Source organism: Myotis myotis, unplaced genomic scaffold (genome assembly GCF_014108235.1).
Source record: "Myotis myotis isolate mMyoMyo1 unplaced genomic scaffold, mMyoMyo1.p scaffold_m19_p_19, whole genome shotgun sequence".
Lineage (NCBI taxonomy): Eukaryota > Metazoa > Chordata > Mammalia > Chiroptera > Vespertilionidae > Myotis > Myotis myotis.
The window spans coordinates 20661007-20731581 of NW_023416323.1; the positions used below are offsets into that span (position 1 = coordinate 20661007).

General features: G+C 41.1%; 3 protein-coding genes, 1 long non-coding RNA gene and 1 pseudogene across 12 annotated transcripts; 2 read left to right on the plus strand and 3 right to left on the minus strand.

Moving 5' to 3' along the window:
* Positions 1–220: 220 nt before the first annotated feature.
* ATMIN (ATM interactor) lies at positions 221–10661 on the minus strand. 5 transcript variants are annotated; one of them, XM_036345139.1, is made up of 6 exons: positions 10296–10434; positions 8554–8803; positions 6842–7075; positions 5590–5715; positions 4617–4816; positions 221–3857 (listed from the first exon to the last, which is right to left on the minus strand). In XM_036345139.1, exons 5-6 carry the CDS (start codon positions 4808–4810, stop codon positions 2045–2047), a joined length of 2007 nt encoding a protein of 668 aa, XP_036201032.1. In that variant the 5' UTR covers positions 4811–4816; positions 5590–5715; positions 6842–7075; positions 8554–8803; positions 10296–10434; the 3' UTR covers positions 221–2044. The 5 variants fall into 5 exon arrangements, with proteins under 5 accessions (XP_036201032.1, XP_036201031.1, XP_036201028.1 ...); XM_036345138.1 differs by lacking the exon at positions 8554–8803 and having other exon boundaries at positions 10296–10435; XM_036345135.1 differs by lacking the exons at positions 6842–7075; positions 8554–8803 and having other exon boundaries at positions 10296–10661.
* Positions 10659–17032, plus strand: LOC118674015. The gene is made up of 5 exons (XR_004973554.1): positions 10659–11071; positions 12169–12296; positions 12922–13032; positions 15537–15603; positions 15755–17032. It is a non-coding gene; the product is annotated as an uncharacterized LOC118674015 (long non-coding RNA).
* Positions 14319–28897, minus strand: CENPN (centromere protein N). Of its 2 annotated transcripts, none has more exons than XM_036345141.1 (11): positions 28759–28897; positions 27523–27703; positions 26273–26318; positions 24056–24115; positions 23572–23648; positions 20976–21152; positions 19356–19457; positions 17639–17702; positions 17026–17138; positions 14664–14790; positions 14319–14422 (listed from the first exon to the last, which is right to left on the minus strand). In XM_036345141.1, the coding sequence occupies exons 2-11, from the start codon at positions 27691–27693 to the stop codon at positions 14340–14342; spliced, it is 1020 nt and encodes a 339-aa protein (XP_036201034.1). In that variant the 5' UTR covers positions 27694–27703; positions 28759–28897; the 3' UTR covers positions 14319–14339. The 2 variants fall into 2 exon arrangements, with proteins under 2 accessions (XP_036201034.1, XP_036201035.1); XM_036345142.1 differs by lacking the exon at positions 28759–28897 and adding an exon at positions 28390–28499.
* A 239-nt stretch (positions 28898–29136) lies between these two features.
* CMC2 (C-X9-C motif containing 2) lies at positions 29137–50840 on the plus strand. 4 transcript variants are annotated; one of them, XM_036345144.1, is made up of 6 exons: positions 29138–29275; positions 35947–35977; positions 37477–37589; positions 42376–42447; positions 45087–45182; positions 50454–50840. In XM_036345144.1, exons 3-6 carry the CDS (start codon positions 37509–37511, stop codon positions 50538–50540), a joined length of 336 nt encoding a protein of 111 aa, XP_036201037.1. In that variant the 5' UTR covers positions 29138–29275; positions 35947–35977; positions 37477–37508; the 3' UTR covers positions 50541–50840. The 4 variants fall into 4 exon arrangements, with proteins under 4 accessions (XP_036201036.1, XP_036201038.1, XP_036201037.1 ...); XM_036345143.1 differs by lacking the exon at positions 35947–35977 and having other exon boundaries at positions 29137–29275; XM_036345146.1 differs by lacking the exons at positions 29138–29275; positions 35947–35977 and adding an exon at positions 29373–29492.
* A 7476-nt stretch (positions 50841–58316) lies between these two features.
* Positions 58317–58946, minus strand: LOC118674756 (annotated as a pseudogene).
* Positions 58947–70575: the final 11629 nt, after the last annotated feature.

Sequence of the window (70575 nt, forward strand, 5' to 3'; positions counted from 1 at the left end):
AATAAAAACTTTACATCAAAATAGGAACTTTAAAATGGAGTGTCTTTTCATTTTCTATTAGGAAAACTGTTAGCATGTTTTTATGATCAGAAGTAAAATAATGAAATAACTAAGCACAATCATTTCATCGTGTGATTTTCAGAAGACGACAAGTTTGAAAAAGTAAGGCAACAACGTAAGTCACATTATGAGTAGGTCGAAGAATTCACAGAAAAAAAGGGAGAATTCTTACTTCTGTTTAATCACCGAATTTGAGTTTTTACAAATAATTCTTAGAACAAGTCAGGTATCTAAGGTTTTGGGGAAACAGTGCTTACTTATACATGAACTATTACATGCTCCATTTTCTATAAATAACTCTATTGGCTGGATTAACAAATACTGTCACAGAAACAAAAAAAAAATTTAAAGCCATAGATCACTGCATTTATATTTACAAAAGCCATAAACAAACATGCATTTCTCCTTTACTAGGACTTAAATAGGTGTTTGAACATTAAGGCAGTGATGATTCTAAAACAATGAAATGTTAATTAAGGCTTATGCTTGTTTTGAAATCCATATTCATAGGCAACTGTGACCAAAGCAAACTTTTATCTACCGGGTGGAGCTCAGGATGTTTTTTATCCACAGCGAACAAAAATTCTATGAAATAGGAATTAGCAACACAACTTAATGAATTATTAGTCCCCTCCTTAGGTTTCATTTTGAGGATTTAACCTTCAGCGGCACAAGCATGTGTCACAGAAGGAACATTTATTTTTTTTCGTGAAGCTAGAAAACCTATAGGCTGCACTGATTTTTATTTGCCTGAAAGTTGGCCAACAATCAAGAATTCAGGATCTCCTAAATATAGAAAATCCCCAAAGCAACCTTGTCCATGCTCCCATCTCAAAATAGAGGATTATTGAAGCAGTCTTCAACGCAGTTTTCTTTGAAGACTGGCTAGTATTACCTTTTCTGAACAAATGAAGCAACAAAATGCAGAAGCTGGATTATTATGTAATTGTTATCCTCAAGGCACAAATAATATCCTTGCTAGATCAATGTCTTTCCTTATTCAAGGAAAAGATGAGAGGTGGAGCAAGAGTCACTTTCATATAATTGTTGATTGCACTCTTCTCTTTCAAGATAATGCTATGAATTGAAATTTAGGGGGAGTGCCATATATATATATTTAGAGTGACACAACTCAGATCCAGCCTGTGCACTTAGACAAAGAGCCAAACAGCTCTGAGCACCGCCCTGGCCTACTGTAGAGAATGGGAGGGGATGTTTGTAGGGTACACTCGGTATGGGCTAATAGGCATGATTCCATGACTAGAAGGAACACTATTTACACTAAGTACTTGCCACTACTACCTTAAGCAGTAATTTTACAATATGTCTGTACACTTACATTGGTATCAATAGTAGTTCATGTAGAAAAGGGATGACAATGACATGAAAAGCTAAAGGCAGATGTAGTTTTCTTTTGTCTGCAATGAAGAAGAGATAGATGTCAACGCAGCTGAAGCTGTGGACAGTAGGAGTCTCAAACCATCTATGCATAGGTGTTTAAACCTGATGGTGCAGCATCAAATTTCTCTAGGTATTACTATCAGGAAAAGGAATTTCTAACAAGCATCGTCAAAAATATTTTAGGTGTGATTTAAGCAAGTCACACTTTGACTAAATTATTTTGGAGATTTGCAAAGTCTGTACCCTAGTACCTGGTAAGCCTGGCTTTAGCTAAATGACTTGATGGGTTTTAAAGGTGTGAAATTGGCCCCCCCCCCTTTTTTTTTTTAAGATGGAACGACTAGCTGTAAAAGGGCAAATGTAGGCAACACAATACAATCCTTTTTAGGTCAACATCTTCACTTTATAATACACTCACATTTATACACAAATTTCATGTTTACAAGTACAAAAGGCAAAGAACCTCAAAGAACAGAAGCAACTGCGTATTAACTACATTCAATAGAGTTAATACTGTTGTCTCCACTCTTCATTTTCTAAATCAAGGAAATTGTAAATGCCGTTCCACACATGGACTTCACTTTCAGAAGTTGGAGACTGTGTGTGGTTCTGCACATGTCTGGGTTTCTACAGAGCTGAGCTGAGATTCCATCGTGTTCCAGGCCAAATCAGCAAGAAGAAAGTCATCCATTGCTGTTTGAGTTTCATTGCTGGTGAAGAACAAGCTCCCCAGGGTTTCAAAGCCAGAATGCATGGTCTGTGTTTCTGTGCTATTTAACTGAACCTTGCTTTCTAGAGCAGAGATGTTTTTAGCAGCAGAGATTCCTTCAGTTTGGGTCTCGGTGTCAGATGAATCAGTACTCATGGAAAAGCTGGAGTGTTTCAGAATACTTCCCAGAGGCAGATGAGGGCTACTGTCTAAAAAGAAGTTTAAATCTGTCTGTGTCTGTGTGTCAAACATTTCAAGGCCTAAGAAATTAGAATTTCCCCTATAACTGTAGGGTTGGGCAGAGGTGTCTGCAAGTAGGAAGTCAGTTTGGGTCTCTATGTCCAGTGATTCTAAGACTGGCTCAGTGGTCATGCTGCTAAGCCCACTCTCTTCAGTTTGAGTTTGAATATTTGAGGCTGAAAAGAACTCTTCGATATCAAAATCAATTGCAGGATTCTGGGTTGGACCAGATGGGAGCTGGGTATCAGGTCCAGTGTTTGTGTCAGACAGAAGACTACGATTGTCCAGTGTCTGACCAGGCAGATTACTAGACAAAATGTTTTCTAAATCACTTAATAAATCTATAGTTTGGGTCTGGTTATCTGTCATGTTCTGTGAAGGAAGCATACTGTTCTGTGCACTGAAGTTTATAACTGGTGCAGATTTCTCAATATCTTGACTTAAAGTCTTAGGGTGGTTCTGAGGTAACAAACCATGAGTAACAGTCTCTCCTACTAAGCTGCTGCTTATAATATTGTCTGTAGAAATACTGTATGATGAATGGACACTCTCAAAAATGTCTCCGCACATTACAGCTTGGTCCATTTGTACTCGGTCATTTGTTGGACTTCCCATTCCACTGGTTTGAGTTTCTCTGGAGATTCCACCTGCCTGGAAAGAAGTATCTAAAAACGCATCAGTCTGAGCAGCTATAGATGAAGTTACCTTAGAACTGGGCAAAAATGTTTGGGTATGAACACTAATGGGAAGGGAAACTTGAGAACCAAAAGTCAAATCAGTTTGAGAACAAGACGATACAGAGGAATCAGGGCTGACCCACTGTGCAGAAGGTATAAAGTGCTGTGTGGCGTAAGACAGATCTGTCTGTACATTTATCGAAGAAATGCTGTTCTTTTGACATGCGTTCCCTAGTTCTTGTGAAGGATTAGATGGATTTTTACTCAAGTTCACTTGAACACCTGTACTAATTGGCTCAACAGTAACAGGATTTATAATTTTTGAAAGAGGAAGGCTCTCCTTAAGAGAGCAGGCTTCTGAATCAAGGCCAAGAATCAGAGTTCCTACTGACAAGGGCAGTAAGTGCACAGCACCGGAGGCAGAGCCCTGATGATCAACACCTAACACTACAGGCTGGGCCGAGGAGTCAGCTGTAGGCACAAAGACAGGCATAGGAGAAAACTGCATAATAGGTAGTTTAACCAAAGCCACTTTGGGCTTTGGTAAAAGCAATTTCTGAGGATATTTTGGTGCTGTCGTAAGAGTCTGTTTTTTGGCATTAGAGCCACAAGAGTCTTCAAAAGAAGCGACTAGCTTTATTTCTGAAGTTTCTAATTCTTGAGTGTCTGGTCTTGGGGTTGGTTGGTTGCTCAAGGATTCAATGGTTTTATTGGATAACTTCTGGTTGTGCAGGCAGTTTTCCATTTTTCTTTTCTTACCAGGTGGATCCCTGAAAATGACAGAGTAAAAAGAGGTCAGAATCAATCCAGTGAAGAGAAATCCCTTCTTTTACACCTCTTTGAGAACTGGGTCTGCTGTATGGCAGGCAGAAGTTCAGGAATATGCAAAAAGGGAAGGAGAAAGAGGGCGGGTGGGGGAGATACAGCTCTAAGTACTAGAACTCAACTTTGATTTGTAAGCATAAGGATGCTAACAGATTAAATAATGCAACTTTTATCATTTCTCAAGTAAGAAGCTTATACCCCAAATATAAATCTGGCTTTTAAGATGAAGTACAGGCATGGCTGGATGGCTCAGTTGGTTGGAGTGTCTTCCTGTATAATATGAAAAGGTTGCAGGGTTTGATTCCCAGTCAGGGCACATACTTAGGTAGTGGGTTCACTCCCCAGTCGGAGTGCATACGGGAGGCAACCAGTTGATGTTTCTCTCTCTCCCTTCTTCTCTCTGGAATCAATGAATAAATCCTTGAGTGAGGATAAAAAAAAAAGTAAATAAATAAAATGAAGTATAGTTTCATATTAAGGTACCCTCAAAAGAAGTTGGCAGAAAGAATAAGGAAGAACAACCGGATTAAGTAGACATGGATCCTTTATTAGTACTGCTACCTTTCTGCAAGTTCCCTTCTTCCATGTCTTACCTTTTCTCCATTATTCCTCCTTTCTTCCTACACTAAGAGCTTTCCAGGAAGTTTCATTTGAAACTCTTCCCACAGCTACTGACGTTTGGGCCACCATTTCTTCCCCTTTACCTGTGCTCTGCAGGGATCTCATGGCCAGTTCGGTAGATGTGGGACTGTAATGAAGTTCTACTTGCATAGGGACAGCCACATGTGCACTGGAAGGTCTTGCCACAATCCTCTGCATGTCTTTTCAAGTCCCATTTAGTGCCATATGAATTGCTGCACTTACTACATTTATGCTTCTTTTCAGCGTGCATTTTCATAAAGTGCTAGGAAGAACACAAAGGAACCAGAATGAAAAACTGCAACTGCTCAAAACATTTCAAAAACCATCAACATACCCAAGTTAACAATGATTTTACACGATAAAACATAGCAGTTCAAATCAAAGAATGTAGAAGCAGGCAAACTGCAGTTTATCATATGCCTCTTTTCCCTATCACTTCTACTTTGTGAAAAGTGTGAAGACAGTTTTGGAAACAATCCATAGTACCCAGCATTTAGGTTCTGATCTACAAATAAGTGCTGTAGGAAGAATAAAAAGTCTTTGCAATACTTTTTATAGGACCTCCTCCAGCAAACCCTCTGGGAAGTATTTCAGCTGCCTATTTCTTGCAGTCCTGAATCACCTCCTTTCCCAGTTGCTGGGCCCCCTCCCTCCCCTTAAGGTAGCTGTTCCTGAAATTCTGCCTTATCTTACTCCTTTGGGAGAACATTTCCTTTGTGCCTTTGCTTGTCTAACCTTGGAGGCACAGATTCACATAAGAGATACGAAGTACATGTGTTCTCATTCTTTGAATTAGCCATCTTCTCTTTCTCTCTGAATCCACTTCTGGACATCTTTCCCTCCAGAACAAGGCATGTGTCCTTCACTTGCATTATACCTTACTCACCTTTTCCAATTGGAAAACTTTTGGGTAGATATCCTCACACAACTTTCTGCTCAATTCTCGTTATGTTTGGTAAGTAATTAGAATGCACACTAGGTTTATACCATTTGCATTTCATCCTCAGGGAAGTATACTTAAGATAAGTAAAATACCTGTTTTACGAGATAAAATTGAGAAAATGGCCTGTCAGGACCTCTAGGACATCCTTCAATTGGACAACAGTAGAATTTTGGTACAGTTTTCAAATCTTTTCTTATTGTTGGATTTACTATGCCATCCTGAAAAAGAAAAATTACTTTAAATAATTATTTTCAAAAAATCAATACAACAGACTGGGAGTAAAAACAAGGAATGACTAAAGATGGGAACAAGGGATCTTATTTGGGAGATGAAAATATTCTAAACTGAATTGTGGTGATGGCTGCACAATGCTAAAATAAGTGAATTATTCACTTACATTAGGTAAACTTTATGATGTATAAACTATAGCTCAAACCATGTTGTTTCAAATTCGATCTATTCCTTTAAACTATCCATTCTAAACTTACAATCTCTTCCCTTTGTGGATGAAAAAGGGCTTCTGTAACAAATCTAACAAAGTAATTTCCCAGGGTGATATGATTATAAATTCCTAACTGGGCCGGTCATGATGGATAGTCATGCCTCGGGTCTATAACTTCCCTAGTAGAAGTTTATCTTTGCAAGCCCTGTGCATTGTTTTTGTGCATCTAGGTTAACATCCCTGTGAAATGCTACTTTTTCATCCCTCAGACCCAATCATAAATATTTCCCTGCCTTACATTCTCCCACTTGCATGTAATCTTCTTTACTTCCCTCCTTAATTCCAAATGTATAAAAGAAACTGCAAACTGTCATTCTGGAAAACATTTTCCTCAGTCTGTTGAGATTTTGCTTCTAGGCATGTCTTCTGTTTGGGGCACATAAACTCTTAAAAACTCATAAAAATTTTCTACAGGTTCTTCAAGTCAACAACTTGAAGCAATCTTCTCTATTTGCAAAGTGGTATATTTACAGTTTATAAGGCTCAAGATTTCTATATCATCCTTAAGTCTTCCTTTCCTTTTTATCTCATGCCCAGCGTCTTAGTATGAACTCCTGAAAAAGCCTCCCTTGACCATGATGTTGGCCTTCCTGATAAAAAGCACTGTGACTTTCTCTGATTATCACACTGCCCCTAAAGTAGCTAAAGCTAGTTGACACAACTTTTATAAAGCATGCTATGTTTGAAATTTAGTAATTATTATAAAGGCCAGTACTAACAAAGCTTTTACTAGTGTTAGACACTATTCTAAGCACTTTATATATACTAACTCATACATAACCTTAATAATCCCTTATTATTAAATATGATTAACTTTTGGGCTAGAGTTTTCAAAGTCAAACCTCAGTTCTCGAATGTCTCCCATCTTGAACAATTCGGTTCTTGACCAAATTTTCATGAAAAAATGTCTCAATTGTCAAACAAAACTTCGGTTCTCGAAAACCCTTTCATGTTGATACCTGAATCATCAGTCATGGGTCTCTCAGGCGACAAAGGAGAGAATGTGCGAGTATGAGTCAGTTTACTGCTAAACCTCAAGTTGTTAACATCTCAGGAAATTTTGATGTGAATATTTTCTAATGGGGAAAGAACGATGAGAGAATCATTGATTGACTGCCTCCTGCACGCCCCTACTGGGGATCAAGCCCACAACCCGGGCATGTGTCCTGAACAGGAATTGAACCAGTGACCTTTTGGTTCCTGGGTCAACCACTGAACCACACCAGCCAGGCCTCTAAGCCATGTTTTAAAAATATAAATGTTGCTAGATAAAAGGTTCTTTAAGGGTCCTCCTGTCCTTTTCACTGCTTTCAAACACAATGAATAAAAGAATTTCTAACAAACAAGAAAAGCCCATTTACCCCTTCTATTCCTTTCCCTGAATCACCAGCTTTCATTTCTATATGGATCCCCCCTAGGCAAGGCTGAAATAGGATATCTCCATATTTTCTTATAGGATATGAAATATAGACATATATCTGAAGAACCCACATAAAACCAAAATGCAGCATGTACCCTTTACCTTACAATCCCACTCTTATCCATCATCTTTCAGAAGGGTTTGTTAATCATTTATGTTAAGGAATATTTGGTTAGGGGCAGGGTATCCTATGAAGAAAGATTAGAATAGAATTGGAACCATACAGCAACTAACAGGGGAAGCAATAAAATTATCATAATTTGAAAAAATAAAAATTAGGAGAGGAACTAGAAATATGCAAGTAGCTGTAACCAAGAGAATGAAAGGGAAAATTTCCACTGGATGTTATGCAAATGTGCCAACCAAATATATACTCAAGATTAGCTTCAGAACAGAAACTGACTGGTAGTGGAGTCTCTGGTCTAAACACAGACTGCTTTTAAAACCATGGGGAACTCCCGGTCAGCCCTTACCAGGCCTCCTCCTCCCAATACTTTGAGAACAATCAAGTGTCAAAAGTAATGTTTGAATTCAAGAGCCTCTATTCCGGATCCAGACTAAGTATACAGACTTGCCACACCGAGGCATTACCATATGGATATGGTTATTTTGTCAAATAGGTCACTTTCATTAAAGAAAGTGGACCTCCTCTCCTTCCACCAAGACATGAGATGCTCAGAGGCTGCTGTGTACCATGGTTAGAAAGGCAGGAAAGGGAGGTTCAGGAAAGTGAGCCTGTTTGACAAGAAAAAAACCAATGATGGTTCTCAGCGAGGTTTCTTTAATTCCTACTGAAACAGGTCTCCCTAGTGACTTTGGAAGGAAACTCAGAAAAGCCCATTTTCATTGTTCCACATTTTTAGTTTAGAAAGGGATCTTGAGTGCCGTCTTCAGAAAAACCTGAAAAATGAATCTGACTAGAACTGAAGAATGACAGACATTACACATGTTCTAAGCGAGGATACGCATACTCTGAAAGGCTGAAGTCCCAGTAAAGATCTGTCAAAGTTTCTATTTTCCTTACACATATTCCTCCTCCTCAGGCCTATTATATTTTCTGTATTGGTATCTTCAGAATTCTGAACTTTACATATTTTAAAAACATAATTAGAAATAAACCTACTGTATACATACTATCAAAATCCTGGAGAGTAAGTGCTATCTTCATGCTAAACAGATGCTTCATAAAGCCTTGAGAGATGTAGAGCTCCAGACAGCAATTCCAAAGAAAAGAACAATATAAAGTGTTAAGACGTGCTTCCTACAGTGATGTTCAGCCCACACAAGGACGGTGCTGGTTAGACTGGCAGCTTCATTTGTGCTCAGAGATGTAATGTCTGCCTTAGCTATGGGATGAAGGTGGGTGATGGCGATTGCATATGGGCTAAAGAGAACCAAGGGATTAGGCTGCAGAATTCCTACAAATGTATATTCATCCACTCAAGTTAAAATACAGTTAAGGAAAATAAATACGGTTATAAAAAGGAAGGATATAGTTAAAAGTTAGCAGGAAAGAGAAGCCCATTCCCAGAGTTACTTCGCCTGTGTTCTGGAGGAAACCCCAAACTCCTCTGCGGAGAATTACCGCCCCACCGGCAGGGTCTCCCTCGGAACCCCTCCATGCACATTTCCTGTGTGGGGCTCCTAGTCCTCCTCCGGGGAGGCACTTCTGTTCAGTTGGTGCCCATTAACAGATCTCTCTTTATGGGCAACACATCTGCCACAGCTATTAGACTTTCTGCTGTGACATTCTTATCAGAAGCCCGATTCTAAGGACGTCTCCACGGAGAAGCATGCAATATGCCAGGTAATTTAAGCTTTCTCCTTAACCAATTCAGACCGTCAGAAGCTACATACTCACAAGACTGCTTTCAGTGACTTAGGGTTTCACATTATGTCACTGTTGGCCAGGAAGGGCTCTAAGTGGTGGAAGGAAACCTCCAACGATAATGACTGGGAAATTATGATTTAACAGGTCTGGGTGGGACTGAACATCTGGATCTTTAACAAGCCTTCCACAGATGTGCATTAAAGGCTGAAAATCACCGCCCTATTTTATATAAGGGGGAAGGGATGTTCAGACTATTATTACACCGCGCTCACGGGAGAGATTTCCCTTAGGTCTCATTCCTGCGCTGATTTTACCGACATAGAAACTTGTCACTGCCGGCGCTCAGGCCCGGCCAGGTCTGCAGCCAGCTCCCTCTGCCCACGGGGCAGGCCCGGCCAGGTCTGCAGCCAGCTCCCTCTGCCCACGGGGCAGGGGCAGGACCCGGCCAGGTCTGCAGCCAGCTCCCTCTGCCCACGGGGCAGGACCCGGCCAGGTCTGCAGCCAGCTCCCTCTGCCCACGGGGCAGGCCCGGCCAGGTCTGCAGCCAGCTCCCTCTGCCCACGGGGCAGGGCCAAGGCCCGACGGAGGAATTGTGGGCGTGGTGGAAAGCACACGGGCTTCAGAACCAGAGAGCAGGTTTAAATCCCAGCGCTCCTCAGCCCCGTAACCTGTTTCTCATCAATGCAATGAGGACGGTAGGTCCGTACCTCTCGAAGTTGCGGGGAGAACTAGCGAGATCCACGCCCGGGCCGCGAAGTTAGAGGCCGGTAGTCCCGGCTGGTCCGAGCGGCATGACACAGTGTTTTCCTATTATTACGCGTTCCCGCTTCCTCGCTCCCTCCTCCCCGGCCGGGACGCCCTCCCCGGTTTGGCCCGTTTTATGGACTCGGAAGCCCCTTCTGATGCAGGCCGGCGGAGGCTGGGCTCACGGCGCTTTCCAGACCCCGGGCCGCGCCGCGCCGGGAGCAGGACCCGCGCCCACGCCCCCGAGCGAGGCGCATGGTCGGCGCCAGGCCTGAGGAGGCGCCGTCGGCGGCGGGCTCACCTGCAGGCGGTGGCTCTTGACCAGGTGCATGTTGAGCGCGGGGCTGTTGGGCAGGATCTTGCCGCACCCGCGCACAGTGCACAGGATGTTGGTCCGCACGGCCCGGGACAGCTCGCTCACCGACGGCTGGATCAGCTCCCCGGCCGGCGGCGCCGGACCCGCGGGCTGCTGCCTCGCCGCCGCGGGCCGAGGCCGGCTGCCCCTCAGTCGTCCGGGGGGTCCCCACAAGCCCGAGGCGGCGGCGGCTCCCCTCGCGGCCGCTGGGACGGCCGGAGCGCCCGAGGCCAGAGCCGCGGGTCCGGCCGCCGCCGCCTCAGAGGCCGCCATGGCTCCCGCACAGCAGTCGGGCCCAGCTCGCAGGCCCCGCCCCTTAACACTGCACTTCCGGCGGAGGGCGGGGCCTCCAGGCTCATTAGCATCCGGTCAGGTTGGGCTGGACGCGGCGCCCCCTGCAGGTACTGAAGTGTACGTCAGCGGGGAGCTGCTGCCTGGTGAGGCGGGAGGGTTGCAAAACGTCACTGGGATTCCTGTGAACAGGTAGAAGGTGTTGGTTGTGCTTCCAAGAAACTTGACATCAGGCAATAATTGGAGAAGAAAAAGTGATGCGTTCAGAAGTTTTACTTCCCAAAGATTAGAAACAACTCCAATGTTCACCAGCAGCACAGGCGACATTATGTTAATTACAGCTGTGTTTTATTTAGTTTACCATGTGCCAGGCACTGGAGAATGCATTTGTCATGTAGTGTCTTGTTATGTCCTCAAAACAGCCATAGCGGGTAAGTACTGTAAGTTTTCCTCCGTTTTGCAGAGAAGTAACTAATTAATCCTAGCTCACATTATACAAACGAAAGGATGGTTATAATTGATAGTTAATCATTTCAGGGAGGCTGTATTTACTTGCTTGTATTTTAAAGGATAAGATTTGATTACTATATGGGAGACAGTATAGCTCAGGGCAGGGTTCTAAAACCTAAGTACCTAGAGGGACTAGGTAGGTCATGTAGATGAGAATAGTAGGTCAGGGATAGACAAAAGGGAGGGGTAAGGACTGCAGTGAAATGAGAAATAAGTTTTTTGTTTAAAGGGACGCCATGGCTCCCGCACAGCAGCCGGGCCCAGCTCGCAGGCCCCGCCTCTTAACACTGCACTTCCGGCAGAGGGCGGGGCCTCCAGTGCATCTTTGATATCACTAGATTTGTTTTTCAATATTTTTATGTGAAATCATTCAACATTTATATATTAGCATATGTATTAGTTTCCTACTGCTGCAATAACTAATTTCCACAAAATCTGTGGCTTAAAACACAGATTTGTTATTGTTGAAGGACCTCAAAAAGAGCCTGGAGGCTTTGGCTAGAAATAAATGATAAGGACTTATTCAAGGGTCTTGGAGTTTGCAAGCTAGGAACGCAGCAAGGCAAAAAAGTGTTCCAAAGCAGAAAGAAAAGTTAAGTTCTTATAAGAAAAAGTACATTCTTGAGAATTATCAGTCTTGCATTCTTAGCCTTACAACTGATCCAGGATGATTATCAGTCATATGTCAGGGCAGTCAGGGTGATGGATGCCAGGAGGTTTGGTCACATCCTCTGGTCTGGATAATGGATGCCAGGTGGATGTGTATGTGAGTCCTTCAGAGGGTAATCAGGTAGTCTGGGTACCTGAGTCCTTCAGGGCATAAACAGAGGGTTATCTAGAAGTCCATTTGTAAATCCAAGCATTGACACAGGACTGAAAAGTTAAAAAAAAGTTTGTTACCAGGTTAGAACAAGAATGGAATCTTATGCCTCAAACTTCATGTTAATTTTAGCAGCTTAGTTAAAATGACTCCACCTTATATATTCCCCATCTTCACTCTTTCTTCATTATTTGACAGTTCCAGAGATTAGAAGTCTAGAATGATCCTAGCTACCAGACCAGGATCAAGGAGTTGGCAGGGCTGCATTTCTTCTGGAGGCTCCGTGGAAGTAGCTTGCCTCTTCCAGCTTCTCCAAGTCAGTAATGGTGAGCTGAGTCATTATATCACTCTGATTTCTTCAGTAGTCATATCTCCTTTTGCTCTCTTCTCTTCCATTTTTGAGTACCCTAATAATTACATTGGGTGCATTCAGGAACTCTCATTTGAAAAATCCCTTTGCTTTTAAGGTAACATACAGATTCCAGGGATTAGAATGTGGGCATCTTTGAACAGGGCGTATTATTCTGCCCACCAAAGGAATTATGACTTAATAAGTACCGTGGGCCAAAAGAACTCCTATCTATGTGTGGGACAGGATCCATGGGCTATTGTTCTTTTCAGCATGGAGTCTAGAGTGCAGGCTCTGAGGTCTGACTGCCTGTAGTTAATGTGGGCTCAGCCACTTACTAGTTAGGGCTAAGCTTTGTTATTCACTGAAGTAGAATAAGACTAGTAATGCTGCCTGCCTTGAAGGATTGTTATGAAAATAAAAAATGGATATAAAATACTTAGCAGTGTCTGCCATATATTTAAGGGCTTAATTAGTGTTAGCTAGTATTCATTTTTAGAGATTCTACCTAATGTAAAATTAAATAGATTCCTAATTACAAAAAATACAAAAATCCCACTGCATTATTCTGAATCAATTTCTTTTCCCTAATTTTACATTAGGCAGTAAATACGTTGGCTATAGAGGTCCTTGAATGTATAATTACTGCTCCATCTGTTCTCAAGACTACATTTGAATACAGTATGTGTGTCTGGACCATCAAGACATAATAGGTAAGAGTTCCTTGTATTCTCATTTCCTTAAGCAGTTACTTCTGTCTGGAGGGCCTCCGTGTGCAGCCTCAAGTGATTCCACTATAGACTGGATAATATGATTAGCATCTTCTTTCAGGTTCCAATTGCTCACCCTTGCCAAGCACCAAGGAGAGCTGTGAGCTGTGAGAAGCCAACCCAGGAGCATGCAGCACCTCTATGTAGACCTAACACAGCCATTCAGGCACTGAGCAGAAGTGCCTGCCCTGTGTGCACAGATGCTTTATTTTATTTATTTATTTTTTTAATATATTTTATTGATTTTTTACAGAGAGGAAGGGAGAGGGAAAGAGGCTTAGAAACATCGATGAGAGAGAAACATCGATCAGCTGCCTCCTGCACACCCCCCACTGGGGATGTGCCCGCATCCAAGGCACATGCCCTTGACCGGAATCGAACCCGGGACCCTTGAGTCTGCAGGCTGACGCTCTATAATCCACTGAGCCAAACCGGTTAGGGCTGTGCACAGATGCTTTAAATCACAATGGTGATCCATAAGAAAATTAGCATTAAGCCCTTGCAGACTCAGTGCCTCACTCTAAGATAACCAAAGTGTCTTTGCTATTGCTAATTAAATCTAAAAACATATTTTTCACATAAAACCCCTACAGTCTGTAGAAAATACCATTGTATTATAAAGCATACTTTAACTCCTTTTTCTGATTGTATTTATGTATCTTTACAGTAAGCCTCTTTTTGATTTTCATCAAAAGTAACTTATGTATCAGTTTTTAAATATCTTTATTCGCAAATCAGTATAAAATTGGTCAGTTTGAATGTCATATAAAATAGATTATAAAAAGTATATTTACAATGAAGCCATTATTTTATATAACTAAATCATCTGATACACTACCTCCTGCAATAGCTTAATGGAACCCAAGTCTACTCTCTAAATGTACGAAGTTTATGATTCTCCTAGAAAGTTTTTGAATTGGGTATAGTTTCTTGGTATTTCTTTATGTGATCCAAAGCTTAAGAGAAAATACCTAAAAACTAGCAATTGGAACCAGACCTCTCTAGGATAGAGGAGAGACAGGAGTGAGAAAAAGGACATCCTGCCACTTAAAGACCCACAACTGCTATGCTTTGCAGGATATGAGGAAGAGGGAGCACACAGTGGAAGAGGAAATAATCATTCCCAACAATTATATTGAACATTTTAAAATTGTCAATATTAAGGGTTCATGTTTAAAATAGTTAGCCATGAAGTGAAATATGTATGCAATATAGTCAGGGAGATGTGATGCTTACAAACCACATATGTCTTATTTATCTTTAATTTTAAAATAATTCATTCTTTTTTGGGGTATACAAGTGAGCAATGGAGAAAGTGGTGCATCTGCAATACCTGAAATTTAAAAAAGAAAAAGAGACAATTAAAATAATCACAGGACAAAGATTTGAGTCAGTTTAAAAATGGGCAAGATCATGGACCCTCATTACGTGCAGAAGCAGAATATGCAATACGGGGTAAGATGGGATACCAGACTGGTCATGAGAAAGCTCAGAGGTAATTAGTCAGCAAAGGGAGGTTTGAATGTAGGTATGCTGTTAATTGTTCTAGCTTGCAAAATAAACTGACTACTTACCTGCTGGTGCTAAGGATTTCAATGCTTCCAGAAGATTCGGGCTAGAGAACTTTACTAGGCACCGGAGAGGTTCTTTTCTTTCAGCCAAGATGCCCCTATTTAAGTCACTTTTGAATTTTGTTTCAAGCTGTCAACAAACATATTTATAAATGACTATTAAATATATCAGTTGGAATGGCATCATGTAACAAAATTGGATTACTCATTTCACTAATTATTATCACCAAGAAATACAGGGCTTAATGGATGAGAGAAGCATTAATTTGCTAACTGAAAATGTAGAGGGCAACCAGCATATCAAACGATAGAACACACAAAATGCTAAGTGTGCACAGTGCCTGACACACAGGAGACCTTGGATGGCAGTTTCGCCTGCAGGTGTCCTATTTTGCATTTTAAAAAAAAATATATTTTTATTGATGTCAGAGAGGAAGAGAGAGGGAGAGAGAGATAGAAACATCAATGATGAGAGAGAATCATTGATTGGCTGCCTCTTGCACACCCCCTACTGGAGATCGAGTCCGCAACCTGGGCATGTGCCCTTGGCCAGAATTGTATCTGTACAACCTGGGACCCTTCAGTCTGTAGGCGATGCTCTATCCACTGAGCAACACCAGCTAGGGCCTATTTTGCATTCTTAATGGAAAATTAGCACTATCCTTTGTAACCTGTTATTTCAATATAAAAATGTCTTGTCTTTTGAGTCACTATCATGATTTCTTTTTTACTTCTCATTATGGAAGATTTAAAAAAAAAATACACAAGTAAGGCGCACAGTATAATGAGTCCCATGTGCATATCACCGGGCTGAAACAATGATCAACTAATGGTCAGTATTTTTTCATTTATTACCTTTCTTCCCATTCCCTACAGCCCACCCACACTGGATTATTCTGAAGCAAATCCAGGACATCATAGTATTCCATCTGTAAATATTTCAGTATGTATCTAAAAACACCTAAAAAGGACTCTTTTCATCCCCTTACATTACCACACATAAAAAAATTAATATTATCAAATATCCAAGTATTGCTAATTTAATAGGTACTTGGCTCTTAGATTCTAATTTCAATTTCTTTTAAAACTTAAAGCGATCCTTCGCATTTAGAGGCAGTATGCTGAAATAGCTGAAGACTGAGTAATGCCTGCAACTAACTCAAATGGTTCAGCATCAAGAAAGAAAAAGAAAGCAACTGTGGCAAAATGTTAACAACTGGTGAATTGAAGCAAAGGGGACATGGATATTCACAGTAATATTCTTGCAAGTTTTCTGAAGGTTTGACATTTTTCAAAATAGGAAGTGAGGAAAAATTAGTAGCAGCTATGCATCAATGTGCACCTTGACTTATAGAATAGAGCCATTCTAAGATATATGTAAAGGGAAATTTTGTAGATTAAATCTTCTGTATACTCCTTCAGTGGACCTCTAACTTTAGTGTGCAAAATTAGCTAGAGAGGGCTTGTAAAACCAGATGGCTGGGTCCCACCTGCAGAATTCTGATCCATTAGGACTAAAGTGGGGCTGAGAATCCACATTTCTTATCTATTCCCAAGTGATGCTGGTACCGCTGGTCCAGGGACCACACTTTGAGAACCAGTGTCCCACAGTATGAGCTTTCTAAAGGAACTGGATTAAAACCTGCCACTCAGGGAACCAAACTTGAAAGGTGTTAATGAGCTATTCGTACTAAAAACACATAAAACCAAATAAGCATTAGGCCTAAATGAGCAGATCTATGGCAGATTTGAAGTGTGGCCTGTAGGGGCACTAAGCAGAAAGAATTTTAATGAGGTGTTTAAAGGGAGGAGAGTGTTGTATGAGCATGAGTATGAGATTAATGATCATGACAAAACCTTGAATTCTTGTAATGGTGGCAATGGGCTTGTCCCTGACACTGGTTTTCTTGGTGGGCAGTGATACACTTCCGGGATGAGCTAGGTTTACAAAACTAACTAGGCTACCGGTTTTTTCTCCATGTGATACCAACTGGACTATGTAATGACTTATTCACTCTTTTATTCAACACCCACTGCATTGTAAGTATTGCTCTAGGTATGGATGGATTAGAAAGGTATAGCCTACAATTTTTTCACCTCAAAAAATAATAGATCACAGCCAGTTATAATTAATTGAATTAATATGAAAGATGAAATGAAAAGGCAAATTTAAAATTTCCAAAGGTCTTCTTTATTAATAGAGAAACTTACTAAATATTATAGAAGTCTATTTTAACTCATAAATTGATTATATAAAATTAAAGTGACAAATGAATAAGAAAGTTTCTTAGAACCAGTTCACTTAGATGTTTTATTCTCTTAAAAAAATATTGATAATTGTAGATAGTTTATAGCAATGTCCTACCTTATACTGTGCAAATTCTAGTCTTGGTTGAGGATAGTCTCCGAAAATTTCTTGAGTCACTCTTTGTACTCTGTCTTTTTCTATTATGTTTTCATGAATGATCCTTGAATCTACTATAGATGGAAGATTTCAAATAAAAGAGCCGTTAGGAGTATATTTCATCCTTAAATTATCCCCTTTTTAATTCCTAACCTTTCAACTTGCTTGTATAATTTAAAGATAATGTTTACAGGTTCTTCTCTTGATTGTAATATTTTCTTATTGTAGAAAAATTGGAAAGCACTGATAAAAAAAAAATAAAAACCACTCATAATTCTACCACACAGAAATAAGTACTGTTAACAACATTTTATATATTCCTGTATAGCCCTTTTTCAGAGAATAAAAAGTGTATTTTTTAAACTGGGATTATAAAATACACAAATTTTCTTTCCTGCTTCCTTTACTTAACATGGAATCAATAGCCCTTCCTATGCCATTGGAAAGCCATTAAAATGTTTCAGAATGGCTGTACCATTTCATTTTATTGCCAACAAATTGCTAAGAGATAGAAAAATTTTCATTTTTAAAAGTGTACTTTCAAATTTCAGTTTTTGTTTTAAAACACACATACTGTTTATATCTAGCCCAAGGTTTCTTTCTTGTAGAGGTGTAGTAGCGTTGTGAGTTTCAAAAGTCTAGAGAAAAAAAAGAAAAAGTGAATGTTTTCCTGATTTTAACACCTTGAAGTACAGCTATTATTTGTTTTAGTACATAAAAGTATGTCAAGTTTTACCTATTTTTTTTTGTTAATCCTCACCCAAGGATTTTCCCCCTCAGTGATTTTTAAAGAGAGTAGAAGGAACACTAACGTGAGAGAGACACATCGATTGGTTGCCTCCTGTACACGCCCTGACTGGGGCCGGGAATGAACCTGAAACCCAGGTATGTGCCCCTGATTGGGAATTGAAACTAAGACCCTTCGTTGCTTGGGCCAATGCTCTACCACTGAGCCACACCAGCCAGGGCTCAAATTTTATATTTATTTTTTCAAACAAGAAGAGATTTGAGCCTATATCCAGGCTGAGTGGAGCATTTCTCCTAGAGCAGGATATTGGCAGAGACATCTAGGGTAAGCAACGTGGCTGTTGTGCCTGAGTAGCTCTGTCTATATTTTGTTATCATAAAAATGGACGTGGAAGAAATAGGTGGTGAGTACAAAAGCTAGAGAAATCAGGGCAGAATTTGCAATGTGAAGTTTTAGCTTTATTCTATGTCTTTATAACTCCAAAAAACTCACTGAGATTCCTTTTGTAAAAATAATTTTCCTACTAAAAGTTTGAATTTCTCAAATCCCTTCTCTGACCTTCCCCCACTAAAGCCACTGTTTTTATAATTAAGTATTTGACAATGTGTATTTTCCTAGGAGCAAAACAGTTGATAGCAATTTGATGGGAATGTGGTTGGTAAGAGGGGAGGGGGCTGCTATGGGAGAAAAATCATTATCTAACTTCTTAATGTTAGATATGTTTTCCTTAGAGGGCTTACAGAGAGCCATTACTTCTTTCTATGTAGAACAGATGAAGTATATAAATATAGGGTAGGGCAAAAGTAGGTTTATAATCGTATTAAAACACAAGAGTTTAGTCTTGTATTATTTATTAATCATTGTATTATTTTCCATGTTAACAACTGTAGACCTACTTTTGTCTCACCGTGTATAATATACCTAAGAGCTCAAAGATATACATAGGGTATTAATGACCCATCTACAGGAGTCTGAACATGTGAGCACACAGATACCATGCACAGGAGCAAATAACCCTGAACCTGTAAGGCCAGATCTATTCTTATAATTAAAAGTAAACGATACATTTAATGCATTTAAATAATTTTAACAAATAAATAAATTGTTGGACTTAATAAACCAATGCTTTTTCCTTAACTTCTAACCCCTGTATCACCTACTGGACTGATGGGACAAAAAATTAATTCTACTTTTCTCTTGCAATAGAAGAGAGTAGTAGAATTAATTTTTTTGTAATTAGCTTAAAAAGGCAGCAAGTTATTCTAAAGAGAAAATTAAACTCTAATTAGAATAGCTGATCTGGAAACTGGGATCTAACAGACTCCAATAACTAATGAGCAGTATAAAACACAAAATATGATCATAAAAAGATGATACTGAGGCATTTCATTATTTTGTTTCTGTAATGTTACCTAACAAAGTTTTCTCTGCTTCAGTAGTACCTGAAGGGATCTCCTTTTGTGGTAGGTGAACTTCCCACCTGCTCAGGGGCTTGTAAAGAGAAAATGGAGACTTAACTTTAAACAGTCACTGATGGGCTCACCTGATTATACTGTTTAAAAACAATAGCCTTAAGAGAGTCCAGATATCGGCTTCTGAAGTCCATTTTCACAATCCGATGGTGTTTGCTAGCAACTGTCAGTGCCTTAAAGTGAAAGTTAGAAAGAATATTAGGATTACTGTGTCTATTCCTGTATTTACAGTATTTGTCAAAGTAAAATTAAGAGTGGCAGTAAGTGAATACTTTCTACTTGCGAGTGAAAAGAGAAACCCAGAAAAATGTAATCTCATGTCCTGTTACTCAGCTTTTTTAAAAGACAAAAAAAGGCTAATGGCATTAAAATGATCATAAATGCAAAATCTTTTATACCATTTTTAGAACTGTGTTCCTATTTAAAGTTAGGATTTATAATACATTAAGTTCAGACTTAGGAATAAACAATGAATACTTAAATGTTACCATTTTGGAATACCAGTCATCTAATATTACAATGATATTGCCACACTAAAATGCAAGTATGTATACTTTACGACAAATACTGAAGAAAAAAGTACATATTAAATGCAATTTATAAAAGCTTCCCATTATCTGGAGAAGCAAGTTAGAAGGCAGAAACAGAATTAATAAAATACTTACCTGGAACTAGAGAATAGAGATAAGTTTGCCTTAAGATTCACAGTGGAAATAAACATTAGCTTGTGAGGCAATGTTTAAACTAGCTATGGCAGGGGCGACTCATCTGGCTGTAAGTGGATGAACCACCACTACTAGTATATATTAAGGAGGAAAAGATCCCAAACATACAGAAGCAGAGTTAAGTGTTAAAGGGAAGTAGAAGCATGTAGCAGAAATCCTTCTGCCATTTCAGTAAACAGCCAAGGAATTTAAATGACAAGCAAGTCTGCCCGCCAGGATCCTAAGGCTTGTAGATCCATACTGTGGAGTGCTCGCTCTACTAGAGATGATGGAGCCTGGATGGTGGAGCTGCTCACCTACAACCAGCTTACGTGGTAGCTCTGGCACCAACTGAGGTGCCACTGTAGTTGTGAATAGAGAGTGGAAGCAGCAGCGGTTGCCAGGCCTATGTAGGGATGGCTTATTCGGGGGAAAGATGCTAGGAAGCCAGAGCTATAACAAGAAGCAGGCTGTGAGTAGACGCTCCTTCTTGTGCAAAGAATGTAAGGAAAATGATTACAAATGAAAATAATGTTCATTAATAGGCAAATTATGCAGTCACAAAAAAGTTGTGAGGTGTCAGATGGAAACACATGGAAATGTTAAAAAAGCAAATGACAGGTGATATGCTATTCTGGTTTTTGTAATAAAACATCTGAAAGGAAATAACAAAACTGTTAACAGTAATTATTTTGGGTAAATAGGATTGGGAAAAAGGATATGAAGTTTTAAAAGACTAAGGGTTGATCTTTAAAGACCTCTGTGTTGGTTGAAGTTTTACATTAAATACGCATAATTCTAGATGGAAAGACAATAATGAAGAGCTCCGAACCAATGCTTATACCACTTTCCCATATGCAGAAGAACCACTCTTCCTTATTTTAGGAAATCAAGAATTACATGTGGCATTTTACATAGCGCTTAAACCTACACAGACCTTTGAGATAAGATAATACAACTTTATAGCTGTAGTAACTGGTTCCATACCTGACCCAGAAGGGGAATGCTGCTCCTCAGCCTGGAAGAAGAAATGAAGGCATACGGAGTCTGGGAATAGTATACCACGTAAGTAGGTTTGTACTGGTTTGGCTTTTTACACTGTGTTCCCCAGGCAATTCGAATCCATACTGCATTCTCTTCAGCGTCCTTGAAGGTGACTGATACCTTATTAAAAAAGAAAATTTAAGTTTCCTAATTAAAATCTTGTAGCACCAACATGTGCTTTCTAGGGGTGAAGGATGTCACTGTAATCTTCCACACAGTCTTGTCTCCTACTTTTCATTACAGTGTTTTGGGAATCTTTGAGAAAATATTTTGTGGTTGTTTTGCAGACATATGTATTGCTTTGCAAAGTCTTTTGGAAGAAAAAAAATTAAAAACCTACAATCATGGTGTGATACCAGAATTTTTCAATAATTTCTTGGGCTTGTCCTGAAAAACTGTTCCTCTACCTGTAAGAGTTTATGAAGGCAGCCTTACAAATGATATTTGTTATAAAATGGAGCCTTTTTTGCATGGAACATAGAACTAGGGTGCACTATTAAATTTAATAGCAACACTAAAATATATACTAATATATATAGACTTAAAAATATATTAATCCTAATGCTTTTATGCATTTAGCTGAGATGCTACAAATTAAAGGAAAGTTATGTGATGAGAATAGGAAATTCTATTTGGTTTCCATTTCATGGATAAAATGTAGACCTTCCTAAACTTTTAAATATGACTATCAGTTCGTCTGGAATTCAGTAGCCTACTCTTAGTTATTAGCTCCCCCTTGACTCAGCTTTCCCTCAGAGCTCAGACCCTGCAAAGGCAGTACTTGAGACAGGTGTACTTGGCTGGCCCATGTCTCTTCATTTCCACCCTCTTATACCTTACTCCAGTAATTTGGTTGTAATGTGACTGCTGGCATTAAGAAGGCAGTTGCTTTGACTTTGCCCGCTTTTTATTTGTCTGCTTTTCCAAATCCCCTTGGTGCATGAGACAAGGAACCCTCCCCAGTCCTGGGCGTGGAGGGTGCATAGCTGTCTGACCCTCCCTGAGTGAGCAGCACAGCGATTGGTCCCAACAAGCGGACCGCTACTGCCTTGAGTGGAAGATAGGGTCTTATTCTCAATAGCCTCTGGGTGTCATGTTACCAAAGTAAAAACACCTGTAAAATCAAGACTAAATAAAATATATGGAGGGAACACTTTAACTAGAGAGAGAAAACTGGTAGCACTCAACATAGTCAAGTAGTCTCTCTAGCCCAGAATGAGAATCTTTTAAATGAGGGCTCCAAGAAGCCCGTGACCTCCCTGAACTGGATGCAGAGTCAGGTATATAAATCTAAGTGTATGTTTTCTGAAGAGACATGCTGTATCACATATCAAAATTTTCATAAGGGTCTATATCCGATCCAAAAAATATTTAAAAAAATCAATGGACAAAAAAACCAAGATGTCCACAGAATCAGTATAATTCTGAACAGCTGGCCTCCAGGTGTTCCATCTCATATTCTTATAGCAAGATCCTCAGATACCAGGTGTTCCATCTTATATTCTTATAGCAAGATCCTCAGAAAAATGAAGGGGTGGTGATGAAGGGACTCCTACATGAGGGACAAGAAATATTTCCTTCCAAGAGTTTTATGCTTAAAGATGAGCATGGAGAATGGATGTGCTTTTACTAGGATTTAGGCATGTTTATAAGCATTAGAGTAGGCATCAGTAGACGAAGGGGTTGAGAATGTGAAAGAAGAGAGAAAAACGAAGATGTAGGCCCTATGAGGATGTAGGAGATGGGTTCAAAGCACACGAAGAAGGGTCATTTTAAGAAAGGAGAAAATATGTTCACTGACAAGTGGATGCGTAGAAAGAATGACAAGTTACAAAGGATGAGGCAAAGGGATGGAAAGATCAAAGAATTGTGTATGAAAAAAGAGGGAGCACTACTACTCTAAGGAGGACAGCCATACCATGGCAAATGTGATTTTTTGGCTGCTTTTATATGTAAGGAGGACTGAGACAGAATAACGTGGACAGAGAATGAAGGAGAGTTTGCCCAAACCTACGACAATAAGGTGGTGCTTGTGGAAATGGAATGGCAGAAAGATTCTGTGGGTGGTTTTGAGCTGCTCTGACCATTACAGGAGCTACTAGGCACCCAGGGCTATTTAAGTAAAATCTGTTGCAGTTAAATAAGATCCTCAGGAGGGGAGCCCAGCCCATGTGGCTCAGCAGTTGAGCATCAATCTATGAACCAGGTGGTCACGGTTCAATTTCCGGTCAGAGCACATGTCCGGGTTGTGGGCTGATCCCCAGTGTGAGGCGTACAGGAGGCAGCCGATCAATGATTCTCTTTCATCATTGATATTTCTATATCGCTCTCCCTCTTTCTTCCTCTCTCTAAAATCAATTAAAAAAATATTTTTTTAAAAGAGAGAGGTGAGCAGAAAGTTTGCATAATAAAAAGTTCTTTCTTGTTATGAACTACAATAGCACATAATATTATTTGAAATTCTTACAAATAAAAAAAGGTAGTAGCACAGATGCATGGAATTGAATTTCATTGAAGTTCAGAAAGATTTTAATCTTACATTTTTTAATGCTCTCTGAAGAATTTTCTTAAATGAACTTTTGAATTGTTTCATATCAAAAAGGTCAATATCTTCACCTGTCAAAATGAAAAGAAAAATCAAGAAAAATTAAGGGAGCTACAATGTCTTTAATAAATACATTTCAAAGACCCTAAGGCAAGCATTTGTATAACCTCAAAGAGCAATAATATTCAAATCACAGAGATGCTGCTGGTACTCTGACACAGCATTGCCAAATATATTTTCATTTCCCCAAAGAGTAATAATCACCTCATTTTGAAAAAAAGTGATTTAAGAGGAACATACTGCTATTCATTTTTAAATAGCCAAAATATCAAATGTAAATGTTTACTTTATTATTATTATTTAGATAAGTTCTTTATTTATTAAAATCTTTATTGTTGAAAGTATTAAATATGTCTCCCCTTTTCCCCATTGAACCCCTTGGCCCACTAAATGTTTACTTTAAAAGGGAAAATATTACCTGGTTCTTTAGTCATCTGAAAAACATCCCAAACTTTCTGGTGCCGATGAAATTGAGTATCTGAGAGAGGGAAGAAGAACTTATTGCTATTATATCATAGAAGTACTGTGTTTATGAATTACTATTTTCTCCACCTTCATGTTATTTTTAATTATAAAATAACATGAAGGTGGAGAAAATAGTAATTTATAAATTCGGTTATACATTTTTATTCAAAGATAAATTTTACATGGATGAAATTTACTCCAAATAAAACATGTCATAAAGAATTACTCCAAATAAAACATTTACTCCAAATAAAACATGTCATAAAGAATTAGCTCAATCTAATAGAGCTTTAGCATTTACTCTTAAGTCAGATCATTTATTTCCACATAGAATGCAGCATTTATTGAGCATGCCAGGGATGGTGTGCTCACCATAACTGGTGTGTGTACTAGCTGGCTGTTCCTTTGTTGGAAGCATTCTTCTAGCTCGTTGCATACTTCATTCCTGCACCTCATCTAGTCTCTAATAAAATAGCTCCTGATCACCCTAACCAATCTGACCCCCTCACCCCACCCTGCTTTAGTTTACTTCATAGCACTTACCATTATCCTACATCACATCATATAGATGGTCATTTGTATACTGCTTGTCTCCCCAACTAGAATCCTGTGGAATACACGACTTTGTCTTGTGCACTGTTGTATTCAGTGTCTAGACCAGCCGTGGGCAAACTACGGCCCGCAGGCCGGATCCGGCCCATTTGAAATGAATAAAACTAAAAAAAAGAAAGACCGTACCCTTTTATGTAATGATGTTTACTTTGAATTTATATTAGTTCACACAAACACTCCATCCATGCTTTTGTTCCGGCCCTCCGGTCCAGTTTAAGAACCCATTGTGGCCCTCGAGTCAAAAAGTTTGCCCACCCCTGGTCTAGACACTGGCTGGCACTCTGTATTGTATCTGATGAATGAATGAATGATATAGAAGACACCTTTCAGGAGTTATAAACTTAAGAGTGTCTTGGAGTAAAAATGGACCTAGGAAGTTATTAAGTTCAATCCCACTACATTATCATCCGGCTTTACTCTGTCCCTGTACTGACCTCCATCTGCATCCCTGTGTCTTTGCACCTAGGACCAAGGTGCTCTGCATCCCATAAAAAGGGGCTGCTGACCCTAACACACAAGGGCACCAACTTACTGTGCTTTTTGTACTTTCTGTCCTTCCTACAGTTTAGTGGGGGTTTTTTTGTTTTATATTTGGTGCCTGGTGTCCCCAGATCTCCCTCTCACCCCATTTATAGCAATGGCCTGACAATTCTTGATTCCCTAAGTTTTGTCTAAACAGGTGTAATCTGGCACAATGTGATACCTGCCCAAGAGACAGCATCTGAAGCGCTTTTGTTCCTTTCTGGTATTTTCTTCTTGATTCTGTATTTCAGAGTTAAGATAGCCTGCTAACTGATCTCTGAATAAGGTTGTTATAATAATAATAGAAATTAAAATTTTTGTTGTAATGATTCCATTAAACATCATGCAAAAGTTCATGCTTAAGTGGCAAGGACTTAAATACATGAAGACACTTCCTCAAACAGAACACGTCCTAGGCTAATCTATGATCTTTGTGACATAAACGGTCCACCTCTAGTGTTCCCTATCTTACTTAGCAAGGGGCTCCACTGTCCTTCTAGTTGCACCTATAAACCCCGGAGCCATGTGTGCTCCTCCCACTCAGTCCCCCTAAACCAGTGGTCTCCAAGCGGTGGTCTGCGGACCACTGGTGGTCCGTGAGATCCGAAAGGTTGGTGACTGCTGCCCTAGACCACACCACGTGAAAAGTCCAGTCAGTTTTAATCCTTACGTCCCTTACAAGATGCACTATAATAAGAACAAATTTTCAGAAATATATTTTCAATTCTATTAATACGTACTTATATATGCCAGTCATTGTGCTAAGAACCTTTCAAGCATGATCTCATTTAACCCTCACAACGATCCTGTGCTATATTATTATAATGTTATTATATTAACAGGTGCTATTATTATTTCTATTTACTAGTAGAAGTCTGGGGCCTAGAAAGGCAATGTGACTTGGCAAAGGACACAGGACCGGTAAGCGATAGAGCTGGGATTTTACACACCAGGTCAACTTGAGCTCTTATCTACAATATTACCTCTCTGATGAAACTGTATTGGTTCAATATAAATACAAATCACCAGAACTTACAAATAATGTCTAAAAGGGCAGCATCATTGACATTCGCATGCTTCTCCTGAAAGAAAAGGTAAAATATTCAGTAAACATGGCTATCGGTTTGATTCTACCCTAGAATCACAGCACATTTTAGAATTGCTTAGGACAGACTATGAGCACCCTCTCAATACTTTATTAACCTGTCTCCGATCTACTCTCCCGTTAAGTAAGAAACACACCTTCTGATTCATGTTTAGTACAGGTACTTACACCTGTTCTCCCACAGTTTACTCCTCATTCATCACTTTTAATTTTTGTTTTGTTCTTCAACAGGGTTTCTTAACTGGGCACTACTGATGTTTTGTGTCAGATAATTCTATGTTGTGGAGAGCTGTTGTAAGACATTAAGAAGCGCCCCTGGCCTCTATCCACTGGAATCCAGTAGCACCCCACTCCTACAGTTTTGACAACCAAAAATGTCTCCAGACATTGTATCCTCCAGAAGACAAAATTCATCCCAGTTGAGAACCACTATTTTATACATTATACATTTATATGTATGCATAGCATATAGTTTTTTTCAATGTGCACACAAACATCTAATTTACTCTTTCTAATGGCTGAATAATATTTTATGTGGAGTATAATCATCTTCTATGTATAGTTTATTTGCAATTTTTTGTTTTTATAAACAATGCTAGTTAACGTCTTTATATATACTTACATATTTATAATTACATATATATATCAATTATATTTATATACATTTCTTTATTTTTTATGATTTTACCCACATTAATTTCCAGAAGTGGAACTGCTGGGTCATAAAGTATATTTATTTAAAAGTGACTAAGGGAAGGGTATACTGGAACATGGGAATTCTTTGTACTAGCAAATTTTCTGAAAGTCTGAAATCTTTTTAAAGCAAAAAGCAAATAAATAAATAAATACATGTGAAAGAGTATCTCTTTCTATACAACTCGACCAGCACATCTGAGTATTATCTTTTCATCGTGGACAATCTCATAGGTATAAAAAGAATGCTGCTCATTACTTGTATTGTCTGTTTTTTTCTCACATGGTATTCACTTTTTTCTTAATGATTTGTAAGCAGTTTTGATAAGCTGAAAAGCCAATTAAAAATTAGTGTCTTCTCCACTATAGCAGTACGTAGCCTCATCACTTCACAGCTTAGCAGCTGCCTTAAATCCCTTTTGGACTAAGGGAACAAAGAAAAAAACCAAAGCATGAAGTTCAAGGTTAATCATTTTGAACATTGTTACCTCACAAAGCATAACCAAGTCATGAACAAGAGATTCCTTTCTCTTCCGGAAGTTTATGGTCTGCAGTTGACTTTCAGGCAAAAAATCCCAGGCTTTCAGGATTGTCATCATTTCAGCCATTGGGATTTTCAAGATGGTCCTCTTGATAAACTCAGCAACAATTTCATCCATTTCTTTGGCACTGTAATAAAACAAAAACAGCACAAGTTTAACTTAACAGTTAATTTTTTTAAACATCATATTTTTAGCCTGAGATTTTGATTTGTAGGTCAAACACCCAAATGTTTATTTTATTGTTTCTCAGGCAATCTGCAAAGTGTTTTAACAAGAGGATTTAATAACTTTCTCCTTAAGCTGTATATTTAAATGTCTTTCAGAGTTTTTAAAAATTAGTGCTCTCTCTCCTTTCTTGGCTAGAGTATTTTGAACTTTTGAAGGCAATAATATGGAAACCATTCATTCATTTACTAATTCATGTAACAAATTAAGGAGCACGTATGCATGCTAGACACACTCAAGTCACCAAGTAGGGCTTGAGATTCTGCATTTTAGAGTGCCTCAGAAGATTCCAAAAATGTTGGGTAAAGTGTGTAGAATGCCATTCTGAAGAATTTTGGTAGAAAGAGCGCACTTAATCTCACTAACAAAGTCGAAAAACTCTTGCGTAAACTCTGATTCCCTGTGATGACCTAATTTCTTATTTTCTAGCATGCAGCTCAGCTCCTGGCTTATAGAAGGTGCTCAAGATGTATTTGTTGAATGAACGCATGACAAAAAAGAGCCCTTTTAAGTGACCTTCCTGTAGAACTACACCGCTAAAGAATTGCAACAAGAAGCATAAGAAGTAACGCGGGAGGCTGCATGGACCTAAGAGGACGGACGCCAAGTTAACTGAAAAATCAAAACACCCAACACTGGGCAAAACAGCAATCTAAGGCTGGGCTAGCCGAGCAGGCCGTCACGTGACCATTCGGAGCGGCTCAGCTCTGACGCACGCCTTCGTAAGCCCGCCCCCACAGGGCGGATGTGAGGTCACGACCAAGCGTCATAGCCCTCGCCAGCCTCAACCGCAGTTCCAGCCCTTCTGCCTTCAGCCTTCAGCCGTGACCAAGCGCCAGTCCCCCGCCTGGGGGCGTGTGGCAGTCCCAGAAAGTTGCCTCAGAGGCTTGGGATGTGGGTTCTCGGGCCTCCTCCACCCTCTGGGGCCCGCTTCCATGCTGTTAGGGGGTCTCTTACCGTTCACATCGCCAGCCGCCTCACTTCTTACAGCTGTTCCCGCCCGCTGTGCCTTCAAAGCCACCAATGGCAGTCCCCGCAGCCCTGGAGCCCCGCCCCCCGGGGGGCGCAAACTTTGGACTGTCTCTCCTTCGCAGGGGGCCGCGTGGGGGAAGCGGCAGAAGTGAAACTCGGCGAGCTCTCACGTCGTTTTTCTCAGCAGAGAATATTGCTTAAATGCAGTTAATCTCAGACACGACATCTGACTTGTTGGCTCAGGTTGTTCTTTAGGCTTCACCGTGCCTCTGTGGGCTGGCTCCCCCTTCAGTTCCCCCAGAATGGGCCCGTCCAGCCCGGGCGGCGCACGCGCCTCAGAGGTGGCAGGCAGCGGGGGCCGGCCCAGCGGGTCAGCTGTGGAGGGCGTAGGAGCGTTCTCCTTGCGGACTAACCGGCTCTGGCGCCCCGGCCAGCGGGACTTGGGGTGAGGCGTGCTCGCTGGTGAATTCCGCTCCAGCTCTTCAGGTGTGGCCGTGAGGCGGTGAGTCTTGGGAGTCGGGGGGATCAGAGGAGCGCGCTCTTTCCGACCGCGGCGTCCCGGGAGGCCGCGGGACACCCACCTGTCCCCGTTCTCGAGCGCCCCTCGGCGTCGCGTCCTGTGGGGACTTTCCTGTTGCCATTGGAGGTTGGGACCTGGAAGGCCGGGTCCTCGGGGCGGCCGTCGCCTGGCGCCGGGGATTTTGTCAGAGTCGCCACAGGTGCGTCCTGAGCTGCCCGCCCGCAGCTCTGGCTGAGGACCTGCTCCTAGCTGAGGGCAGGCGTGGCCTCGAGCTTTCACTCTCCTGCCGTCTCTCCCGTCGCTCTCGAGCCTTCTGACCCAGCGCGGGCTTCTCCCTTCCCCGAGCCTCTGCGTCCACGCCTGAAAAATGGGTATAAACCCGTTGCATCGATTGTGAGAAGGAAGGTCCTTAGCACCGTGTTTGACACGGCGAGCGCTCAATACAATTGCATGGTTATTGCTCTTGATTATGTAGTTTAGAATTTGCCTGTAGAAGATAAAAGCCTGCAAAGGCGCATCTCCGCTGCAGTGAACCTTGGCACCGATCCGTCTTGCGATGGGACGGTCCCGTGAGATCCCCGTCAGTACATTGTTCAGGGAATGCGCCGTCCATATCCCTTTCATCGGGCTTAAAGATGACCGTGCCCCTGGTTTCACAGTGGGCGCTGTAAGTAAACCCGAGTTCCGGAAACCTTTATGTAAAATTTTAAACGGATAGAAGAAGTTTGTGCCGGTAAAGGAATTTTGTTGTGACCCCCCCTTTGGATCTCCTTTCCTATACATACAGGCTTTTGCACTTGTTTAGTTGATTTTAAATGAGCCTTATTTCCATCCTTAAAACAAAACAAAACACACCACTATGTTGAGGTCTGAACCAATTTTCAAATCTATGATAATCCTCAACTCAACATTCAGCAAACAATTACTGAGCAAATAATTATTTGCTCAGTTGTATACTAGGTGCAGTTATAAGGATATTCCCTCATTAGCCTGTGTGTTCTTTGGGGTGTATGGACTAAGTCCCCCCACTTCTCCCCGGAAATTCACCTGACGTGGCAGAGCGCTCAGCACTTGGTAAGTGCTGGTACGTGTTCAGGGGAAGCTACAGCTTGACCAATTCCTTAGGAAAGGATGCGAGGAAGTCCGAGCCCTGCAGTCAGTCCTCCCTGAGCCCCGGGGTTGCTCTGTTAGCGGAGGGGCCGGTCTGTACGTTGGGCATACCAGGCACTTAACAGCATTTGTTTAGATGTGGTCACTTGGCAGCTGTGATAAGTACAAGTAGGTAGGGTAGGTGGCCTACTGTTATCTGCTATGTCTGCTGCCTCTGCTAAATATGGTGCATTATTTAAAATGATAGTTGGAGAAGCGCTAATTTAACTAATTCCAGTGCTTTCTGAAATGTGGGCTTTAAGAATGTGTTTTAGAAAGCTTTAAATACTGGTTTACAGGTTTGTCTGGAGAACAGATTTTTTCAGAGATTTTTGTGGTCCTGCTTTCTGCTTGTTTTTAAAGTGACATTAGAAATTGCAACTGTCGTGTAAATTTATTTTTGGTGCAGTCACACAATAGCAAGATCCAAAGAAAACAAAAGTGGCATTAAAATAATAATGGGTTTTCAAACTCCTTGTAATTATAGATCTGCTAAATGGTGTAATTGGAAGGCTTACTCCCTTTTCTTTATTAGTTATGTATTGCTTACTCTTGGTTAAGTTTTCCTGAAATGGTGCCACCTGGTGGTTGAAATCTTCTATCATAGAATGCTCATTAGGAATATTTCACCTCAAAAGTCTTGGTAAAATAAGGTAAAGGAGTACATATAATATGACGAATTTTTATATTGTCAGAGTACCCTACTGCTTCTGCCCACCCAGGTTACCCCAAAATAAAAGGTAAAATTGCTTTTTATGGGCCTACTAGCCATTTATCAAAATATCAAATTGCCACAGCTGAACAATTTTAAAAATTTCAGCTATTTTGGTATCAATGTTTGCAAAGTTGAGGAAGTGGGTGGGGTTGGCAAGGGGAGGGGAGTTTTGTAATTGTGACAAGTTAACCCTTCTGATGTTTTCTAAATGCGAGTGGGACTGAAGTTTTGTTCTTTAAATGAATAATAATGAGCTTTATCCCCCTCTTTCTCACTGCAAACATCCATGCTTGAAGGCTTATCACAAATGAATATTCCGTTCCCTTTTGTTTCAGTGGTGCAGCTGATGTTCATAAGTACCTTGGCACTACCCGTTTGAAATTGTTTTTGTATTCCTAGTAGTAACAGGTGTTTATCATTTGAGTGTGAATTTTGTTTTTGGAATTGGCTTAAAGTCATTTAATTGTGAGCTTAGATTTGAGAAGAAACTTAAGAATGTAATGTCAGAATATATTCTGTGGCATCCTTAATTGATGTAGCCAGTCTCTTTTGGGCACGTTTGGACAATAACCAAGAGCTTCATACAACATGGCATTTCATTGTTGGACAGCTCCATGAAGATGACTGCCTCTGGAATTTCCACCTTTTGGTTTATAGTCTTGTTCTTGGAAACACCTCAGAGTAAATTCAATTCAACCTTTTCTATTTTGTGACAAAGCATTTCAGATATACAAATAATACTTTACATATGTCACACACACTGTTCCCTGTTTCAGAGAGTCACGTATATGTTATTTTAAACCTCATGATAACATGGAGGTATAGGTTAAGAGTTAATTCCCTTTTAAGAAAGAAGAGACTTAGGTCTTATATCAAGTAAATAAAGTGATATAACTTGTGAATAACTGAGTCCACAATTTTTGCTTTCAAACCATTTTCTCCCATCAAATCCATTGTTTGTCCAACTTAACCAAGTTGTATCTTTTATCTGTCTCCTCTATTGGGGATTCCCCTACATTGGTAAATATTGTCAATTTCATTCATGATTTTCTGTTTAAATCTAGTGTCAGAACCATCACCATCCTGAGCACTCTCCCCAGGAATATTTAAATAGTAAATATTCTGGACATAGCAAATCAGGATGAGTATAGTACTGCTCTTTTTCTTGTTGTAGACAGACCCTCTGTTTCTAATAATACAGGATAATATTACAAGTATATTGACTTCTTTGGAAACTAGGCCTAGAATTAGTACCCGTTGAACTTGTAGCCAACCAAAGGCTCTTTGGGAAATAGTAGTTTTTCTAACTGAATTTATTTCATTCACAAACTACTGGGAAGGTATGTCTTTTCTATTTTGAATGTGGGAAAAAATATGTTGTGATAAGAGATGAACTGCTACTTACTTTGTAACTGAGGCTTAGTTTTGCCATGGAAATGTGGGTAATGTATATTTTGACCTACAAAAAGGCAATTTCTTATGATTCAACTGAATTTTAAAAGGTACTTCCTGTAGTTATTGGGAGGATTATTAAACTTGTGCTTAGCACATAGTGTTTTAACAAATTATTTTGTACATTAATAATGTAGATATGTGCTTATGGCTTTGAAGAAACTTTAAAAATAAGCATTAGCATATATGTCTAGCTTTTCTTTACTTTATAAAATTACTTTGAGTTATACTAGTGTTATTAGAATAGGCTTTAGAAAGATTTTTTGAGAGAGAGAGGGAGGGAGAGGAAGGGATGGGAGAGTTGGGAGAGATGGGATAAAGAAACATTGATTGGCCACCTCCTGAAACCCACGTATGTGCCCTGATGGAATCGAACCAGACTTTTTGGTGTACGGGACAGTGCTCTAACCAACAGAGCCACAACAGCCAGGAGTAGAATAGGCTTTTAAAGATAACTAGTGAAAGGTATCAGCACTTATTTAAGTGTGTTCTAAGAATAATGGTATTGTTTTATGGTTAAACTAGAGGCCCAATGCACAAAACTCATGCAAGAGCAGGCCTTCCTTCCCCCAGCTGCTGGCACTGGCTTCCCTCCGGCATCCAGGACCCAGGCTTCCCTTACAGCCTGGCTTCATCCGGAAGGTTGTCCGGAAGGACGTCCAGTCTAAATTAGCATATTACACTTTTATTATTATAGATATTTCATGATATTCATTTGTGCTTATATACAACATGAATGCATGTTTTTATCTCTGCAACCATGTGTCTTCTCAGGTGTTTACTATGTCAGTTAAAAAAGTCATTTTAGTAAATCATAAGTTTGTTTCTGAACTGTAAAAGCACACATTTGAGGGCTGATTGATAGATATATGCAAAAATACTTTGTTAAATATATTTATAAAATAAAACAGAGATATTTGCTAGGTGACTAAACTATGTACAGCTTCTTTCAGAAGAAAAAGTGAAGCAGAAATCAGATAACGGATACTATACATAACAGCGTAGTGTTTTGAATCTGGCTTTTTTTCATTTAGCTTTGTGCTTTTGAGGTTCATCCACATTGGCACATGTGTTAGTTAATTTATTTTAACACATTGTATGCGGGAAACATATTTATACGTTTTACGTATTTATATGTTCTATCAGTGTAGTAGAGCACGGGACACGTATTAATACGTTTTTTATAGACTAGCGGTAGAATGTGGGTAACGTATAAATACGTAAACTAAAGTTATCGTAATTTTACTGAACGTTGCCATTTGCGCAAAAAATTAGCAAAAATGGCCCACGCCACCTGTTAGTGCGCGATAAAAACTACCCGCAAACAATGTGTTAATTGAGAAATAGTATTCCATTATGTAAATATACTACATTTGTTTATCCAATTACTTGGTTATTGAACATTTGGGTTGTTTCCAGTCTTAGCTATTATAAATAACTAGAGGCCTGGTGCACAAAAATTTGTGCACTTGAGGCGGTGGAGGTCCCTCAGCCCAGCCTGTGCTGTCTCACAGTCTGGGACCCCTCAGGGGATGACCACCTGCTGGCTTAGGCCTGCTCCCTGGGGGATTGGGCCTAAGCTGGCAGTCAGACATCCCTCTGGCAGACCAGGAGCCCTCGGGGGATGTCCACTTGCCAGCAGGGAGCAGGCCTAAGCTGCAGTCGGACATCCTTAGCGCTGCTGAGGAGGCAGGAGAGGCTCCCACCACCACCGCTGTACTGGCAGCTGTCAGCCTGGCTTGTGGCTGAGAAGAGCTCCTCCTGTGGGAGCTCACTGACCACCAGGGGGCAGCTCCTGCATTGAGCGTCTGCCCCCTGGTGGTCAGTGTGTGTCATAGTGGCCAGTCATTACCAGTTGTTCTGCTGTTAGGGTCAATTTGCATATTACCCTTTTATTATAGAGGATGTTGTGAACATTTACATACATATCTTTGTGTGGATATACAGGGTGGGGCAAAAGTAGGTTTACAGTTGTACACTAATCCTATCTAATAAAAGAGAAACATGGTAATTGGCGTACGACCGCTACCCTTCCCATTGGCTAATCAGGGCAATATGCAAATTAACTGCCAGCCAACATGGCGGCCAGCAGCTAGGCAGCTTGAAACTAACATGAGGCTTCCTTGCTTCAGTGACGGAGGACTCCAATGTTCCCTGCCTGCCGCTTCAGGCCTCTGAGCTGCAACTCTAAGCAACTATGTAACAAATATAGAAGCTAAACAAAACCCCACAAACCTGCTTTAGTCGGCGGGCTTCAGCCAGCAGGATCGCAACATTGTAAGCAAAGGCCAGAAACCTACTTTCAGCAGTGGAGGCCTAAGAGCTGGAGCCAAGCCTCAAAGCTAAGGCTGGCCCAGAATAAAAAAGAAAAAAAGAAAAAAAGGAGCGGTTGGGAGCTTCAGTCACCCCCAGCCTGAAAACAGCCCTCAGCTCCTCACCCAGACTGGCCAGGCACCCCAGTGGGGACCCCCACCCTGAAGGGTGTGTGACCAGCTGCAAACAGCCATCATCCCCTCACCCAGGCTGGCCAGGCACCCCAGTGGGGACCCCCACCCTGATCCAGGACACCCTTCAGGGCAAACCAGCCGGCACCCACCCGTGTACCAGGCCTCTACCCTATATAGTAAAAGGGTAATATGCCTCCCAGCACCAGGATCAGCAGAGCCGCGAGACCTCCCGGCACAGGGATCAGCGTGACAGGGGGCAGCGCCCAAACCCCCTGATCGCCCTGCGGCTCTGTGTGTGACAGGGGGCAGGGCCACAACTTCCCTATCCACCCTGCTCTGTTCGTGACAGGAGAAGGCGCCCCAACCCCCTGATGGGCCCTGCTCTGTGCGTGACAGGGGGCAGCACCCCAACCCCCTGATTGGCCCTGCTCTGTGCGTGACAGGGGGTGGTGCCGCAACCTCCCCATCGACCCTGCCTTGAGTGTGACAGGGGACGGTGCCCCAACCCCCCCAATCAGCCCTACCCTGAGCGTAACTGAGGGTGGCATTGCAACCACCCGATCTGTCCTGCTCTGTGCATGACAGGGGCGGCGCCCCAACTCCCCAATCAGCCCTGCCCTGAGCCCGACCAGGGGCTGCACCTAGGTATTGGGCCTGTCCTCTGCCACCCGGGAGCAGGCCTAAGCCAGCAGGTCGTTATCTCCTGAGGGGTCCCAGACTGCGAGAGGGCACAGGCCGGGCTGAGGGACTCCCCCTTCCCCCTGAGTGCACAAATTTTTGTGCACCGGGCCTCTAGTAAATAATATAAGAATAAACTGTTTCATGTACTCACAACTGTAAACCTACTTTTGCCCCACTCTATACATTGTGTTTTCATTTCTTTTGAATAGATTCTTAGGAATGTAATTTCCAAATCTTATGGTAAGTTTGCATTTAACTTCTTAAGACACTGCCAATTATCTTCCAAATTGTCTGTTCTGCTTTACATTCTCCAGAGCAATGCATGAGGTCCATTTTTTCCACATTCTAACCAATGCTTGGCATTGTCTGACTTTTTGATTGTAGATATTCTGGTGGATATGTAGTTCTGTCTCATTGTGGTTTTAATTTGCCTTTCCCTAATGACTAATGGTGCTCAGCATCTTTTCTTGAGCTTAATTAACTAGTCCTATACCATCTTTGGTGAAATATCTATTCAAATCTTTTGTCCATTTATTGGGCCCATTTGTAACATTGGCTTGTTTGTAAGCATTCTTTATTTTATTCTAGATATAAGTTCTTTATCATATATGACTAGCAAATATTTTTTCTTAGTCTGTGGCTTGTGGTAGATTTTATTTTTTTAGAGAAGTTTCAGGTTGGCAGCCAAATTGAGCAAATGTAGAGAGGTCCCATATACTTTTTGCCTCCACACACTCACAACTTCCCTCACTATCAACATCCCCCACCAGAGTTTATATGTTTATTACAATTGATGAATCTAAATTGTGGCATGTCTTTTAATTTTCTTAACGGTGATTTCAAATTGAGAAAGTTTATTATTTTGATGAGTTTTTACCAATTTTTTTCTTTCGTGGGTTGTGCTTTTTATGTATGTAAGAACTCTTTGCCCAATCTAAGGTCATAATTTTCTCTAATGTTTTCTTTCTTAGAACTTTAAAAAGATTAAAGCAATTAATTGGTTCTTCCTTTCGGTTATCTTTTCTGAGTTAAAAAGAATTGGTTTAAAAAAGACAATCGGTGTATAGTGATATATAACTGTAGTACACCTCAATATAATGTTTTTCCTTTGACCGTGGCTGCTAATTTTCTTTGTGAATGAACCAGTTAAACCAATTTTAGGGATTTCAGCTTCTTGTTTTCATGGTAATAATAGCATTTTATGAGTATATCTGCTAAATTTTAAAAATTTATTTCCCATCTGTTTGTTGTTTCTTTTCATTGGTTAGTTAGATTTTCCTAGCCAGATGTTAGGAAGAAAGCAGTCTATATTAATTCATACTAATGTGAGATGACTAATTTTCCCTTTAACACTCTCAGAGGAATACACATTTTTAAAGGATTAATAAGCCAGTTCTCGTAATTAGGAGAATTTCATCTGAACAAAATGAGTTGTAATCAGTTTCAGGAATGTGGGGCTTATTAACATAGGCAAGCTATTTCTGCTTGAATGCTTATTTCCAGGATAGGGTCTATTGAGGAGTCCTGCTTTTTTTCTGAACCTGCATGTTCTCTAAACACTCCTGATAAATTACTGAATCTGTTAAATCTTTGGATAAGGAACTTGAGGCTCAAGTTTGATAATTTGCCTAAGGTCAACATTCTTTTCTGATAAAGGTTCTTACTAAAAATATGAAAATAGTTTTAGGTCACATTAACAAATAAAGTCACAGACATTCAAGACACTCTTGTATCCACAGGTTGCTCTGCTGTGCTCCATCACCTCCTAAAGATGCATCCTGACTTATCTCCACACTTGCACACTGAAGAATGCAACGTCTTGATTAACTTACTTAAGGAATGTCACAAAAATGTAAGAGTTCAGAAAAAATATTATAAAGTAAAAATGAAGCTTAGGTACAACACACTGATGTAATTTAAATGTTATGTCCACTAATGGAAGGGAACAATAATGTCTTAGCTTAGTAAAGACTAGCAACTGATGCTGTGATTTTTTTATAAATCACTTCCTTTTATGATTAGTAAAAATCAAGGATGAAAGTTTGTTAGGGATCTTTTGAAATGATATGCATTAGTTAGAATCCATATTCTTACAATAAAGTACTTTTCCTAATTACAGGGCACTAGAACAATATGTTCAGCTCTGATTCTTCTGATTATAATGGAATTAATCTAAGATTTTCTGTTCCTTGATGTATGTCATTCTGTATTTAAAGGAAATTGAAACATTTTAATAATTAGATATTAATAAATTTAAATTATGATTGGCTTAATTTGACAGATTTACTTGTTAGTAGAATGGAAGTAAAATTCCATGGTTAAAACCAAAATAGAAAAAAAGCCCATTTTTGGAATGCATTAAGTTGAGCTGGTATTTTTTACAGATGTTGAATATGTAGCTTTTTCCATTTACATCATGCATGAGACAGTGATAAGCGTCTTTAACTTTGCATGATGCATTATTTTCCTCATGATATTCTTAAACTATAGATATACCAAATTATAATAGTAGTAAGTGTGATTTAAATGAGCAAAATTTTAAGACTGAAAGTAAGGAAGTAAGTAAAACCCATGACCTGTGAAGTCAGGTATTTTTACTGGTTCAAAGAATGTTGTTGATGATAGTAGGCAAACTATTTTCAGCATACATTTAAATGAAGAATTGGTATTGTATGTCTTCTTAACTTTAGCTGTTGAATGGGAATGTTGTAGTATCTCATTTGGTTTTAAATTATTATTTCCCTAATGGCTGATGATTTTGAGTATCTTTTCATGTGCTTATTAGCCATTTATATAAAGCCTTTTACCAGTATTTTAAAAAATTGAGTTCTTTGTCTTATTACTGAGTTGCCAGAGTTACTTTTATCATTGGGTATACAAGTCTTTTGTCTGATAAGTGTATTCTGAATATTTTCTCCCAATCTGTGGCATCCTTTTTCATTTTCTTAAGAGTGTGTTTTGGAGAGAAATTAGTAAATTTGATGAAGTCTAATTTACCAGTTTTTTCTTTTGTTTGTGTTTTTTATGTTCTACGGATCTTGTATATTTCCTGGTCACAAAGATTTTCTATTTTTTCTTTTAGAAGTTTTACATTTAGGTTTGTGATTCATATCATGTTTTAATTTTTGTGTATGGTGTGAAGTATGAGTCAGTTTCTTTCCCTGTCAGTACCCAATTATTCCAACATAACTTATATATTACTTATTTATTCTTTCCCCACTAAATTACCTTGTGCCTTTGTAAAAAATCAACCGACCACTTGTGAGTGGGTCTATTTCTGGGCTCTCTGGTCTGTTCCACTGAGATAATATATGTCTATTCTTAACACCAGTTAATTCTAAAGTTGTCTTACTGAGGTCAAGTGGTCCCCTGACTATTTTGTACTCTTCTCTGTCTTAATTTACTTTCCACAATGCATCTAGAGCAGTGATGGCCAACCTATGACACGCGTGTCAGAGGTGACACATGAACTCATTTTTTTTTTTTATTTATTTTTTTTTAAAAATTTTTTTTTAATATATATTTTATTGATTTTTCACAGAGAGGAAGGGAGAGAGATAGAGAGTTAGAAACATCGATGAGAGAGAAACATCGATCAGCTGCCTCCTGCACATTTCCCACTGGGGATGTGGCCGCAACCCAGGTACATGCCCTTGACCGGAATCGAACCTGGGACCTTTCAGTCCGCAGGCTGACGCTCTATCCACTGAGCCAAACCGGTTTCGGCATGAACTCATTTTTTTGGTTGATTTTTCTTTGTTAAATGGCATTTAAATATATAAAATAAATATCAAAAATATAAGTCTTTGTTTTACTATGGTTGCAAAGGTCAAAAAATTTCTATATGTGACACGGCACCAGAGTTAAGTTAGGGTTTTTCAAAATGCTGACAGCCCGAGCTCAAAAGGTTCGCCATCACTGATCTAGAGTGATCTCTCAAATACAAGTTTAATCATTATTCCACTTTTAAGGCTCCCTTTGTCTGTAGACTAAAATCTTCTTTCTTTCTTTGTGTTGCAAGATTTTCATGAAACTGGCCCCTACTTACCTTGTGGGCTACACCACTGTCCTATACCTCTGTTCTTCCCCTCATTCCTGTTGTTCTTTCTGCAGTTATACTGGAGCATGTTTCTCTCTTGTAAGCCTTTGCACTTGCTTTTTCCTTTGCTTGACTTAGAACCTTTCTTATAATCTTCACTTCCCATTTGCTATACCACTTGTCATCTCCTAGGTTTTATTCAGATTAATTTATCATTTCCTCTTCCTTTTCTTCTTTCCTGGCCTAGATTCTCTTGGGATAATTAACCTGCACTCCAATAACACCATACATAACACAGTTCCTACTTTATGGCAGTTGTTCTCACACTTTTTGGTCTCAGGACTCCTTTATACTTAAAAATCATCGAGGACCACAAAAAACTTTGTTTATATGGACTATATCAAATTAATTTAGAAATTAAAAATAATTTAAAAATGATAATAAACTCATGTTAACATAATTAAGTTTCATAAAAAGCTCTTAGTTTCCAAAAAAAGAGTGACATTGCTTTTGCATTTTTACAATTCTTTTTAATGTCTGACTTAATAGAATACAGCTGGATTCTCATACCTGCTTCTACATTCAACCTGTGATGTTACACTTCATGTAGTCTCTGGAAAATTGCACTGTACCCTTATTAGAGAAAGTGAACAAATCAAATAAGATCTTTGATTATTAGGAAAATAGTTTTTTACCTATGCATCTCCTAGAAAGGTCTTGGGAACTCCTGGATATTCCTGGAATATACTTTGTAAATTGCTTTATAGCAATCACTTCATTTTTTGTCTCCTCCCTTTGACTATGTGCAATGAGAGTAGGGCCCAGGTTCACCTTGCTTACTGTGTATCCTTCTAGTGCCTGGGACATTGTCTTCCAGACATTGATTGATTGATTGATTGATTGATTGATTGATTGATTTGCTTATTCAATCAATTGCTTAGCCAGTTTAGTTCTCTAGAAATAGACATCAGACACTAGTGTAGCCGTGGGCAAACTACGGCCCGCGGGCCGGATCCGGCCCATTTGAAATGAATAAAACTAAAAAAAAAAAGACCGTACCCTTTTATGTAATGATGTTTACTTTGAATTTATATTAGTTCACACAAACACTCCATCCATGCTTTTGTTCCGGCCCTCCGGTCCAGTTTAAGAACCCATTGTGGCCCTCGAGTCAAAAAGTTTGCCCACCCCTGCACTAGTGGCATATGCTATGTGTGTAAAAGAGAATTGTAATACATGGACATGTCTTTTACCAATTCCACTAGGCATTTTGGGTTTTTCACATAATGTCACAAGAGTATAATTCTTATTTGGGCTCAATATTGAGGTAAAAACAAAAATATAAATTAGTTTTTTTCTTGGATTTTTAAAATAAGATGTATGTATATGGGATGGAATAAATGTAAGCTGAACTATGAAATACTGCCTTGCATTCTAAAAGTCTAATCCTTTCTGTTATTTCTACTTGACCAGAGGGGGTGTAAGCTGCATTGTCCCTGCTTATTTGTATTTAAGTATTTAGGGAAAATACACAGGAAATATTTATTCTGAAGAGGTCATTAGGTAGCCAGTAGGAGCTCTTAGCCTATCTTAAATGCTTGCCAGAAAAACTGACTATTTTCCAATGTGGACCAGAAAAGCACATTTAAAGTGGTAGTGAATTAGGAAAAAAAGTAATAGCATGAGGCATAGCTTACTAATTATGAGTTGTCTGGTTTTCATGAAAGTCTTAATTAGAAAAGGAAAAGAAGTGCTTATTATTACAACTATAAGTTCAGCATTTATGGCATTTTTATAGGAAATCACCATGCTCTCCAATCTACCCTTAAAAATTGTGGACATGCAAACACACTAGATATGGCCCTACTAAAATTTAGCTTCTTGACTTCAGTCTTCATCTTAATCTACTTTGGAACACAATTTTTGCCATGATAATAGTTATAGGACTTGAATCCACTAGGAGATATTTATTTTTGCTTTTCAAACCAAGCAGACTGAACTTCAGACATAGACATAGATTTCCTTATATGTATTGTGAATTAGTGGCTTATTTATGTGGCCCATATAGGCGATCTAATAACTGTTACGTGTTTCGGATTTATTTTGATGACATTTTGAATGGAGTCAAATGAGAAAATGACTTTGGCATCAAGTATTTATTTAGTAGCTCTTCTACAAGACAGTGTGTTAGCTAGTGAAGGAAATTCATTGTGTTAATATGGCCACACTGCTCTTTGACATTGCTCCCTGTAATGGAGAATGGATTATGCTTTTATTTTAACATGCTTTTAAAAAAGGAGGTATTAGGAAATAAAATTGTTTACATACTGTCACTATGAGGTTTTGGCAAGCAAATAGACTTCCTGTTTATCAAGGAAAAGTTTTTTTTATTTTTAACTATAGAGTATTTATCCCTCTTTTTAAGGAAGGCCAGGATAAACCTGTTTATTTGTATATTTTATACTTGGGATTTAATTATTTGCTTATTAACAAGTTGACACATTAAACCCATGATCTAAGAATAAGCATTTAAATTCTATGTGCCAGAGACCATAGCATATTATGGGATGAAATATTTTATCCCTTTTCTTCCTTTTAGCACAGCATTCTGAAATTTTTTGGTCATTGCAATGATCTTGATCGGGAGATGAGAAAATGCTTGAAGAAGGAGGTAAGAAAAGTGTTAAAGGATGGAAATCGTTCAACAATAGAACAGAACATTTTAAAACAGTATGATATATTACTGTTGTTATTAACTCCTTCCCCTCCCCTCCCCCCAATTTTAGTATAACAGAATAAAATAGATTTTATATGTATGTCTATAACCTAGGGGAGAAATGAAAGCCTCTTCTGGGGACAATTTTAGAATACTGCTGTTGTTCGGCATTCATATACATGAAACAACTTCCTTTTTATAATCCTTGTAATTCCTCTGGATGAATTTTAACGTTTGGGAAATTGACTTTGTATGCTATATGATTGTCTAACCACTATGCTATATACCTGAAACTAATAAAAAAATAATATTGAATATAAACTGTAATTGAAAAAAAATAGATGCAATGGTAAAAGAGGATTCTCTTCATTGGAATTTTATCTATAATTGTCTTTGTTTAATTTTTTAAAAGTTTAGGAAATTGATTCTCTTTCAAACAAAAAAGACTTGTCAGTCAGCTATTGGCTACAGGTAACTAAAACTCTCTGGACCTCAGTGTCCTTATACAACACCAGTAGCCCTGTGCACGAATCTGTGCGCCAGTAGCTCACTGCCACCCTCCTGTAGCTCCCCTTGCCCCCCCCCTCATAGCTTGCTGCCCTGCCCCTCCTGTAGTTCTCTGTTGCCTGCTTGTAGCCAGTAGCTCACTGCTGCCCTCCTGTATTTCTCCCCACCCCCCTCTTCCCTCCTGTAGCTCTCTGCCACTTGCTTGTAGCTTGCTGCCCCACTCTCCTGCTGATCCGTCATCCGGTTGTTACGTAATGACCATTTGCATATTACATCTTTATTATAAAGGGCTAGAAGCCCGGTGCACAAAAATTTGTGCACTCGGGGGGAGGGGGTACCTCAGCCCGGCCTGTGCCCTCTCACAGTCTGGGACCCCTCGGGAGATAACGACCTGCTGGCTTAGGCCTGCTCACGGGTGGCAGAGGGCAGGCCCAATACCTAGGTGCAGCCCCTGGTCAGGCTCAGGGCAGGGCTGACTGGGGAGTTGGGGCGCCGCCCCTGTCATGCACAGAGCAGGACAGATCGGGTGGTTGCAATGCCACCCTCAGTTACGCTCAGGGTAGGGCTGATTGGGGAGTTGGGGTGCCACCCCCTGTCACGCACAGAGCAGAGTCGATCAGGGGGTTGGGGAGCTCCCCCCTGTCACGCACAGAGCAGGGCCCATCAGGGGGTTGAGGAGCTCCCCCCTGTCACGCACAGAGCAGGGCCGATCAGGGGGTTGAGGAGCTCCCCCCTGTCACTGACAGAGTAGGGCCGATAGGGGAGTTGGGGCACCGCCCCCTGTCACACACAGAGCAGGGTCGATCAGGGGGTTGGGACGCCACACCCTGTCACACTCAGGGCAGGGCCGATGGGGAGGTTATGGCTCTACCCCGTCACACACAGAGCAGGGGCGGTTGGGGCACCGCCCTCTATCACCCACAGAGCAGGGCCGATCAGGGGGTTGGGGCGCCGCCACTGTCACACTCAGGGCAGGGCCGATGGGGAGGTTATGGCTCTACCCTGTCACACACACAGCAGGGCCCGTGGGGGGGAGGTGGGTTGGGGCGCCACACCCTGTCACACACAGAGCAGGGCGGATCAGGGGGTTGGGGCGCCGCACCCTGTCACATACAGAGCCGCAGGGCGATCAGGGGGTTGGGGAGCTCCCCCCTATCAGGCACAGAGCAGGGCTGATCAGGAGGTTGGGGCGCCTTCTCCTGTCATGAACAGAGCAGGGCGGATAGGGAGGTTGTGGCCCCGCCCCCTGTCACACACAGAGCCGCAGGGTGATCAGGGGGTTTGGGCGCTGCCCCCTGTCACGCTGATCCCTGTGCCGGGAGGCCTCGCTGCTCCGCTGATCCCGGTGCTGGGAGGCATATTACCCTTTTACTATATAGGATAGAGGCCTGGTGCATGGGTGGGGCCAGCTGGTTTGCCCTGAAAGGTGTCCCGAATCCGGGTGGGGGTCCCCACTGGGGTGCCTGGCCAGCCTGGGTGAGGGGATGATGGCTGTTTGCAGCTGGTCACACACCCTTCAGGGTGGGGGTCCCCACTGGGGTGTCTGGCCAGTCTGGGTGAGGGGCTGATGGCTGTTTTCAGGCTGGCGGGTGACTGAAGCTCCCAACTGCTCCTTTTTTCTTTTCTTTTTTTAATTCTGGGCCAGCTTTAGCTCTGAGGCTTGGCTCCAGCTCTTAGGCCACCACTGCTGAAAGCAGGTATATGGTTTGTTTGGGTTCTATAATCGAAACACTGTTTCAACTCCAGCTCTGAGATCCCGGCTGGCTGAAAGCAGGTTTCTGGGGTTTTGTTTAGCTTCTATATTTGTAACAATGTTTCAAACTGCAAGCTCAGAGGCCGGCAGCGGCAGGCGGGGAACGTTGGAGTCCTCTGTCACTGAAGCAAGCAAGCTTCATGTTAGTTTCAAGCTTCCTGACTGCCGGCCGCCATCGTGGCTGGCAGTTAATTTGCATATTGCCCTGATTAGCCAATGGGAAGGGTAGCGGAGGTACAGCTAATTACCATGTTTCTCTTTTATTAGATAGGATGGTGAGGCTGGACTTAGGCTCTTGACAGCTTTCAAATTTTGAATTTCTTTATAATTACAGACAGTCCTCGGGTTACATTGGACTCGACGTACATCTTTTCATGGTTACGTCGCCATCTCCCATTTATTTATCAAAAAAAAGTTTCATCATTTCGACGTATGTACATATGTGCTTTATGTTCTTTTATTATTTATTTACCACAAGTAAAGGTCGGGAATTATCTTTCTTTTAAATTTTTTTTACTGTTTCACTTCATTACTGCTGTGTATTTGCTCCATGTGAGTGACGTAGGTGCTTATGTAGGTGGGTTCCAACTTAACGGCGAAAATTGCATTATGTTGTGCTGTAGGAATGGATCTCCAACCTAACCCGAGGACCTACTGTATGGTATATATAAACCACAGGGATCTAGTTTGACTCATTTGGAAAGACTAATTTTCTGAACCCAATTTTAGGCTAAGACTTGAACTTGGGCACATAGTCAAAATACCTAATTCATTGTATTTTTACAGGTACTGCTAACCAAGCAAAGTGCATTTTAAATCTTTGAAAATAAATTTAATGTTATTTCTGTTTTGTACATCAGATATTTTATGTCTAGAAACTTTAAAAACCTATAACTACTAATAATCTGACTTTCAGTTTTCTGTATCTTTGAACTTTCCCCCCCATTAGCCTTATATTGAAAGATATCCTATGTAAAAAAAGGCTAATATGCAAATTGTCCCCTCGGAAGTTTGACTGCTCGCTCTGACATGCACTGACCACGAGGGGTCAGCATGGAATGAAGGAAGGCCCTGGCTGGCAGCCAACAGCCGAGGGAAGGAAAGCCCTGGCCGGCAGCAGAAGGGCCCAATTGGCCCTGATTGCTAGCCAGGCCTAGGGACCCTACCTGTGCACAAATTTCATGCACTGGGCCTCTAGTTATCCTATATAATAAGAGACTAATCTGCAAAGTGACCAAATGGCAGAACGGCCAGTCACTGTAACGTGCACTGACCACCAGGGGACAGACACTCAACACAGGAGCTATCCTCTGGTGGTCAGTGCACTCCCATAGGGGAGTGCTGCTCAGCCAGAAGCTGGCTTCATGGCTGCCAAGCGCAGCGGCGGTGGCGGGAGCCTCTTCTGCCTCCATGGCAGCACTAAGGATGTCCGACTGCCAGCTTAGGCCTGCTCCCCACAGAGAGTGGGCCTAAGCCATCAGTCAGGCATCTCCCAAGGGCTCCTGGATTGCAAGAGGGTGCAGGTCGGGCTAAGGGACCCCCCCCCCGCCCCCGCCGAGTGCACAAATTTTGTGCACCGGGCCTCTAGTTAGATATAATATTTGAAGCTGTCCAGCATCTATCTTTATTTTTATATTTTCTACTTTGGGCTTTTTTGTTTTGTTTCTTTTTTCTTCTTCCTGGAATCCCTTTCCAAAGTGTCTTTACTGTTTGAAGAACTTTCCAGAGTTCTGAGTTAAGGGTGATAATTTTCTTTGTGAACAAACATGTACATAGAAAGTGTTATAAACTGATTTTTGTAAAGAGTTTTTCTTTATATGCAAAGGCTCATTTAGATGGAAACTAAACTTAGGGCTCTGGTCCTTTTTAATAAGATTATAGGAAAACTAGAGGCCCAGTGCATGAAATTCATGCGGGGGGGGGGGGCTCCCCTCAGCCCAGCCTGTACCCTCTCCAATCTGGGATCCTTTTGGGGATGTCTGACTGCCGATTTAGGCCCGATCCCAGGGATCGGGCCTAAATTGGCAGTTGGACATCCTTCTCACAATCCTGGACCGCTGGCTCCTAATTACTAACCTGCCTGCCTTCCTTGTCGTCCCTAACTGCCCACCCCCGGCTGGCCTGATAGCTCCTCACTGCCTCTGTGTGCCGGCCTGATCACCCCTAACTGCCCTCTGCTGGCCTGGTTGCCCCTAACTGCCCCCCGCTGCTGGTCAGGTCGCCCCCAACTGCCCCCTCCCTACCGGCCTGGTTGCCCCTAACTGCCCCCCCCCCGCCAGCCTAGTCATCCCTTACTGTCCCCCTGCCAGCCTAGTTGCCCCCAACTGCCCCACCCCCTGCTGGCCTAATTGCCCCAACTGTCCCCCTTGCCAGCCTGGTCGCCCCCAACTGCACTCCCCTCCCCGCTGGCCTGGTCGCCCCTAACTCCCCCCCGCCGGCCTGGTTGCCCCTAACTGCCCCCCCCCCCCCACCGGCCTTGTGACCCCCACTTGCCCCGCTCTGCCAGCCTGGTTGCCCCATCTCCCCCCCTCCCCCGCTGGCCTGGTCACGCCTCATGCCTCCCCCCCCGCTGGCCTGGTTGCCCACACAGCCTGCTGTCCAGTAATTTGGTCGTCCCTCACTAACCCCCCTGCCGGCTGGGTTGCCCCATGCAGCCTGCTGTTCAGTCATTTGGTTGTCCCTCACTAACCCCCCTGCCACCAGCCTGGTCATAGGCAGCCATCTTGTGAGGGTGTGATGGTCAATTTGCATACCACCGCTTTATTATATAGGATAAAACCCACACTATTGTATTTGGTATAGCTGTTTATTTCTCACATGCTTTCAGTTGTGTAGAATAACTTTTTTCCTACATTTATATTTTTATCTCCTTGTAGATCAATGATTTTGCCATTGGTGATTAGATCATCTGAAATTTTCTTCCGAGGTAGTCCTAAACTGTTAGGGACTATTTGGTAGAGTGTTGTAGAATCTACAGTGTAGATACTCTTGTCTAAGTTTGTTTTCATATAAATTTCAAATTTACTTCTGTAGCATGCTTACTTCTGTAGCATCCTCTTACTTGTGTTTTGTTTGGTTTTTGGTTAATTGACCTTCCATTCTATCTGTGTTATTCAGTAGAGTTTTGTGAATAACATTATATTCATCCTTTTCTCTCTTCTTTTATTCAGGGGCCATTTTGACTCCCTTAACATGTATTTTAATATAGACTATATTTTAATTTGCTCTATGCTTATTTTATTGGTTCGCTACAAAGTATTATCTTCAGAACTCTTAAGACCCTCCTCCCAGCCTAATTGCTGGAGGCAACATGTGATTAAAAATATCAAACATTTTTCTCGGAGCATATATCTATCCATGTTCTGGACACTTTTTTCCCCCCTAAATTTTTTTTTTATATATCTATATATATATTTTTTATATATCTCTCTCTATATTTTTTATTTCAGAGAGAAGGGGAGAGGGAGAGAGAGACAGAAACACCAGTGAAGAGAGAGAATCACTGATCAGCTGCCCCCGTCCTCCCACTCTATCCTTCTCCCCCCCCCCCATCCCCCCCCCCCGGTCCTCCTCCCCCCACCCTCATGCCCCACACTGGGGATTGAGCCCACAGCCCAGGCATGCTCCCTGACCAGGAATCAAAGTGTGACCTCCTGGTTCATAGGTCGACACCCAACCACTGAGCCACACCAGCCAGGACCCTTAAATTTTTTAAAGCAATAAAATACATTTTCCCCTTAACAATCTTAAGAGGAAATTTAATGTATGACAGGTAAAAGGAATGGTTTTTGTTAAAGGGACCTGGTGCTTCATCTATAATTTGAAGATGCCCTTTGATGGGGAAGAAAAAAAAGTTTGAAAACTATCATTCCAGGACATACGTTAGAACCCTTCAATCAAAACTTTAGACTTAGAAAAACTTCTTTTTTTTTTTTTATATTTTTATTGATTTTTTACAGAGAGGAAGGGAGAGAGATAGACAGTCAGAAACATCGATGGGAGAGAAACATCGATCAGCTGCCTCCTGCACATCTCCCACTGGGGATGTGCCCGCAACCCAGGTACATGCCCTTGACCGGAATCGAACCCGGGACCCTTCAGTCCGCAGGCCGACGCTCTATCCACTGAGCCAAACTGGTCTCGGCTAGAAAAACTTCTTAAAGATTATCTAACCCAACTCCTTATGTTTGAGGTTACTGGACCGGAAGATGAAGTAACTCAACATCAGGAATCGCCACACTCGGAGTTAGGGGAGGGGATCCAGTCAAGTCCTTGGTTAACTCTATCACTAATCTTTTGTTTCTGTGACCTCTTTCCATATCTCTGTCTCCTAAAAGATTTTGATGTCCAACAGTTCACATATACTCAGTTTTCCCCCTTCTGCTAGGTATTCTTCATTCGCCTTTAAAATATGTCTATATTAGTATATATATTATAAGCCTCTACATATGTACTTATAAGAGCACTTAAAATCAAGTTTCTCTGCTTTAAATAAATGCTTTTTAAAGTGCCACGCTCTGTATTTCCTGTTATTTATAACCTACTAGCCAGATTGGAATACTAGGTTGAAAACATTTAAGGTTAAAACTGCATTTAGAGCCACCTGATTACAGAAACATAGAATTTGGGGAGAATTTGGGGAGAATTTAATTCAATGGCTTATCATGTTGAAAAAATCCTGGGAAGTTCAGCTGACTATAAGTTTCTATATGAATCAATAGGATAATATGGTTGCTAAGAACCAGTTACTCTTTAAAAATAAGAAAAAGATATATTTTGTTTATTGATTTCAGAGAGGAAGGGAAAGGGAGAGAGAGATAGAAACATCAATGATGAGAGAGAATCATTGATCAGCTGCCTCCTGCCTGCTCCCCACTGGGAATTGAGCCCACAACCTGGGCATATGCCCTGACCAGGATTCGAACTGTGACTTCCTGGTTCATAGGTTGACGCTCAGCCACTGAGCCACGCCAGCCGGGTGAGTCAGTTACTCTTGGTAATATTTATAGAAATGTAATGTGTCCAGGTCATAAGAACTAGTAGGCCCATTGTACTCCACATCTGTCAGACTACTTCTAGAGCACTGTATTTAATTCTGGGTGTAATATTTTTTTAAGGAGTATTGATATTAAAGTACTTCATAAAGGTGCTTTATAGAGAAGATAATAGAAGTCAGAAGCCATGTTCTGTGAACAGTTGTAGAAACCAGTGACATTCAGCCTGCAAAAGAGATTGTGAATGGGTTATCTGTAATCAGATATTTGAAAGACTATAACAGGCGAGAAGAAGTAGGGGACATTGGGATAATTTACTGGGAAACACTTACTGGTTCAACATAAAAAACTTTGGAACAGTTATTCGAACAATAATTAAGTAGATAGTGAGCCCTCCTTATAACTAGAAGTGTTCAGTCAGGTTGGATAATTAGATTGTGAGCTCCTGGAGAACAGGGACAAAACTCATTCATCTTAAATATTTACTGAATTCATATTTTGGGAGGAAATTAATTCAGTAAAGACTTAAACATCTGTTAGAATGTGGATACTGTATTATATTAAATGAACTTGTACTAGATAGCCTCTAGGATTCAGGGAAATGAAGAGTTTTGCCCGCAAAAACATTATTTTTATTCTGCAAGTATTTTATTTAATATAATGGTAATATAATCTACTCTTTTCTCCCCCTTCCTTTTATTTTCCAGTACATGGAAAAGAGGACCAAGAGCAGGGAGCTTGGCAATGCGATGCGAAAGAGACTTTCAAATCCTCCAGAGGAATCTGAAACATAAATTATATTATCACTGGATGCCTTGGCTGAGAGAAGACCTGAAGACTCTTGGTTGATAAAACCAAAAGAATTCTATCTCATTTGGTCTCCAGAATCTTTTGAATAGCAAGTGACCCATGAGAAATCGAGGCATGGAGAAATACAGAAACCCTGGATTCAGAATATTTTTTGGGCAGAGCCTTTAGTACTCTGATTCCTTTACCAACACACCTGACTTTTAATATGTTTCTTTCCTTTGCCTGCAGCCATTTAACACTTGAGTAATTTATCACCCTCAATAAAATAATTGATTTTTAGCATATTTTCTCTGTTCTGTTAGTCTCTTCTGGAATTAGGGAGAAATGGTTCCATTAGACTTTCCCTTTTGACAACATGGCAGTTCTAGAGCTTAAACATTGAAGATACAAGCTATGGCTCAGTGGTTAAGCGTTGACCTGTATATCAGGAGTCACTGTTTGATTCCAGGTCAGGGCATATACTTGGGTTGCGGGCTCCATCCCCAGTAGGGGGCATGCAGGAGGCAGATAATGGATGTTTCCCTCTCATTAATGTTTCTGTTTCTCCCTCCCTCTTCCTTCCTTTTTCTGAAATAAGTAAAAACATCAAATCAAAAAGATACAAGCTAAGGCAAAAAGAGTTTGAGGAAATTCCCAGTTGTGTTAACTATATGAAAATGTTGCGACTTTCTTGTTCTTAAAAGAGCTGTTTTCTAAAAGGGTGTTTAACATTGACAAAATTACTTCTAGTCAGGACTGAAGTCTTGGTGGACTTTGGTTCTTGTTTGGTTGAATGTGCCCACCCTGGATGCCAGTTAACTCCTGGGCATTAACCTTAGGCTAGCATACCTACTCTTGCTGGGTACAGGGCTCTTCTTCCCATACTCACTTTTCAGCAGCATTCTTTCTGCCTGGTGTTTCTGAGACCTGTGAGAATCTGAAAGTCAGCAATGTCCAGCCACATTACAGCATGGCTTGATCTTCTTGTCAGATAAATTGTCAACAGACTGTGAACTGTGAGCTCCTTCTATTGGAATCTTTGTGTTCAGCATGAGGCCTTGTTGGTGTCAGTGTTTAATAAGTGATTTCTGTATCACAAGAGGTGTTCAAGATGCTGGACATTCACTTAGTGAGGTGGTTACGTGGTAGGCAGTTAGACAGACATGAGCAGAGCAAGGACGATGGGCCAGGTACAGAAGATCACCAGGATGGAAAGCCCCAAGTGCCTAGCAACAAACAATTGTAGGGGGGACTTCACCCCCCAGGGGGACTTTTCTTTCCCTAGCATATCTCTGATCATGAGGTTTGGACCCCCTGACCTTTCCTCCTTAGAGATAATATCTAGGCATCAGCAATATTCCAGGTCCAGAAAAGCAGCAAAATCAGACCCCTAACCCCATGGCTGACCTCAGGACTACTGCATTGAATAATGACCCCCTGCCCTGGTGCCAGCCATTCAATCAATGGAGACAACAACCCTGAAAGGACACACCTGGAAAACTGCTGAATATTCTATTGAGATCTTCCTTGGAACCTCCCTTAAGATTTCCACCCTTAAAACCCTTAGGATGTAGGACCCAGTTCGCTTACGCCTTCCTTCCCAGGGCGTGCTCCCAAGCGCCAAGGACCCTTCCTTTACCTCTATAATTTGTTTCCTAAGTCCATTTCTTTTAGGATTGCTTCTTCTACCTCTGATTTATCAAATAAATGTTCTTTTACTGTTTGGGTCTTGGCTCTGAATTCTTTCCTAGCCAGAACCCAAGTACCGAGGTTGCTGAACTCAGGATAGGTCTGACCCCTCTGGTCAGACACCTGATGCTGTTCTGCCGCCTACAACGGTTACACAGGATAACAGATATTTGATGAAGGGTTGGAGGAAGAAGCAGAATTAATTCTGAGGTAGCTTTCAAGTCTGAGGTTTACAAATATTCAGTCGTATTTCCCCTTCTCCCTCCCTCCATGTCAGGCAGTACAGATACAGAAATGAGACATTTTGTCCTTAGAAGCTTGTAGTACTGACAAGTTGACTATTACAGTAGTGTAGTAAGTGACATGATTAGGTAGGTGTCATAGAAAACAGGGCATCCATGCCCAGCCTTCAGGACGAAGGAGCCAAGCCAAGAAAGCTACTTAGCACAGGTGACCTTTGACAAATGAAGTGAAAATGGAGTACATTCTGGGGAACATCAAGTCATTAGGCATGACTGGAATATGAGAACTGTTAGTGGAGGAAGATCAGAAATGGCGTTTAATTTTGGAATTTTTTCTTCATTGCTGTGGTGACCAGTTGCAGATTTTACTATGGTGATTTGGATTTGTAGAGGGGGCTTAGGAAAGGGATGTGTTTCAATTTGTATTTTTAGTAAGATTTTCTGGTTGTAGTTTTGTAACTGGACAATCAATGGGTCCGTGCTACCTGTCACTACTTGAGCCAGATATGTTTCAATTTGTATTTTTAGTAAGATTTTCTGGTTGTAGTTTTGTAACTGGACAATCAATGGGTCCGTGCTACCTGTCACTACTTGAGCCAATTCAGCAGAAACAAGGTTGAATCATATATGAGCATTTATTCCAATAATGCCAGCAGTATGGGAGAGCAGCAGGTTATGCACAAAAATCTGCTCTGTAGCCCCCCATAAGCCAGCTGCTTTTATAGGGTAGGACAAAGATTACATGGGGAATAGGCAATGCTGGCTGTGATGGGATTCCATTGTTTGGGCTGAGCAACAAGGTTGTTAATCTTTCCATGATAATAGGCAGTTCTTGTATGAGAATGGACCACATTCCAAGATTGACTCCCAGGGCTCTGGGAGCGTACAACTCCCAGTGAGGTTAGAATGTCCTTTCTTAACCAATACAAGGCAATCATGATTAATAGAGCATGATTAATATTTCCCATAACCATAGCTAGTCCCCAATATTCTATTTGCCCCTAACATATTGGAGAACACACCCAGGGAGACCAATTAGATTTTGCCCTAATTTAGGTGAAAAATGAGGGCCTGGATTAAAAGAAGTGTCTTGGGGATCAAGAGCAGTGACTAGTTGAGGGGAATCTCTCTCTCTCTCTCTCTCTCTCTCTCTCTCTCTCTCTCTCTCTCTCTATATATATATATATATACATATATATAGTGGGGCCTTGACTTACAAGTGTCCCGACTAATGAGTTTTTCGAGATACAAGCCGTCTCTTGGCTGATTTTTTGCTTTGAGTTGTGAGCTAAAAATTCGGGTTACGAGCCACCTTCAAATACCCCACCGCTAGTTGACGCAGCGAACGTCACAGTGAATGCCGCAACGTCAGCCCAGCATCATGTGTCTCACTCATTCACTTCTTGATTTGACATACGAGTAATTTGAGTTACGAGCTCCATCACAGAACGAATTAAACTCGTAAGTCAAGGCCCCACTGTATGTGTATATATATATATATATATATATATATATATGTCCTATATAATGAAAGCCTAATATGTTAAGTGTCCCGTTGTCCAGTCATCCATTCAACCAATCAAAGTGTAATATGCTAATGATATGTTAAGGCCACTCAAGCACTTGCTATGACGTACACTGACCACCAGGGGGCAGATGCTCCAATCGGTAGGTTAGCTTGCTGCTGGGGTCCAGCTGATCGGAACTGAGCGAAATGGGCTGGACATGCCCTGGAGCCCTCCTGTGGTCCCTCCCCCGCTGGCCAACCTCCCACGTCCCTCCCTGGCCCTGATCATGCACCAGTGGGGTCCCTCGCCCTGGCCTGTGCCCTCTTGCAATCCAGGCTGAGGGACCCCCCCCCCCCCCCCCAAGTGCATGAATTTCATGCACTGGGACATATATATATAAATAAATAAATAAATAAAAGGCTAATAGGCTAAGTGTCCTTCCCTCTGTCCTGGTAATAACGACATGTAGCAACACCCGGCTTCCTCTCCTTAGCGACCACTAGCCTCCTTGCACTTTCTTTAGCCCAGGAACATGACTTGCTTTATAGCCAGGTGGAAATACTTTACACTGTAACCAAATGTTTGTGAAGCATTTTCCCATGCCTTATCTCATTTGATCCCTAGAGTAGGTAGATAGGAGACTCAATGGAATCCTATTTTCTTTCATTAGCCAGAAAATGGAGATTTAGGAAGCTTAGAAACTTGACCCAACTGAAAAGTAAGAAATGGTGGACCTTGAAAATGACTTCAGGTTTTCTTGCTGCGCAGAATATAGTCAAACACTGCTGCGGTTAAATATTTCACCCTTTGCTCTCCCTGCATGATCTACAATAATAATCTGCTTTGTGTTGATATTTACTGCTGTGTTGCTGACAGTTACTTGAAAGAGAAGTTGGGGTGCTTCACTGGGCTGGAAAAAGTTTAGCTAAATCAGAAAGCAGGTCTAATTAAGCAAGTTTATTCTCTACATATAAAAGACTAAGTTGGCTCGCACATGCATGATACATATAAAGCTCTCGCTGGTGCCAATCACACGTGTGTGTTTTGATCTGTCATTGTTGATCTTGAATTTGGTTGACACTTCTATTATAGAGAAATAGCAGTCTTAAAATATTTCTTCTAATTAATTTCCTTTCAATGTGCACAAATTCATGCACTGGGCCACTAGTTTGGATATAAAATCAGCATGACTGACAAAGTATGGGGTATAAGAAAAGTCTAGGAGGTCTCAGGCATTTTATTTGTGCTTTCCTGCTGCTGATGCCCTGCCCTGCCTTGATGGGAGGGGGTGCAGGAGAGGTGTGGTGTGAAGTGCTGAGTTTGAGGTGTGTGGAGATGGCTTTTATTCTTCTGTGTACTCAAAGGTGGAACTTATCAGAGCCCCCGGATTGGAACAGATTTAGGAGACAGCAGCATGCAGATGAGAGCTAACAGCCTGTGGCCAGTGTCATTAGTGGTCCGTGAGAGTTTTGTAGAGCAGAATGGAGTTTTTGGGCCACTTGATTTTTAAAATTATGTAAGTACTACATTTTTATGGAACATTCAAACAATTTATAAGTTTTACAGAGCAAAAGGTATCCTTTATATCCCAGTATCACGATTTCCTAGAAATATCTATAATTGACAGTTGGGTGGAGCTTCTAGGCATTTACATTAATATATCAGGATAGGAGAGGGAGCCCCAGGTACAGAGGAGGAGCAGACATAGAGGTAGAATGCAAACCATAGTGAATGGTGCCACAGATTACCAAGGGGGTTACAGAGGAAGGAGTGTCACTGCATCAGAGCTGAAGTGGCAGTTGATTGGCCTCCTCTGTCTTCTGTAACCTTAGAGCCCTTTGGTGTTGTAAGGAGTGGGTGGGAGCTGAAGTGGAGATGGAAGATATAAGCACATTTGAAAAAACTTGGCTCTGAAGGGAAGGACAGTGTAGGATTGAGAGAAGGTCTTACAAAGTCAAAAGAAAATGGAGAGTGCCACTTGGAAATGGCCATATTTTGAAAGAATGTCAGAAAAGAGGGAGGGATTAATTTATTGAGCGGAATATTTGAGAATGCAGACATGGATGAGATTCAGGGCCCATTGTGACGGTGATAATGCTTTTTTCTAGAAAACAAATTAGAAACTGAAAACTTGAAGCACTGTAGGACATGCAGAATATTCTTTTCAGAGAGCGGTAAATGCCTGTTTGTGCAGAATGCAATGCTGTTTCTTCTACAAAAAATTAAGAGCAAGGCTCTCTTTCTGCTCTCTGAGGACCAAAATCAGATACACTGTGTTCACCAGTGATATGCCAGTAAATGTTTAATGACTGGCTTTCAAAAACAAAGGCACTAATTTGTAGCCTTTGCCATTTTTTAAAAACTGATTTTTAGAGAGGAAGGGAGAGAAACATCTATGTGAGAGTAGAACATCAATCAGCTGCCTCCTGCATGTTTCCCAACGGGCATCGAGCCTGCAACCCTGGCAAGTGCCATGACCTGAAATCAACCAGCAACCCTTTGATCCACAGGACGATGCCCAACCAACTGAACCATGCAGGCCAGGGTGCATTTGCCATTTTCTGTATTGTAAATATTCCTTCTGGTGCTGTCACTGAAGGTGTAGTTGGGAAGAGGTGCCTTAGTAGGCTCTCCTGAGCTTCTACAGGCTGACTCTAGCCTCCTATGGCACACCACTGCTGTGCAGAAGAAACTGCAAAGAATCATCAAGTCAATTGCCCACTGATGATCACCTTTCCCACCTCTAATGTTTTGTCAGTTGAAAGCACCTGTAATATAAGATATACACTAAAGAAATACTGTTGTGACTCGTGTGACAGAGCAGCTGTAGTTGAGGACTCCTGGAGTTCAAAGAGACTCCAGGGGTATGTCATTTTGTGGAGGAGTGAATAACCATATGCCAGATGGATTAGGAAAGAATGACACCTGCCTGTGCCATTATGGATGGTTGGAATTGTGCCCTGGCAGCAGAGTTCAAGAGCTCAGACACCCTCAGCCCTCTTCTTTATAGTCACATTACCTTGATAGCCATCTCAAGAACTGTTGGGACCTGCAAAAATGGGTCTGGGCTTGTCTGTAAGTTGTTACCTAGCTGTATGACTTCTGACAGGGTGCTCAGTCTGGATTTCAACTCTTATTTTTAAAAGGAGATTGTTGGACTACTTTACTGTTTTGTTTACCACTGAATCCTTGTTATCTCAGTCCTAAGCTCTAAATAACCAGTAGGAGGTAACTTTGTGTGCAATAAAAGATGCTGTGACTGTAAAGGCAATTTGACCTGGGTTTTTGTCGTTTTGTGTTATTTTCTTTTAAAATTTCCACCCCATCTTGGTCTCAGCTTCCTGTCCTCACCTCTCTCACTGCTGTAGGGTGCCATCTTTACTAACATTGGTATATCACATCCCTCAAGAGTGTTGAGGCTAAATTGAAGCTCACAAAGTCCCTCTCAAAACTTCTCTCCTGCTCCTGTCTGGCCTTCCTCCAGACAAACCTCAATGCTGCCAGGGAAACACCGGCGCACACTATTGTTCAGGTCTTACTTATTGTTCTTGAGTTGTAGGAATTCCTACAACTATATATTTTGGATACTAACTTCTTATCAGACATATGGTTTGCAAATATTTTTTCCAATTCTGTACATTGCCTTTCACTTTGTTGATTATTTCTTTTGCTTTGCAAAATCTATTTAGTTCGGTGTACTCCCACTTGTTCTTGCTTCTGTTGCTTGTACTTTTGGTGTCATATGCAAAAAATGGTTGCCAAGACCAATGTCAAGGAGCCTTTTCCTTACATTTCTTCCCCTAGGAGTTTTACAGCTTTGGGTCTTTAAATTTTAATTTGTTTTGTGTTCATTTTTGTGAGTGGTGTTAGAATAAAAGACTTAAAACACATAAGAACCAAATGCAATGTATGAATCTTGTTGGATTCTGATGGGACTAAATCAACTGAAAAAAGACATTTGGGACAATTGGAGAAATTTGAGTATGATTGGGTTTCAGATGATGTTAAGAGATTACTGTAATTTTATTAAGTGTGATATGGCATTGCCATTATGTTTAAAAAGGTGTCCTTATCTGTTAAAAACGCATTATTGAAGTATTCACAGGGGAAGTGATAGATATGTGAGGTTTACCTTAAAATACCAGGAAACAAAGTGAGTGTAGGGGGATTAGATAAAACAAGATTGACCATGAGCTGATACCTGTTGAAAATGGTTCATAAGGATGTATTATACTTTCCTTTCTTCTTTAATGAATATTTGAGAGTTTCCATAATAAAATTTTTTTTAAAAGTCCTGGATTTTTTTTTTTTTTTTAAAGAATAAACACCTTTATTACATAAGTTAAGGTAGGAGGGATGAGGATTTCTGGGCCTTGATTTTCCTCAGAGAGAACTGCAGCTCCTTGCCCTCGAGCACGGAGCCATCTGCTTGGCCACAATGGCCTGGTCTTGAAGCAATGCATGCAAGAAGCTTGCCCTGTTGGAACTGCTCCTCAAGAAGACTGCTGATTTTGGCATTCCTTTTCCTTTTATTGTTTTTCTTCTGAATTTTCTCTGATCGTTTTTTGTTTAAAATATCTTCAGGAGTCATCTTGGCCCCCTTCTTGCAGTCCAGGGGCAGTGCTTATTGGGACTGTACCACTGTCGGTACAGTGTGCTGTCAATGAGCACGATGCAGTTCTTTACTAGGGTCTTGGTGCGGACCAGTTCATTGTTGGATGCATTGTAGGTAACATCAATAATCCTTGTTTTGCTGTACAACACTCTGAGCCCCAAGAGAAGTTGCCCACGTCCAGCGTCAAGGCTCGGTACTTCTTGTTGCCTCCCCGCACTCGGACTGTTCGTATGCGGCAGGGTCCAATCTTAGTGTTGCAGCAGGGCCTCCCAGCTCATATTTTCACTTTTTGTGGTAGGGTTTTCTCTTGCCCTAGGTCTTGCTGCGCTTGTGCCAGTTGTCCCGAGAGATACCCATGGCTTGGCGCTGGCTGGAAAGCGAGTCCTAGATCCTTAAAGTCAAGAAGCAATTTCATCTAGAAATTTAACTTGTCATGAATATGTACTCTTCTAAGAAGAGGACTCAGAACTATTGGTTGTTTCATTCCTAAATGCTTAATGTTTATTTTGATCTTTGTGACTAAAAGGGCTCTGTGTTCTGCTAAAGACAAAGGGCAGCCTTTTTAAAAAAATGAATGTTGATAATAGAAATGCTGGGAGCAGAATAGGAATATGTTCAAAATAAGATATATATGCCCACATTGAAGCTTACTCACAACTATTTTGAAGGCTTTTTTTTTTTCACCCTAGGTCCTTATTTTCCATGACAAATTCACATAAATCCACAATGTCTATTTTAGATTTTGTTGAGAGTCAGAATACTAGCATGGTCAGGAGTTTGGAATCAGGCAGACTTATATTCAAATATCCCAACACTGTGACCTGTGAACTGTAGTGATGGAGGATTTACTTAAATTTACTTAAACTCTCAGAACCTAAATTTCTTCAACGGTGAGGGGCTAATTATAGTACCCGTCTCATAGCATTATGGTTAGAATTAAATGGTTACATTCACATTCACATGTGAGATTTAAATTATGTTCTTGGGATACTATGAATATCCATAGAATCGTGTGTGTGTGTGTGTGTGTGTGTTAGAAAACCACTAGAAACTTAAGAATATGGCCATATGAAGACAGATGCCTTTTGTCTGCCTTTAAAACCCCTTCTCAATCATGATATATAACCACCTGTGTCAGAATAAGGAATTCAATCCTCTGAAGTGAATTTGTACAAAATTCCTAAATTTCTGGAGTTGAGCATTCAGAAGTGCAATTCCAAATATTTGCCTTGTTTCCTTTGAACTTGATTTGTCTTCTCAACCTCCCCACTAGAGAAGAGAGTGAGATGTGAGAACCAGGCTTTAGGGACCATTTGATTGAGTGAGGATGGTACTGCTAGATATCACCTGGGCTACACAGATGAGCAAGACTCAGCCGGTGTCCTTAAGAAGGCCTGAGACATATGTGTATATCTTCAGAGAAGAAGGAAGAAGAGGTGGTGTTAAGAAAGGCAACTTTTTAAGTCAGAATTTTTCATTGGAATCTTGGTTTCTCTACATATCTTTGGCAAACCTTACTTCTTTGAATCTCATTTTTCTCAGTTGTAAAATGGGGATCTTTGCTTTACCAGTTGTTGTGTGTATCAAAGGAGACCTCATGACATTAGTTTTGAACTATAAAGAGCCATACAGACATTAGTTGATTTTTTATAGAGAGGGAGTTTCAGACTTGGGATCCCAAGAGGCATCAGAACAAGCTGAATGTTCTATAGACACTTGGAGGCTGGGTTTGGGGAGGGCCTGAAAGAGGGTGTTAGCCCACTTTCTCTTGTTCTTTCACTCCCCACCCCTGCTGCACCCCCATGCCCCCTCGCCCCCCACCGTGTTGCTCTTGGGCCCAGACAAGGAAGCTTCCCAGCATTGGGTCCAGTACTGCCCAGTAGAACTTTCTATTATGGAAATGTTCATGTATCTGTGATATGTGATTCAGTACATAAGGGTACCTAAGCAGGCCACTAGACATGTGTTGGGCTCTTGAAATGTGGCTGTGTGATGGAGGGACTGAATTTTAAATTTTGTTTTATTAAAAATATTTTTTTAAGATTTTATTTTTATTGCTTTCAGAGAGCTGGGAGAAGGAGAGAGATAGAAACATCAATGATGAGAGAAAGTCATTGATCGGGTGCTTTCTGCACTCCCCCCACTTGGGATCAAGCCCACAACCTGGGCATGTGCCCTGACCAGGAATCAAACCGTGACCTCCTGGTTTATAGGTAGATGCTCAACCATTGAACCACCCCAGTTGGACTGAATTTTAAATTAAGTCAAATTAAATTATTTAAAATCCTCATCCTAGGATATGCTTTTATTGATTTTAGAGAGAGAGGGAAGGAGAGAGAGAGAAAAACATTGATGTGAGTGAGAAAGAAACATAGATCGATAGCATCCTCTACATGCCCCGACTGGGTATCAAACCTGCAACCTAGGTATGTGCTCTGACCAGAAATCGAACCTGCAACCTTTTGGTGTACAGGATGACACTACAAGCAACTGAGCCACCTGGCCAGGGCTAAATTTAATTTAAACTAATTAAAAATAGCCACATGTGGCTAGTAACTACTATATTAGACAGCACTGGAAATATTCTGAGAAAGTTAGAAAGGGTACCTAAGCAGGCCAGAGACATGACTTGCCTTCTTAAGAAAGCTGTGAGACTCAGAAGACCTGGTCCTGGCTCTGCCTCCCACTGTGCGTGTGGATTTATGGCATCTGGCCTCCCCTCTGTTTAGCTTCCTCACCTGTAAAGGGAACAGAAGGAAGATTGTATTAAATTCTTTCTAGTGCTAAATTCTTATTTATTTATTTATTTTTTTAAATATATTTTATTGAGTTTTTACAGAGAGGAAGGGAGAGATATAGAGAGTTAGAAACATCGATGGGAGAGAAACATCGATTAGCTGCCTCCTGCACATCTCCTACTGGGGATGTGCCCGCAACCCAGGTACATGCCCTTGACCAGAATCGAACCCGGGACCTTTCAGTCCGCAGGCCAACGCTCTATCCACTGAGCCAAACCGGTTTCGGCTAGTGCTAAATTCTTGACTCTATTGTGATTTGCCTTTTATTGGTGTAAATATTACTTCACATAGTAATATTTAATGGTGGGTTTGCTTCAAATAGCATACTGTGGCTGTGTAATTGGATGTGTGAAATTTATTGTCTGCCCACATGCTCTCCTAGGGAAAATTTTCTCAGCTTTCTGAATGGGGACTTGAGTTTTATAAAAAATAATTCTTTTCCTGATCCTGCTCTGATTTATTTATGCCACACTATCTTTACTAAATAAGTGATTAACTCATGAATGTGCCCCAGTTTATACACTACCAATATCACCCCTAGTCTCTAAAACGTGTGTAAGAGAGCTTTGACTGGGATTTGAGTCAGGAAAACCCAAACTGTATTGCATGTGATTGAGAGGAGAGAGCATTTGTTGGATCAGCTGGGTAAGTGATGTTTCTCAAGTAGCATACTCATAAATTTGAAAATATAAAGATTGGCCTGCCACAGCCCAAGAACAGCTTGTAACTCTGATTTGGAATGTCATATTTTTACTGTTACTTAATTAAATCTGAAAGCAGTGATTGGGGAAGTGGGTTTTGTAAATATTGCTCTGAAGCTTTCACATTTCAACAGAAAACAGATGCCAACTATTTTCATGATTATCGATGTTCAGTTATTGGAATAAAACACAAATCTAAACCTTGGTACAGCAAAATGCCAGCAGTGGCCTGGGTTGATGAGGGTGGGGGAATAAAAATGAATTTGTCAAGTTTGAGGAATAAAATTGGCTAGGAAGACCTTTCCCCCCCCCTTCAAAAGAGGCCTAAAAATGAAATATTTATCAGCAGAAGAATATAGAAACACAATTATAATTTAATCTGAGTCATAACACAGTGTTGTTCAACCAGGGAACAAAATAACTTAGAGGCAGAATAAAATTACTTCATTTGTGTCTCTGAAGAACACGATGTTCTGTTTGTCTGCTTGTGTCCTTGGGTTAAATGTCTGAGTGTCTATTCTTGTTCCCCAAGTGGTCAGTAGCTTTATTACTGGCCATTTGTCTAGAGTTGCTTTTCAAATAATAATGATAATAATGATAAGTGTTTATTAAGTACCAGGTTCTATGCTTTGTGCTTTAGTTGTATCATCTCATTTAATCTTTACATTACCCTATAAGGTGCGTATCATCACCCTCATTTTATAGATGAAGAAACTGAGGCATGGAGAAGTTTGGCAACCTACCCAGAGTCTAGGTATCTAATCTACTAGGTGTCACAGCTGAGATTTGAACCCATGACCTCTGATCTAGAGTTCAGCTCTTAGTCACTTGCCCGTTCCTCTCCTAGAAAGATGGGCTTGAGAGCTCCCTTCACTTCCTCTCAAAAGCCCATGTAACTGCTTTGGCAAATTTTGCCCTGCCATGTTCATTCATGGTCACTGTCATTCGGGAGGATTAACGTGCATAAGGTTTTGGCTGCTTTGTGATATCTGAGCATTTCTGTGTTTTGTTTTTTACTCTGACTATTCTCCAGCCCCACTTAGATCCCTAAATGGGAGATGATGCAGGATTCAATAGCTTCTCAGGGATAGAGAACAAAATGTTTTCCCTACACCTAAAGAAAATTTCACTTCTGGCCAGGGGGGATATTTTTTCTTCAGATTTTGTGTCTGTTTATGACTGATGAGTTAACACCCTGGTTTTCAAAGTATGCTTGTAGCAGGCACTTGAGCTCTGTGAGCTGGTACCACAGAATACTGCGTCACACATGCATTATTTCACGCTCCACGTATTTAGGGTGCTCCCAGTGTGTACCAGGCCCTGTGCTAGGTGTTGGGGACATACTTGTGAACGTCACAGGCCTCACTCTCTGCCTCCCAGAATCCACAGTGTTTCCAATGAAGGCACTATTGACATTTTAAGCCAGACAGTTCCTCACTGTGTGGGACTGTCCTGCTCATGGCAGGCTGTTCAACATCCCTGGCCTGGACCCAATGAATTCCCAAGCAGGATGCCTATAATGCCAGCACACATTTCCATACGCCTCCAGAGGGCGCTGCTTTCCCTGGTTGAGAACCACTGCCTGGAAGACAGATTTGGAACAAGCATAAGTTTGAATGCATTCCCCCTCGTGTGGGTGTGGTACTAAGAAATTTGGCTCATACTAAGGACAGTAGAAGGAGGCATTTGCAAAAGCAGAGGGAAAACCAAATCCATTTCTCAGTGTCCTGCACTGAGAAGTTGGTGTGTTTATATGCTCCCCACTGAGGTGGGACCAGGAAGCCTGTGTTCCTTCTCGTTTTCATCCCCTTCTCCTTGCTTACCCACCTACTTCACTACAACCCCTACCCCCAATCTTTACCAAAGGGTAAACCAGAAAGACCTGAATGACTCAGCCTGAGCCAGGGGCAAAACCCTGGACAAGAGGCATAGTGAGGGGTTAAGTGACCAGGAGTACTGTGGGGAAAGGAGAGAAGAAGCAGGACTCCTTGATAAGACTAATAGGCAGCTTGAGGACAAAGGTAGACACTTTTCCCATCCTCTAGACCCCGTGTGTGTGCTAATTCAGCTAATAGCAAGGTTTTCCCTGTGCCCTGCCTCCTCCTTACTGTTAACAACATAAATGTGATGGAATGTAATTTACCAGTTTTCTTCTTTTATTGTTTATGCTTTTTTGTGTCCTAAGGATCTTTGTATATTTCCTGTTCACAAAGGTTTTCTATTTTTTTTTTCTTCTGGAAGTTATATAGTTTTAGCTTTTACATTTAGTTCTGTGATTCATTTCAAGTTAATTTTTGTGTGTGGTGTGAGGTATGAGTCAAGATTTCTTTCTTTCCCTATGGATACCCAGTTTTTCCAACATCATTTGTTGAAGAGACTATTCTTTCCCCACTAAATTACCTTACCTCGGTGCCTTTGTCAAAAATCAATCGACCATTTGTGAGTGAGTCTATTGACAGGTTCTCTGGTCTGTTTCAGTGATTTAGATGCCTAATCTTTTTTTTTAATCCTCACCCAAGGATATTTTTCCACTGACTTTTTTAGAGAGAGGGGGAGAGAGGGAGGGGTGGGGAAGAGAGAGAAACATCGATTGGTTGCCTCCTGTATGTACCCCAACTAGGGCTGGGGATCAAGCCTGCAACCGAGGTATGTACCCTTGACCATAATCGAACCCAGGACCCTTTAGTCTTCGGGCCAATGCTCTATCCACTGAGCCAAACCAGCCAGGGCATAGATGCCTCTTCTTAAGACCAGTTAATTCCAAGCTTATCTTACTGGGGCCACCTGGTCCCCTGACCTTTTTTACTGTTAACAACATAGCAAAGGATTTATGCAGAGAAGAGTAAGGCTGGGACCTTGCCCTCCCTGGTGAAACCTGTCAAGTGCTAAGCATTGTGTGGGGCTGGGAATGAATGAAGCAAACGCAGTCTTTGCCCACATGGAGTTTGGAGACTAACAAGAGCAACAGATCATTTAAGGAAGAAAGAAGCCTAACAGCCCAAGTGCCCAACAGTAGAGGAGTGGATAAAAAAGCTGTGGTACATTCATGCAGTGGAATACTATACAGCAATAAAAAATAAGGATCTCTTACCCTTTGCAACAGCATGGATAGACCTGGAGATTATTATGCTAAGTGAAATAAGCCAGTCAGAGAAAGACAAATATTGTATGATCTCACTTATATGTGGAATCTAATGAACAAAATAAACTGACAAAATAGGTCCAGAGGTATGGATGCATGGAACAGACTGACAGATCTCAGAGGGGAGAGGGGTGGGGGGATGGAAAGAGATTAATCAAAGAACTTATATGCATGTACAGACAACAGTGTGGTGAAGTCCTGGGGTGGGGCAGGGGCTGGGTGGAGGGTGGGGTAAGGGGAGAAAATGGGGAACATCTATAATACTGCCAACAACAAAGTTTTGAAAAGCCTAACAAATTTTAAAATTGGGCTCAGATTATGTTGGCCAGGGTATGGAGATGTAACTTGGTATAGCTTCCATTGAGAATAACAAAAGTTAAAGATATACACACCTTATAAATTAGTAATGCCACTTCTATTTATATACCCAAAAGAAACTCTCCTAGGAATACACAGAGTTATGTATTGAGAATGGTCACAGCAGCTTTTTTGTAGTATTCACAGAAAAAAAAGTTAACCTAAATGTTCACGAACAGGAGAAGGAATGAATACATTCGTACATTGGGAGGCATCTGTGAAAAGGTGTGGACTGGAACCTCGCATATTGCTGTGGAAGTGTCTCACAAACCTGATGATGAACAATAAAAGCAAGTTGCAGAATAGTGTATGTACAATAGGATCCCATTGTATTAAGTACAAAAACATACAAAAGAATGCACTATTCTGCATAGGCATACAAACATAGTAAAAATAGAATCAAATGCATGGGAATGATAAGCCCGAATTTAAATTAGCAGGAGCTCTTAGGAGGAGGAAGGGAATGTGATTGTGCAGGGGGAATGCAGGTATCTTCAACCATGGCTGTATTTTTATCTTAAGGTAAAAGGGATGGTGGGCACATTGGTATTGTTGCATTGTCATTTACATACAATACCTACCCACCATCTGTTCCCCTCCTTGTCCTTCCTGATGGAACCTCTGTTTTGTTGACTTATCTACCCCCCTCCCCCGCCCCCATTCTATGCATCCTGTGATGCTAAAGGAAGCTGACCCACCCTCCTTAGTTTGAGGATGACCCATCATGCTTACCAGCAATTGGTTCAAATAGGGCATGTGTTTCAACTTGGGCTAATGAACGTGGAGAGGTTTTGCTGAAGTCTTTTGGGAAGCACCTTGTCTAAGATAAGAGCGGCAGGGAGCCTCTTTCTCTGTCTCTATCTCTTGTCTTTCATTCTCTGATTCTTCTAGGACCTAAAAGAGGAAGCATGGAGCTCTGCTTGCCTATGGCAGCCTTCCTCCAACAATGAGGGGCTCAGCCTTCCTCCAGCAATGAGGGGCGCAGCCTTAAAAAGTTACCAACACTGGAGAGATGGTTCAACCTGTTGACTGTATTGCCCCTGCTCTTCCAGAATGTGAGCCAGTAAATGTTCTGGAGGCTCAAGTTCCTTTGGATTGGATTTTCCATCGTCTTGCAGCATTCTGACTGTTCTACATAGGTTGCTATGGAAGCACACAGCAATCATTTGCTAATCAGTAGGAAACTTAACTCTTTCTTAATTTACTCAATTTAAAGTTTTCCTCCAATTTTTACTTAAACAATTGTAGCCAGGCCCTGATGGTTGGCTATCAGTACTAGCAAGGAAACCCACGAACAAGAAGGAAACCAAATATTAATGGGAAAAATCTCAGGGTCTGTGTGGTTAGTGTCAGGTTGTCTTTTTCTGAGAACATGTGTATTAATTTTCTGCATCTGCTGTAACAAATTACTACAAACCAGGTGTCTCAAAGCAGCAAAAATTTATTCTCCCATAGTTCTGGGGGCCATAAGTCTGAAATCAAGGTGTTGGTAGGGCTGTGTTCTCTCTAAAGCAGTGGTTCTCAACCTGTGGGTCGCGACCCCTTTGGGGGGTCGAACGACCCTTTCACGGGGGTCACTTAAGACAATCGGAAAACACATATATGATTACATATTGTTTTTGTGATTAATCACTATGCTTTTAATTATGTTCAATTTGTAACAATGAAATTGGGGGTCACCACAACATGAGGAACTGTATTAAAGGGTCGCGGCAGTAGGAAGGTTGAGAACCATTGCTCTAAAGGCTCTGGCGGGGATTCTGTTCCATGTCTCTTCCAGCTTTTGGTGGCTGTTGGCATCACTCAGATCTCTTTACATTGTTTCCTCCTTGTGGTTCTGTGTCTCCACTTCTGTCTCTTACTAGTATAAGGATACTTGTCATTGGGTTTAGTGCCACCTAGATATCCAGGATGGTCTCACCTTAAAATCCTCAATTTAATTATATCTGCAAAGACTGGTTTCCCCAATAAGGTCACATTCACAGGTTTTGAGGGTGAGGACGTAGATATATCTTTTTTTGGGTGCCAACATTCAAGTCACTACCACATAGTGCAACTGCTCTTCATTGTGATTTGATGGTGCAAACAGGTAACATGGTCCTATTTTCAACCTAAAAATGGTTCCTAATTCATAAAAATAGGAGTAAATTGGTTGGTATTCACTAGTATTCCACAGAAAGCATTGTCTTATGCAAGTTGGATAATTGCTTAGTTAACACTTGAGAGGTGGTTTAAAAAATTTTTTTTAACAAAGGAAATGAAGGTGTGGTGATGTAAATGTTGGACAACATGTTCAACATGTTGACAGTGTAAGTTCCGGGCTCCGGGGGAGGCAGGCAATGCTCAGGCTCAGATATGTCCTAAGGCAAATGCGGACAAAGAGGCCCAGCAGCAGATACAGGTTTGCCAGAAAAGATGTATGAATAAAATTAGCAGAGAGCAGATGGGTGTGAGAAGGGAAAAACCAGTCACGTTTTGGGGCCATTCACTCTCCCCTGAGAGGTGGTAGTGAGACCCCAGAAAGACAGCTGTGGACCTTGGAAAGGAAAGAAAGGATATTGGACTTGGAATCTGAGAGACCAATTCATGTTTCTGACATATTTCCATATGATCCCTGGATCTGCTTATCTCCCTAAATTATAGGAAAATTGCACTTCCTGACACAAGTTTATTTCATTAAAACATGGGGATGATGATGCATACTTCTCAGGGTTGTTATGAGGATACTTTGTCCTCCATGAGAGAACCTTGTTCATGATGGAGGCACAGGACGTGTCTGTTGATTGAGAATCTGAAATGTCTTCAGTGAGTGACAGGTGGGGAACACCTACAGTGTGGACATGTCATCATAATTCTTTAGACTCATCAAATTCTACAGGGCTCCAACTAGAAATAGAAAGACCAAGATAAACACCTTGGACTTCAGTTTCTAGCCTTGATTCGGTAACTGGTATAGATTAACTAATTCTCTGCCAGAAACAACCATGAACTTGACAGAATATATGGAGAAACTTATCTCAGGCAGGGGAAACAAGAATAGCAAGACTGTGATCCCTGAGAGGGAGGGAAAGCCAAGAGTTGGGTCCCATAATTGTCCAGCTCCTTGCCTGGGGACAATATTTCAATTATGGCAGGCAGATCTGGAATTTGAGCAGAGCACAAGGGTCCCACAGACTGAAGGAGGCATAGATCAGAGCTCAGGGCAAGTGAAGAAGCTAGAATCCACAAACAGGATATCAGAGAGCAGGGAGCTATGTGTGGAGGTATTTTCTGAGCCTGTGGCTGAGACACATGTGTGAACCAAGACCCACTGAGGCTCACCAGAGAGCAGCTGCTACAGGGTTGAGAGCACAGTATGAGGCACTAGAGCAGTGGTTCTCAACCTGTGGGTCGAGACCCCTTTGGGGGTTGAACGACCCTTTCACAGGGGTCGCCTAAGACCATCGGAAAACACATATATAATTACATATTGTTTTTGTGATTAATCACTATGCTTTAATTATGTTCAATTTGTAACAATGAATTTGGGGGTCACCACAACATGAGGAAACTGTATTAAAGGGTCGCGGCATTAGGAAGGTTGAGAACCACTGCACTAGAGGATAACCAGGACTGGAGCTCAGTGGACTTTTAGCCCTGCCATAGTGGAGATATGTCATTAATGGTGTGCTAATACCCCTGGTGTCTGGCTGAAATGCTAGAAAGACCACACCTTAGGAGAAAGGATTATGATCTAGAGCAGGGTTTCTCAATATTCATCCTACTGACATTTTGGATGGGAGAGTTCTTTGTTGTGAAGGTCTGTCCTGTGCATTTTAGCCTATTTAGCAGCATTTTTGGCCTCCACCCATAGGTACCAGTATTGCCCCACCACCAACTTGTGACAGCCGTTGTCAGGCATCCCCTAGGGGCAGAATTGCCCCTGTTGAGAACCACTGCCTATCCCCTAGGATAGAACCTACTTTGGATCTTCCCTAACAAAACTCAAAGTGAAGTCATGACAACATATGCAGTAGAGGCAGAGTTTGGAAATTGAGTTCTACCAAGTTGGAAGGTCGTGGGAAACACTTTGGGCACTAGCAAATCATAAAACTGAACCTACGTTTGTTCAAAATGACTTGCCAGTAACTAAACTTCAGAATCAATAGCTTTCAGGGGAAGATAACAAAATGGAGATATGTATATAATGATTTGTACCTTACTATATATTAATCACAACATCCAGTTTTCAATCAAGAACACTAGACATACAAAGACACAGAAAAATGTGATCTTTAGTTAAGAAAAAAGCAGGCAATAAAAACTAAACCCAAGATGGCCCAGATATTGGACTTTGAAAATGAAAGGTTTAAAACAGCGATTATAAATGTGTTCAGAGAATTAAAGAAATAAACAGATAAGTATTTTGGCAAAGAAATAGAGACCACGAAAAAGAATAAATGGAAATTCTAGAAGTGGGAGTAAAAACAAATGAATAATACCTAAAATTATTTAGCAGCAGATTTCAGATAGCAGAAGACAGGGTCAGGGAACTTGAAGACATGAGTAATAATGATCCAATCTGTAGAACAGAGTGAAGAGATTTAAAAAATGAACTGAGCCTCAGGTACTTGTGGGATAATATCAAATAGTTTTAAATATATGTCAGTAGAGTCCAGAAGGAGAGGGAGGCTAAGAGAATTTACCTCCAGCAGACCTGGATCACAAAAAGTGCTAAAGGATATCATTCAAGCATAAAGGAAATGATACTAAAACATATAGACCAATGTAGGGACCATGTACTATTAAAGCAATAGCCAACAAAAATTGTGTAATCAAAGCAAAAAAAGTTCTAAGCCTCCCATGCTGTCCCCAGTAATATTCAAGGGACTCAATATCACAATCACAGCAACGCTCCCTTAAGTCCTATCCGTGGTTTTTAAATATGTCCACAAGTTCTTTGACACTATCCCCTTCCAAAGATGGAGTCCTATCCCCTTCCCCTTTAG

Bases quoted from the DNA above. Each gene is read 5' to 3' on its own strand.
- ATMIN (XM_036345135.1), bottom strand. From the start codon at position 10,622: ATGGCGGCCTCTGAGGCGGCGGCGGCCGGACCCGCGGCTCTGGCCTCG. The intron at 5,716-10,295 runs GTGAGCCCGCCG...TTTCTTTTTCAG, and splicing joins TCAAGAGCCACCGCCTGCAG to GATGGCATAGTAAATCCAAC. The intron at 4,817-5,589 runs GTATTTTACTTA...TGTTCTTCCTAG, and splicing joins AATTTTATCTCGTAAAACAG to CACTTTATGAAAATGCACGC.
- CENPN (XM_036345141.1), bottom strand. From the start codon at position 27,693: ATGGATGAAATTGTTGCTGAGTTTATCAAGAGGACCATCTTGAAAATC. The intron at 26,319-27,522 runs GTAACAATGTTC...CTTTTCTTTCAG, and splicing joins ACTTGGTTATGCTTTGTGAG to GAGAAGCATGCGAATGTCAA. The intron at 17,703-19,355 runs GTGAGCCCATCA...TTTTTTCTCTAG, and splicing joins TTTTTAAACAGTATAATCAG to ACTTTTGAAACTCACAACGC.
- CMC2 (XM_036345143.1), top strand. From the start codon at position 37,509: ATGCATCCTGACTTATCTCCACACTTGCACACTGAAGAATGCAACGTC. The intron at 37,590-42,375 runs GTAAGAGTTCAG...TCTTCCTTTTAG, and splicing joins TTAAGGAATGTCACAAAAAT to CACAGCATTCTGAAATTTTT. The intron at 42,448-45,086 runs GTAAGAAAAGTG...TTATAATTACAG, and splicing joins GAAAATGCTTGAAGAAGGAG to ACAGTCCTCGGGTTACATTG.